General features: G+C 37.6%; 1 protein-coding gene across 1 annotated transcript; it reads right to left on the bottom strand.

Moving 5' to 3' along the window:
• Positions 1–23,704: 23,704 nt before the first annotated feature.
• Positions 23,705–52,460, bottom strand: LOC140138013 (gamma-aminobutyric acid type B receptor subunit 1-like). The gene is made up of 19 exons (XM_072159844.1): positions 51,946–52,460; positions 51,358–51,495; positions 47,134–47,304; positions 46,183–46,287; positions 44,810–44,875; positions 39,685–39,882; positions 38,111–38,356; positions 36,331–36,391; positions 35,270–35,468; positions 34,841–35,040; positions 32,436–32,519; positions 31,679–31,829; positions 31,201–31,333; positions 30,323–30,430; positions 28,400–28,522; positions 27,382–27,519; positions 25,629–25,817; positions 24,492–24,629; positions 23,705–24,199 (listed from the first exon to the last, which is right to left on the bottom strand). The coding sequence occupies exons 1-19, from the start codon at positions 52,201–52,203 to the stop codon at positions 23,837–23,839; spliced, it is 3,069 nt and encodes a 1,022-aa protein (XP_072015945.1). The 5' UTR covers positions 52,204–52,460; the 3' UTR covers positions 23,705–23,836.
• Positions 52,461–72,089: the final 19,629 nt, after the last annotated feature.

Here is a 72,089-nt window from a genome sequence, read left to right as displayed (position 1 = left end):
GGGTTGTTCCTTAATGCAAATAGCAATCAATGGGTTTTGATATCATATTATTAAGGGAGGCTGGATAAGGGAGCATCACCTAGTGGTGTTTGTATTCAAATATTGAGACAAATAAAGCTGACACACAAGAGGAATAATATGGGTTCTATAACAAAGATCCCCTACCGGCTTTGAAAGCTCCAAATGAAGTGCATAAAAAATAACATCCTTGATTTAAGATTTTAAAAAACAGCTTTAAAAAGCCTATATCGAGGGTTCTGAACCAGAAAGCTGTAACTCGCTATGACCAGCTCTCACAAAATGAGCATAAAGTTGGCTCCATGCTTTGGTCTTCAAAAATCAATATTTTCTCCACAATGTCTTTTGTTCTATTGCATCTTGTCATGATTAATAGACTGTATCTTCTATAGTGCCCTGGCGACTTTATGCTCATTTTGTGGGAGCAAGTGATTGTGAGTTGAGGCTTTCTAGCTCTCAACCCACGATATATAACTGTACGTATTTATACAATTTCCTTTTTCCTGTTCAAAATGATGTCAGTTAAAATCAGACTTTTCCTACCGATCATGATGAACCTTTATAATATAGGAAACAAAAGTATCTCCAGAGTATCTAGTGAATGTACTATATTTCCCAAGCGTTTTTCTGCCACAACCAGTCGCAGCCAGATGTTTTCTTCTCATCTATCTGATTTAAGTTAGCTATAGATCAAATTAAGATGGTAACGCACTTCTCTAAATGGCATCGGCAAACAAAACAAAGGGTGATCAATATGGCACTTTAAAATCTAGATTTAAATCCATGCTAAAGAATTCAAAGGTAGACATACTCCCTAGACTTGCATGTATACCCTCATGCAAATACCCTTTATATGAAAACAGTGATGAATTACAAACAAGCGTTTTGTTTTGGTTTTTCAAAATTTGAACATCATGTGCTTCAAACACACAAATGCACACACCTGCCATGTAGTAGTTTTCCTGTGTATATATATAATATCAAACTTGTGCTTTAACTTTTATCTGCTTCAAAAAAGGTGAGGTCTGTACACAAAGTGCTTCACAGGTTATTATCAAACTTACTTAAGATGCACAATGAAATGAGCATGGACTAAAAAATAAGTCTGTACTTAGAGCATAGTTTGCAATAACTACTTTCCCATATACATGTATAAGCATAAAGCTGTGTATAGATGTTATCTGATGTTATCTACAGAAAAAGTAACAGCTGCTGTGATTTGCTTTCTTCTGAAGATAGCATTAAACTGCAGTAATAAATTACATTATCTACTATTGATAGCACAAAGCTGCAGTAACATGCTACCTACTGAAGATAACTAAAGCTGCGCCAAAATGCTATCTACTGAAGATAGCATACAGCTGCAGTAATGTTATCTACTGTAGATAACATAAGTAATGTTATCTACTGAAGATGTAGTAATATATTGAACATAGCATACAGCTGCAATACCGAAATATACTATCTACTGAAGATAGCTTAACAGCTATCTACTGAAGATAGCATAACACTGCTGTAATATAAAGGCCTACTGAATATAGCACAAAGCTGATGACATATATTTATTTATTTATTTATTTCTTATTTAACCTGGGGTGACCAATCAATGTACTGGCACTGTTCTCCCTTGGTTCCCAGGTATGTGCAGTAATATGTTATCTACTGCAGATAAAAGATGCAGTAATATGCTATCTACTGAAGATAGCATATATGCTTAAGATGCAGTAATATGTTGAACATAATCATACAGCTACAGTAATGTAGTGAAGATAGTATGATAGCATAACATATACTATCTACTGAATATAACAAATGACAGGTGCAGAAATGTTATTTGAAGATAAAAGATGCAGTAATATGGTATCTACTGAATATATAATATAACTGATAAGAGAGCCTACAGTTTGCTATCTACTGAAGATAGCATATATACATTTCAGATGTTATCATTATGCAATCTAGTGTTTACTGAAGATAACATAAAGCTGTAGAAATAAATTATGCTATCTACTGAAGATAGCAAAAAGCTGATGTAACATGTTATCCACAGAAGAAAACCTACTTTGATGCATTATCTACTGAGGGTTGTACAGCTGCTATGCTATCTACTGCTGATAGCAAAACGCTTATAACATCTGTATGCTATCTACTAAAGATAGCATGCTATCTACTAAAGATAGCATAAACCTACAGATGTTATGTTATTAATGAAGACAACTTTGAGGCATGGTAATATGTTATCTAGCTGACACAATCAAGCACTAGGAAACATTTCTTGATGGGAGCTTCAGCATAGTAACTGTCAATTATGGCAGCAATTTCACTGGGTAAAATTCTCAAGAGTCAAAAAGTGAAAAAAAAAAACCCAAAGTGAAGGATCAAAGTCAAGATTGTGAAGTGTTAAAATCAGCACAGCAATGTATTTTCCAACAAATTTGACTCTTGGGATGAAATTCTCATAGGTCAAAATCAAACGTCGGACGTCACTGACAAACAAATTACTTCAACGTACTGCAGAAAATAAGCAATATAGCAAACATGTAATCACCTAATACATGGCATGGTTTTTTTTCAACAGCAATCAGCAATCTAGCTAGCTGGGGTGCCATTAAGTTTCACATCAAGTCTATGTACGGTACATCAATTATTAACTGTAGTCTTGAAGGTCAATCATGGTGCTTGATAATCACATTATTCAAGTCTGGTAATACTAATTGAATTAAATAAACACATTCTAATATTTATGTGTTGTTCCTATCCTGGCTGTAATTGTAAAAACATAGCAAGTTAAACTACAACATGCGGTACAGCTGCTTTCTACTGAAGATAGCATTTACCTGATGAAATTTACTTCATAGTGTTTTTCATGTGAAGACAACAACTAAAATAAAAAGAAAGTAGATTAGAAACACTCAATACAATAACACTTAACATGCTCTCACCTGATTCTAAATAATCCTGTATTATTATCACTTCACTATCAAGCAACAGCTATTTTTATCTCAAGCACTCAGGAGAAAATCCCTGACAATCGTAAACACATCAAGTCGTCTTCAAATATTTTTTTATAATAATTTGAAGTCAAACTTTTTAAGGTCACTGAGTTTTCTATATATCATATTTTACATAAATCTGATCTTTTAAAAAGCAAACAAAAAGCTCGCAATCATTTTTAAAACAAATAAATGCAAAGAAACATGTTCCTTACTTACACTGCTAACATGGATCCTGAAAAAGACTAAAACCTTTCATGATGCTGCACAAATGAAGATAATCAACTCATTCTGTAGACATCTTCTAGTTTACACAATTTGAAGAAACGTTTTAGATTGTCACTGTGGTCCCAATCAATCAGTCCATAAATTAAAACAGTACCTGACTACTTAGGCCTCGTATCCATAGGCTGTTTCCTTGTGGCGTGTGCCCTTGTTCCGTGTTTACTTTTTTCCCATGTGACCTGCCACACAGACAACGAACCTTTGTTTTGCTTAGTGGCCGTATCCATAGGTTGTCTGTGTGGCAGGTCATATGGGAAAAAGTAAACACGGAACAAGGGCACACGCCACAAGGGAACAGCCTATGGATACGAGGCCTTGCCTTAGGGACTTGCAGCTAAGAAGCACACACCACATATCACAATCAACCTTTGCAGCCAAGTTTTGTATGAGTAACAAAAAGGCGATATTAAGGTTAGCAACTATAAAGCACCTGTAAAGTGTGCTGAGGCTTGTGGATCAACATCTAGGCGTTGTGCCTGTGCGTAGCGCACTATAAATCACTGCGCTTCTTTCTTCTTCTTATTTTAAACTGTTGGGATTTGGTAGTTCACAGCATCTTGTAAATGGTAGTGAGCTTTGGCAAAAATTGCATTGATCATTTCATAGCGAGTGTATAGAAGAATTCAAATACCACAGATATACTTTTGTAGGTCCTGTGGTTCTTGAGTTATGTTAAAAAGGGGCTGAAACAAAAACACTTTTGTAAAACTTACATAACTCATTTTAAACAACAATAAATCAAGCACGTTTTCAAAGTATATGATTTGTAGAATGAAAATTTGAAAACATCAAAGTGTTATTTTTCAATAATATATTGATTAAGATAATGAAAATCAATATTCTGTCTGCTTCTACCAACAATACCGCGTCTAGCCTTAAGTTCTTTGTTCAGGAGAATTTCAAGTTAACTAAATTTTCCACAAACTTGTGCAAATTAAGGATCATATAGCTGCGGAACTGAAACTAATACTCTCACCTACCAGATTATAATAAATGAAGAGCCCTGACTGGAGGTCTCTAGGTTTACAAATAGCCCAACTATTCTCAACAAGTTCCTTTGATAAACAACTTAAGCATCTTGTTTTTCAACAGTCCTCTTGTGATATTCATGATATACATGTAAAAATTGAGATTGTGAGACATAGCAGGTTTTCATCAGCTACTCGTAAAGCCTTTGAAAGCTGGTATGAGGGGAGCAGGATCTAACAGTGTAAGTTGAGCCACACAAGGACTGGTATGGGTTCTATAAAGGTGATCCCAAGGTTTGATACAAGTGACATAAGGGTGGGGGTCATTTCCACCCCATGTGCATGATTTTTCATGTGAGAAGGAAATGCCCAAAACTTTCATTTTTATATTTCCTTAACATGCTTAAAGAGAAGCCCCGTCAGATCAATTCTTCTGGGGTGAACCAAACCTGCCTGGTTATCAAATTAATCAGTCACAAGGTTATCTTTGAATTTGACAGGTACTAATTGATGTTTCGGTTCACCTCAGAAGAACTGCTCTGGCTTCCTCTTTGGAATTCAAAAACTGCAAGATCTATTATAATATGACTATTGCTTCATTGACTTATTTCCAATAAGATCAATGTCTTAATATTTTATACTGCAGAGTTTTTAGTTAAAAGGTTCAAACTAGAAAAATGTAACTTGCTCTAAAATTTTAAATCACTCAGTATTTTTGAACCCAAAAGTATTATGATGAGCCTACAGTACTTATTAACAGTTCTTGCCATGTGAATTCCTGTAATCTGTTTTGTAGTATAACATACAAGTTCAGTTTAATGACAAAGTCATAAATGCACGACTGTATACCCACATGAATATAAACATTATTAAGACAGACCTGGACAAATCCCAAAATGTCAAGAGTTGACTTGTGAATTTTGCATTCCGCTATCATGTTTTGATCTTCTATCACTACCATGGGTTCGTGTATAACATGTTTGTTGAACAGTACAACTTAATAATCATATCGGATTAATTTTAAATGAGAAAATTTAACACAAATGTGTGTGAGATACCCATTTAGAGGTTATATCCAAAGAGAACTAACTCTGCCATATTTGCATGGTGCTCATGTATGGCAAACAAGTGTAGCTCCAGATTATTTTACCAGGCACCCAGCAAAGAACTGATTTTGTTTGCTTTATGTGTGCACAGTGTTGTGCCGATAGCGCAAACTTAGCAATAAATACGTAAATCTTTGCCCAAAGACACAAATTATTGTTTGATTTTGGACTCCTGCCGAATGCCGAAAAATGCTGGAGGTTCACCATTTTTGTCTCCCTGCTGCGTGAGCATTCAATAAGGTGGATTTACTATAGTGTTATGCACAGAGCAATTCTGAGTTGATTCTCCTTGATTCTAATCTCTTTGGCAATACCATACTGATATTATATCAAGAATCAAATGTTAAAGTTCACATGCACAATATCTATTCCTAAACACAAAACTGCCATCAAAATTGAATCAATATCAATTTCTTAGTAACACTATGCTATCTAGCCAGGGCAAGCAGGCACACATCGTGAAAAGCAGCAGGTGTTTTAAAAATTGAGCTAAGGCATTGTTTTCAGCCTATATTGTGCATATCAATATCAATATCATGACTATATCAAGCGATACTGTTCTTTTTGTACAAACTATCAGACTTCTTGACCCCTTCCTCCGAAAGGACTTTCATTTAGGGCTATAGGATGTCATCAACTTTTGGTTCCCATGGATGGTATCGCCAATGTTATATTATGTGATAATAGAGGTATAACAAAGAAAAAAGGTTTATTTTTCAAATCAAAAGTTGCAACATCTCTTTTAAAAACAGCATACAAGTAAACTGTGCCTGTGTGCAGCATGTTTATTTTGCTATACAATGTACATACATGTATATCTCAATAATAATCTATCTCACTTGGTTTCCATGATCAAACCAATAAAACAGCAATATGAAATCAGTTAAGTCAAGTCCAAACTCCACAAAAAGTCTATCTTCCTATACATTTTATAGGAAAGATTAAACAAACTAAACTGTAACACACCAATATCATGAATTTGTGTACAAGCTGGAAATCATGACTGCCATGTTTCACCAATTTCAAACAACAAACACCCGGGGGCCACACTGGTCATTGAGAAGGGATATCATACCACAAAGTCTCAAAAAGCACCCTAAACAAGCAAACAAATTGTGAGGTCTGAAAATACACTCCTAGTACCATTAAGCAAGTATGACAAATGCAATTTATCCCACCCAAAACAAGTAGGGGGTTATTTTACCCCTTAGTAAGTAAATCATTCTTTTCTTCTTCACACCCCCCCAGTTTTAATTCTTCCAATGCCATTTTTGTTCCATGTTCCTGGTGGACTTTCCACTGATATTACATAAGTGTGAATATCAATAAAGTCAGCCATGTGCAAAATTGACACAAATAGGGCTTGCACGTAGCCCACTGAGCCGACATCATTCATTAACTATTCTTGACTTGGAGCCAAATACATTCATGCATTGTGAAAGCAATTTATTGCAATGCGTGTCGCTGTGAATTTCAATGCCAAAAGCACTATACCTTTACAAAGTCTATCCTTTTTTCAGTGTTGTTATAATTAAGGCAACAAATCCCATTCCATGGACTAGCGGACCAATAAACATGATGAATGATATAAATGTGGTTCATTTTTATAAACCTCTTGGAGTGTACACACGGTACTTATAGTTATAAAATGCAAACTTTGTACTATTAGACTTAATATATAGGCCCAACAACACCTCACAGCCCCACCACACTAATTGCAACAGCAACGTATCTCTTGATTCTCCTTGTAATCGTCTGCCTGATGATGCATTTTACCATAATACTGAACTTTCTACATAACTGGATGCACGGTATCAGAAAATAATATCAATATTGCAATTTTTCGGGGGCACTCATGGGGAAAAGTGAAATTCAGGGGAGGGGCAAAATCAACAAATTTTGCACAAAAATGCCAAAAAAAGTGGCAATTTTTGTAATTTGGGTTTTTTACTGGGGGCACCTGGGGGGCAAGAGTCCTGACTGGGGGACATTTTCCCCCTCATGCCCCCCCTGTGGCACCACCACTGTTTAAAGTATCACCATGTCAGTAACTCTAGTACATGCAGGTATAGCACACCTTTTTGATTCAAGTCAATTGATAAATGCAGGGGTAATTATTTTCCATCTCAAAAAAAAAAGTGATACACTTCCAGTTAGAACTTCCCACACATGCATCACATCAGTGTTTTGGTCCATGTTTTGACATCATAAAAAAGATTTTGCTTTTCAGCAATTGGCACTTCGGGCTTGCAAAATCTCTGAGGTGGGCCATTTTGACTGCTTTAAAATATTATTCAATGCTGTGTTTCCTGTGAAAATCAATGTCTTTAGGTTCCCGAGGCCCTAACTAAGCTTTTCAATGATATATAATATGTTTTCAAAGTTCTGTCAATAAATATCACCTTTAAAGTCCTAATTAAGTTACCCCCATGCTCTCCATGTAAACACACCTAACGCTAAATCCAAATTTGAACCTTAAAAACCTTAAAAATTCTTACTCAACTAAAGCTTATAAAATACTTTATTTTTCAAAACTAAAAAAACACAATATTAAAAAAAAAAAAGAACTTTAATTTTGCCTTCATAGGTATATATGCAAGCACACAGTCATCCCTCAGTCAGAAGATTACACTCCCAAACGCTAATAAACACACAATATCACAGCTGTGAGAAGTGATTTGAAAGTCTGCACAAAATCAGGCCTAAACGTGGCAACGTGCACGTCCGCAGAATTCTGCATTAATGCGATCAGTCGATGAAGCAAATTGCGTAAATCAGACTTGCAATTTTCAGCTGTTAACCCACTGGCTAATTTGAGAAATGCTCCACTGAAAAATAAGGAAGTGCATTACGTTAAGGGATTTATATCAATATTGTGTTAAGAGCCCTTCTTGATGTCAAAATAGGAGCTAGCACTGGATTGTTCTCTTGTGAAATGTACTGAGAGTTTCACATTCTTATGCTCAAATTTGATCAAACAAATTTTTCTTTTTGATTCAGGTGGGCTCAAAGGTAGAGACAATGTGATCCTTGTGAGCTATAAGGACAGTTGGCAAATTACATGAATTTTTGGGCATTTTTTTTTTTTCCTTTTTTTTTTTTTTTGCTTTTTTTTTTTCCTTTTTAAATTATTTTGTAAATTATGCAACTTGGTAATATAACTTTTACTCTTATAAATATACACTGACATATATATATACAAATATTGTCAGATAATTTTAGTTGCTTACTTGTTTGCTGCTTGTTTGCATGCTAACTTGCATTCTTATTGCTTACTTACTTATTTGCCTGTTTGCATGTTTACTTGCATTATTTGCTTGTATTCTTGCTTGCCTGTTTACATAATTGCTTGAATTCTTATTTGCTTGCTTACTTGTCTGCCTGCTTGTTTGCATGTTTGCTAATTGCTTTCATTATTTGCTTGCATGCTTGCTTGCTTACTTGTTTACATGTTTGCTTGCATTATTTGCTGGCTTGCTTACTTGTTTGATTGAATTCTTATTTCCTTGCTTGATTACATGTTTGTCTTCCTTGTTTGCATGCTTGTATGTATGGGTGTTTGTTTGTTTGCTTGTTTGTTTGCTTCCTTATTTGATTGCGTGCTTGCTCGTATGCTTGTTTGTTTGTTTCCTTACTTTACATGTTTAGTTGTTTATTTGCAGGTATGATTGTTTGCTTGCTTGTTTGAATGTGCTTGCTTACTTGCTTCTTTGCTTGCTTGCAAGTATGTGTTTGCTTACTAAATGCTTGTATGTATGTTTGCTTGTTTGTTTTCTTGCTTGTTGTATGTTGACTTGCTTCTGTTTGCTTGCTTATATATATATGTTTACTAATTGTTTGCTTACTTGTATTACTTATTGTCTGCTTGCTTGTTTTTATGTTTGCTTTTTATTTTTGCTTGCTTGCTTGTTATGAAAGCCCCATGAGAAAACTCTACACTCTAACAAAGTGATTAGTCTACAGTTTGAGTCAGTTTCTATAATTATCACTATCAATGTTATTGGTATAAATTGAGCAAACTTACATGTTTTTCTCCGCAGCCTTAAAAGCGGTATACCAAAACTAAAATAAAAAAAAGTATGGCATAGAATCTCAGAGACTATTCTTCATATCAGATAACTCAATTACTGTAAAAGTGCAAATTTGTGTGATTAATTTTTTGCACTTTGCCAAGTTTGAACTGTTTCCCTCGATTTTAACTTTGCGATTCTTACTTTCCTTAAATTGACCTACAATTTATACACAAATGTTATTTTGCGGCTTCATCTTGGAGCGCGAAAAGTGCAAAAATAAATGTAGAGTGAACATTTCCACTTTTACAGTACGGTAATGTTAAACATTTTCTGTTTTCATAAAAATGATCATCAAAATGAAATCACAAAATGACTCATCAATCTATGGCCTCAATATTCATGCCACTTTGCATGCTCACTAAAATGACAGAGTTTAAGACTAAGAGCACCAAAAGCAAATCCATTAATACCAATTCGCCAAATGCCAATTTGACTACACAGGCTAATGAAACTTGCCACCAATTCTCATCCATCAAGTCTATGCATGCTTGTTTTATAATGAGTTTAATACCAAACAGTAAGTCTCAGGTAGGCAAATATCTTGTCAGGCAAAGTGCTTAAAATGGACAGGCTGATCCGTATGGTTGCAAGACTTCATATTTGTTAGCAGTTGACTAGGAGGCATAAAATACCTATCTGTTCCAGCTTTTCTTCAATTGAGAGGTCTAAAATTTCTCAACACCGAATTGAACGGTATATCCAAATTTCTTGAAAAATTGGTATATTGATGGGTCCACTTTAAAATTTTCAGCAGCACACACCTACCCAAACCAAACTTTAGTACCTCCCTGAAATGATGAGGTATGATTTTTGAGTCCTGCACATTTTTAAAGACATCATGTAGAATCACATTCAGAGAATTGAATATATGAATACAAAACCCACCCAAGTCCATACTTTGGCCAAATTGAGTTTTAAAAGTATGTGAAATTGTTGCTATACATAGGTCTGTCATATGTATGAAAGAACAACTCAAATTCATATGTATGAAAGAACAACTCAAATTCATCCTCTGTGTCTATTGAGCATGTGAAAAATAGCAAGTATGAAAGAATCACCCAATTCCATGATTTGAGTCTTGTAACACATTGATTGAAATCCAGTATGTATAAAAGTCCACTTGTAACACATTCATTGCTAGAGAGTGACCTTTAAAAAAAAAATGGGTTTAATAAAGGAAAGTGTGTGGTTTATATTACATGGCAGAATGCTTACCAACATTATACATACCTGTGTGCTTTATTTTGTATTATCTTACTAGTGGTAATCTCATTCTAACATTGTTGTCTTTGTATGTGATTCAAAAAACCGCCCAAGTCCAAAATTTAAAATGAACCCCACAAAGTCCCTGAAATGCTAATCGTCATACCTAATACAGGTTAATCCACTCATTTGCACGTAAAACTTACCATATTGACCAGGTAAATCTAACTGAAGGAATTAAAATGATACACAGGTTTTTCTCTCAAAATCACTTCCCATGGATTTGGGTGGGTTTTGTATTCAGGTATTCAATTGTATGCAGAGTAGCCAGAATCAACAGTTCAAGTTGTTTACTTGAATTACTACTTCACGGCAAACGCCTCTCTTTTGTTCTGAACTGCAAATATTTATATTCTTAGAATTTAAAATTATAACAAGTATCTAGGCAAAAAAACAACCCAATATAGTCTCAAGTTCTGAGAAAATTAATTTACAGTTTTTTCCTTCTTCCTGCCTGTACACCTCTACTTCATTGAACCAATCCATTCATAGATCACATTTTATAATAATTCATAAAATAGCCAGAAGCTCCAGATGGACACATTATCCTGATTTAATATTCCTCTATGGACTGCCTTTCTTCTTCAGGTCAAATCTTAACAAAACAAAACAGTTTTCTTAGAAGATAGCAGTTAAGCATTAGATTCACAGGTCTTTTATTTTCATGTGACATGCATTATCGAGGGGTCAACTTAAAAGAAGGTCAGGAATACTGCAATAGCTGCCCTATTGACATCTGACAATTTTTGCATTCTATCTAACACAGAACAGGCGCGGTACATGTGAAGGGGGTGTGGCCGATCCATCCCCAAATTTGCATACAAAAAGTCCCACAATTTCAGAATTTGTGGAAAAAAAGTCCACTTTTTTCAAAATCAGCACCCCCCAAAAAAAAAAAATTCTGCATACAGGCCTGACACAGGTCTGGCTAGTAGCTATTGCAGATAGGGCCTTCTTGTTTAACCCATCGACGTATAATATGAAAAGATGCAATGTCTTCTTAGAATTATTATGAATCACAACAATCCCACCTACATGTATAGTTGATAAATTTTAGATGAAATACAAGTTTGATATTATTTGATAACATGATATCAATCATATCATTGACATGTTAGTTTGCTGTTTTGTGTTTCTAGCTCTGTAGGGAGCCTGGTAGGGGGAAGAAGGGAAGTATGTGAGAAGGTAAAGGAAGGAAAATATTGATTTGAAGGAGAAAGAGGAACAGAAGAGGAAAGAGGAGGACTTGAGGATATAGCGGTGGATGTCACGGAGAAGGAGGCAGAGGAGATGGAGGAAGAGATCCATGCAGGAAATGAAGAAGCTATGACTCATAGTTTTAAGATTAATATAATTATAAGAGTACCAAGTACCTTATATATATTATGGTACTAGGAAAAATTCCTTTATTCAAATACAAAATATAGGGGGTGGGACAAATTTTTTTTTTTGCATCATAAAAGTATCAATTATTATACATTGTACAACCAAATGCTTTCAGGAATATTATGTTCCACAAAAAAATCAAAAAATCGACATCATGTATTCTGCCTGTGTTGACTGTTGATGTATTCCAAAGACCAAGATGGGAGATCCATAACTGGTTACGGTATATTGACTGATTTTTGTAAATAGGTTAATTTGAGAAAACAGAACTTTTATTAGGAAATAGTCAATCTGATTGATTTTCAGCAGGTGTAAAATCAATCACACTTATAAACAACATAGATCTGAGGTTTCCCCGTTTCTTTTTGCATGAAAATATCATAAATTTGCTAGGTTTCTTAGAAAACAAACAGTATAAAATTGCTCCACAAATTAAAATGTGCATAGCATGCATGCCTGTATGTACATGACGTAGAAAAAAACCTTAATATTAAAATGAAAATTTAGTAACAAATTAACTTTTTTAATGCAAAGCCATGACACTTTCCAATAATAGCTGACTTTTTGTATGCAGACCCTGCTCTCTTGTACCGAGTACTTCCACAATAATGCATGCCATAAAAGAACATTGCTCTCTTTATTGGTGAAGATGCGAGGTGACCTCACTTCTAACACAGACCTTGTTATTAAACAGTGCATGGTTGGATGAGTAGGTCATTCAGCAATAGCAATTACTCTGGGATTCTAGATTAAAAAATGAAGTAATTCGTAATCAAAAATTGCAAAAAATTCACTATAATAATGCTTTACTTAGACTGTAAAGCTAAATAGTGAATTTTTTTAATTTAAAAAAACATTTTTTTTTAAATCAAAATCATTGCTGTGAACACACATTTTATTGTCTACAACAAAAAATTTTTCAAAACAATTTTTTAAACTAGTAACTACTATACCATTCACAGTAGGTCTATTACGTTACAACAACACAATTACGTAACACATGATTAATCTGTTATATGGCTCTCACAATTTGCCGACAATCACACATACCTTTGACTACATTTGCCGACAGTCGCATTGTTTTGCCGACAGCAGTCAAATTTTGCCGACAAATTTGTGTATTGGGGGTGTCACCCCCATACGCCCCCCCCTCTAGCGACGGCCCTGGATATGGCCTTGTTCTACAAATTGGGTCTACTAAAAAGGTCAATTAGCTTCTCAAAACATACAATTTATAATAGCATCTGTCAAAGGGATTAATTTTGCCCGTCCCATCTAAAATGACAGCCAGCCAGACGGGTGGCTAGCTAAGACCCTGATTGAAGCGTATTAAACATTTCAAATGTACAATGTAGGCCTATATGCATACATTCATTGTCTATGTTGCATGCTAAATGGCAGCAAGATTAATAGGGGCTGTGCAATCATTATGAGCCCTAGGGGATGGCAAAATTGGTGGCAAGAATTTTGTAGCCAGCCAAAAGGGGACAAGGTCGAAAGGGGGCAAGCAATGTTTGGCATTTACTGGGCAGTGGGCACCCACCCACAGAATCAAAATAAGAGAAGTCAACCAGGACTCAAATGCTATCTTGATGCATACATGAGACAAAAATTTGGGGTATTAAAGTTTTCCTTGAAAATGCACCCAGAACTAATTGGTGTTTGTGTGGGGGATGCACGCCACACTTGACATGCTTTATGGTGCGTCACATTGACTGCATCTATGGCATCATTTATTTTTAGTATCTATATTGGCATGCAGCGACGCAATGTGTTTTTGTGTTTCTGTTCCATTTCCTTGTTGGCAAGGACCCGGATATCCTCAGTATTTAAAACTGACCATGCTATTGAGTATTGTACATGGCGGTATAGAGAGTTTTGGTTCACTGGTTTTAATTCTGTGAGGGCACCAATGGAAAAAACACCCATCTGGTTGCCAGTGGCGAGTAAATTTGCTGTTGGGTGAGTGAAGTTCTAAAATCACAAGCCCAATTGGCGAGAAAATTTGCGGAGAAGTTAGTGGAAATTGTAGTGAAGGAGGTAAGTACCTTGGGCTCAAATAGTACATTGTACAGTACAGAAATCTTCAATGCAAACTTTCCTACTCGCATCATGCCTGTCATCAGCATTGGGGGAAAGATAGCTTCAAAGCATCAAAAATTAAATTAGACCACTCTAACCTCCTGTAGCAGTAATGGACGCCTGCGTCTGTAGCTACAGCCCCACAGATGTAGATTCAGATGTAGATACCTAGACATGCTTAGATTTAAAATTTGTCAGCCCAAATATGTATAGCATGTGCAAAGAGGGAGGTGCAAAGATTTTTAGGCAGGCTGGGGGGGGCAAATATTTTGACATCTATGTATGTCTATGCCATATTCATTGGTATTGCACAGCCCCATAAAATGACACATGGATAATTACAATTTATTTCACACGGATTGTGAACATGCATGCAAATAAAATTGACGCATCACTCATCTATTTGTATCACTAGTATTATACTTACCATGTACTTCCTAAAAATAATTAAAGCTTTTGAACTTGCAAGTTGTTGTGTTCCCCGGAACTTATGTTGAATGAGAGTAGTAGTATTTATTAGTATAGTAAGCTTATAATTTCCAACGAACGAGCTAGCAGTATAACAGGCCCGTTTGAAGCTATCATGCAAAAGGAATCACAATGACCTGAAAATCCCCACTAACCACTGACGTAATAATTGATCCTGGATAAATTTCCCAATAAAGTCCAAGTTGATGCAAGCTTTTCTACACGAATGCAGCCAAATCTATGTCCACGCAAACAGCAGCAGCAGCTGGGCAAGTTTAATACACCAGAGTTGCCAGAAAAGGCGCAAACGGGAGTTTCCCGTGGCTCCCAAACAGCGCTGCAGCCCTGGCTGCAGTCAGTGAGCAACATAGCGCCGTCATGGCATCCTCACTGCAATGGGGGCGGATGCACGGGGTTGGGGGAAAACCTCTGTGGCCTGGACTTTTTGGGGACGGTCATACTCATATACCTAGTCTACTGTAGTAGACCATTTTTAATTTATCACCCCTAATCCCTCTGACCATGGAAAATCCACCCGGGGGGGGGGGGCACTTAACACAAATGACCAAAGGCCTACAGGTAGGACCCCCCTTTTTGGATTTCGCAGCTCTGAAAGACCTCCTATATTTGACCAAAATAGAGCTCCGAAAGACCCTTGATTTTGAAAATTCAGCTCTAAAAGACCCCAAAATTGTTCATTCCTCATATTTCTGGTTTTTTCTCAGGCGCCTTTCAACCAAAAAGCCAAGAAAGACCCTGAATTGTGACTGTTCGCAGCTCCAAAACAATAGTCCCCATTATACTTGTTCGCAGCCCGGTTCACAGCTCCAAAAGACCCCGTTTTACCGGTACGCCGTCAGTTCCCAAAGACCCACCACCCCAAATTCCAGGGGAACATACCCACCCAAAATTGTTGATGTGACCCCCCCCCCCCCTCGGAATCCACCAATCCTGTTCTAATCCAACAGCTCTGCAGCTATCCATGTGGGCAGGGCAGTCACTGGGGATGTCTTATGTTTTTATATGCATGAAATTAAAAAGGTATGAATTTTTTATCCAAAAAAAATGGATGTTGCACTGCTATTTTCTTATTCTAAGTTTTGGGGCAAGTTGGTTTAGTTTGATAACATTTTTCATGTTTTTATAGGATGCATCTGTTGCATCATGCCGATGAAAATTTTAAAACGAACTCGAGTCCCCGGGGAGGGGGCACATAAAGTTTTGTTGGTGGGAAGCCTATGCTCCCCTGCTATTTTGAGCCGGGGCGGAGGTCTTTGGAAGCTGACGGCGTACCGGTAAAAGGGGGTCTGTTGCACTGTTGGAGTTGCGAACATGAACAGGTAAACTGTAAAAGCTGAGACGAATGTCAGGGTAAAAGGGGGTCTTTAGGAGCTGCGAACAGTCAAATTCAAGGGCCTTTCTGGTTGAAAATCGCCTGAAAAAATGTAAGGAATGAGAAAGTTAAGGGCCCGGCCCCGGGGTCTTTTAGAGCTGAAATTATCAAAATCAAGAGTCTTTCAGAGCTCTGTGTTGGTAAATTCCCGGGGCACTCCCACTTTGGAGGTGACGCGTATGTAGGGCTGTTAAGACCCCCCTTTTTTTTTTCAGCGTCGCTGTCACCCAAAGACCCCATATTTTTTTACGAACACATGCTCTGTCACCCGAAGACCCACTATTTTTCTATTTGATCTGTCACCCAAAGACCCTTACAAGTTCAATTTGAATAGCAACTTTCATTTATTACTGACTTTGTTACTTATTTTGAAAAAACAAAGAAATTTGAAGCCATTTAGAACTAAGGCTTTATTCGATTTTCGAGGTTTCTGTGGCGCTGTTTCAGCGTTCACCCACAGATTCCAAAGGTCATGTTCTCACCCAATGACCCTATATTTTTTACATTTTGCTCTCACCGAATGCCAAAATTCATGCTCTCACCCAATGACCCCATATGTTTTAGATTTTGCTCTCACCGAATGCCCCTTACTGCGAAAGTGCCAGCCCTACACCTATATCCATTTCATATTGAAGTGCCCCCCGGGGGTAAATTTCAGGGGTGTTTCGGTGCTGCGCGGGTTCAAAAAGATGGGCTTTCCGGGGGAGCATGCGTACCCATATGGTCGTGACGTTTATATGTGCCGTGTACCCCCCCCCCCTCCCCCCACCCCCGGGGCACGAGTATCGAGTCTGCATGGCATTCTTGCAAGAACATGAAGAACAAACTATTACCAGATTTCCAATTATTATTGAATCAATGGAATCAATTAGGCCTATAATAGGCCTACCTTCGCTAAGTCAACATCAATTCTTTGGTGCTGCATGATGATATCCACATCACGACTTGGGTGACATTTGGAAATGTCATTCAGTGTCCATGGTGACCCCATTCCACATCCACAAAGAGATCTGAATCTGACCATGTTTCAAATATTTGCGGAGAGGAGAGAAAGGGACAGGAAACGAGAACTTGCAGAGAAGAGGGTGAAAATACAATCAAAAAGATGACAAAGAAACATAAATACATTAGTAACATTGACAGATTGTGCAAGTGAGATTGTGAGGGGTCTGAATATAATGTGGACCATGTGGAACATCATTTTTAATTTGAGTTCGGACCCGTGAAAATTGACAGAGCCCAAGGATTTCGAGATCAATGGGGCAATTAGTAAAGGACCAGCCTGTAGACTCCGTGACCAAATCATAGAACAAAAGTTTGAGAGTCATTTTGGGATCTTTGATTGATTCTGAATAAATTTAGCTTGGGCTCACCTCCTGAAACTTCCGGGCATTCCGGGGAGGGGTCAATCAAGGTCACATGGGGTCAACATTTAAGAATGCTGGATTCACCATACTTAATATTTCCAACCCCATCCCCAAATGTTAAAAAGAAATCTATACGCCTGGCCATAGTGCATGGTGACAAGTCAGTCCCCTCTCCTCCTCAGTCGGCGGAAATGTTATGACAAAATTAACGATTTTGCATCTTCCTTTTTGTCTATTTTAGTGGCAGGGAAAGGAGGGCATGTGCCTAATGAAAAATGTGAAAATGCCTAAAAATGGCGAGAAAAAGCTAGAAAACTTCCTCGCTGTTTGATCTCGGACGCGACGGCCAATACAGATCATCCACCAAGGTCCACCCAGCTGAAGACCAAAGGTCTTGATCGCCACATCAGCGATTCCATCTAGCAAAACAAAAGGCACCACATCCAGTTTAAAGTTGTTTTCTTTAAACCTCCGTGGTCGTGCCTGTGCGTATCGCGTACACGAGCGTAAACACAAAAGCAATAAACAATCACGCTGATTGGCTGATCAATGCACTTGACAACAAGCCGGCTGACCCATTGGTCTTCGGCGCGGCGCGTAGTAGGCGACCTTGTCACTTCTACGCGATCGCAATTCACCAGCGCGTACCCGGACCACGGAAGTTTAAAGAAAACAACTTTAGTCCTATAGAACTATCGGTGCCCGGTTAGCCGATGACAGGCCAGAGTAATGGAAGACACATTCGTTCACCCCCCGAATTTGAGATTTCTTGATATTTATCAATACTAAGATGTATTCTTTCACTTGAAACTGATAAAATACAACATGCTAATATTTACTCGTATTTTTGCTTGATTTGTTTCACTCTTTTCAACTCTAAAAAGTCACATGGCTCAAGACAGCTTAGTAAATTGGCGGGAAATAATGAGTCAGAAATGCGCGAATGCGAAATATTTTGATTACGCGCGCGATTCGCTTAGCGTGACGCGGCGCAACTCTGCGCGTATGTCCAACGCAGTCTAGGCGCATTCGGTTTGTTGTTCACGCCAGCAAATGTGGTGTAAACAAAACAAAAATTTGCAGTCAAAATGCCACTTAAATTTTTTAATTATTTTGCATTTTGGCGCACTGAAAGCAGACATTATAGATTTATTGGTGCAAAAATATGCATATTTAGACTAAAGCCAAGAATTTTCCGCGTTGCGGAAATTCCGCGAAAATCGCGGAATTCGGAGGTAAAGCGGAAAACGCATTTCTGAGAAAAAAATAATCAAAAATGACCTAGAAAAAGGAAAAAAATACAATTGAAAAGAAATAAATAAAATACTAAATGAAATGGGTCTTCAAAATTCATCAAAATAAAGTAAAATCCGTCATAAATTTACCGTACAACGCCCCATTGCAACCATGATACCCAATTACCCATCCCAACTTTGCAAATCGCAATGATCGTCACAAGATTCTTGTGAAATTTTATTATGTCAGAAATGTGCTAAAATTACAAAGCGGAGAAAAGCGGAATTTAGCATTTGTAAAGCAGAAAATTCTTGGCTTTAATTTAGACCATGCACCAGATACAGCTTTTACAAGCGTGAAAGACTTACCGTTTTAAAATATAAGGACGTTTTGTGCATAATTTTGACATTTTTTTACTAAAACGTCGATTTCTCAGAGTTCACTTTTGACAATATTGCACGATTTTTGTGACAAGATAACTCGAAAAATATGCAAGCAAAAGGTAAACTTTTTGCACTATCGTTTAGAGTACATCAAAGCCTAGGGAAGGTTTTCTCATTTTTTCAAAATATTTGTTTTAAACAAAAATATACGCCATTCTGTGCCATTTTTAGCTTAATAGAGTGACAAAATTGCTTTTTTCACATGTTTTTTCAATATTTCGAAAAAGAGACGAATTTCAAAAAATAAAAAACCTTCCCTAAGTTCATGTCTCTTCTTTATGAAAAGCTAACTGAATTTTTTTTACTCCCAACGTATTTTTTTCTAAGTTGTCACAAAAAAAATGGGGTAAAAAGTGAAGTGATTTTATCAAAAACTCGAGATTTTTGAACAAATCTGACGTCACCATGGGATTCCTTGACTCATTTCCTTTCCAAAAATGTATAGTTTTATATACTTTTGACATACAATTCAGAAATAATGATGCTCGAAAAGGTCCATGTTCTCTCCCATTACACTGCCCTTAACATCACTCCCTGGAGATGTAATACATTGCATCAAGCATAATAATTAACAGTTGCATAGTGTTATTGTTTTTCATTTAAATAAAAAACGAATGCACTGAACAAATGTTCTGGGTGCGATAAATAGTATCATCAGTATCTCTTCGGGCACCGATAGCACTATAGGACCAAAATAGATGTTGTGCCTTAGTCTACTTTAGTAGCACCTTTTACTTTATTCCCCCTGTAGGCTGTATTCCATCTAGCATGGAAATACCACCTAGCCTATTATCCAACAGCTATAAATCTTCAACTGTGGTGGCCCACTCCGAAAACCGCTGTCCCCCGAGAACCTCGCCACCGAGAAAACTCTGGGCAGAGCAGTCACTGGGGCGGAGATGTGTTGTGTTTTATAATGGTATAGCTGGTGTGAATTGTTTATCAAAAAGGGAATGCAAAGTAGTCTATATAATACTCCAAAGAAGTACACATTTTACATCTGATTTGGCAAATTCAATTAAAATGTGTCTTAATTTCCTTTCTGAAAGTTTTCACGCTTCTAGCATTTTCAATAAGAGTCATTTTTCATTAAAATGAAGTTCCAGTCCTATTTGTACATAAAATAGGCCTACATCAAGTTCCAGTTTATAAGAATCATACACATAACATAATCAAGATACGGTAATAATACATTATAAAAAATTGACTAAATCTACAAATGTTTACACTACCAAAATATTTTTGATGATTTGTTAAGATTTACTGTTAAAAGATCATTATCATCAACAAACAAAGCCAGAATAATTTAAAGTGTCATGAAGTAACAATCTTGAATCTGATAAAAGTGCACCCTGCTTGTAGACAAATGGGTTTTGAGTCCATTTTTAACACATATAAACACTGGGATTTGTAATTGCATATAGTTTGGAGTGCAGCTTATTCACTCTTCAGGTACTGCAATAGCAAAGCTCTTTCACCATAAAATACGGTAATTTTGTTTGCTTTAGAAGCAGCTCCAAAGCCAAAAAATAGAGACACTCCGTGGTTTGTGCTAGTTAGCTTGAAATTACACTTGTTCCGTTGTAACTAGTATACGATACTCGGGGAGCTAATCCTGGGTGTGAATGATATTAATCTTACTATAAATAGGGGAATGTTGTATCTATGTATCTATGTATCTATGTATCTATGTATCTATGTATCTATGTATGTATCACTATAAAGGCTCCGTCAGTTTCGATCCAAATGTCGCCAAATTCATACGGGAGATCGAGGAATATACGGGAACGTGTTTAAACTTTATTTGGTTGAAAACGGTCAAGAATTGGCTGCAAAAACAGTGAAAATATGGGTAAAAACGGGTTTTTGTTATAAAATCCTTTGCCAGACTACGCGTCACTGCAGCTGACCGGCAGCGCGTCGGCGTCGCGTGCGTAATGCGCACTACGCCAATGCTCGCGTAAACGGCGCAGAGCCACACGATTTGCGAGCCAGAGACCAGTGGACACGATAATACGGAAAGAAGGAAAAATAATAAAGGACAAAAAGGTACATGAGGACAAAAAGGTACGAGTAATTAGACCAACGGGTTAAAGTAACTAAATGAAACGGGAACGAAACAAAGAAGGAAAGAAACTATTCAGGAAATGTAAGAAAAAAATAAGCTAAAATAATGAGAACAGAATTAAATAAAAAACATGGAAACGGGAAATCACAAGCAGCAAATAAAAAAAGATGCTAAAAAAGGGAAATGTAAGAAAGAACAGATTTAGAAAATATATAATGGGAACTGGGTTAAATAAATAAATAACATGGAAACGGAAAATCACAAGCTAAGCAGAGGAAACTAAAAAAGAAAATGTTAGAAGAGACAGATTTAGATAAATAAAATGTACCTTTTCAATGATTCTACCTGTTCAGTAATTTTTCCTGTTATAGTGGCCGCTCCCATTTACTCATCTAGCGGGGACCCGCGCGAAGCGCGGGTATCCCGCTAGTCTTACTATAAATAGGCGAATGTTGTATGTATGCATGTATGTATCGCTATAAAGGCTCCGTCAGTTTCGATCCAAATGTCGCTAAATTCATACGGGAGATCGATGAATATACGGGAACGTGTTTAAACTTTATTTGGTTGAAAACGGTCAAGAATTGGCCTCAAAATCAGTGAAAATGTGGTCCGTTGCTATCCAAGGTGAACAAAAAAAGCAGTCCGTTACTAAGCTAGGCCTGCGCGTCGCACGGGCGTATCTAATGCCAAGCCGCTCGCGTAGCGCAGCGATACCGCGCGGGTAACGCAGCACTACGCCATGGCACGCGTAAACGACGCAGAGTCACGTAATGAAAGATATTACGGGTGAACGACCGTAGCGTAATAAATACGGGAAACAGATGTGTGTTAAAAATACAAACAACATGAAGAGGTAGGCCTACTATAAATAAAAATTTTAAAAAATGAGGACAAACAGGCTGTACGAGTATTATACTTTAGTCACAAAATGAAACCGGGAATAAAATAGGCTAAAGAAGGAAAGAAAGAAACTCTTCAGGAAATGTAAGGGGAAAAAAGCTATAATAAAATCAGGAAGTTTAAATAAAAAAGCTATTAAACTGAGGACAGAATTAAATAAATAACATGAAAACAGGAAATCACAAGCTATGCAGCAAATAAAATAGAAGCTAAAATAGAAATGTAAGAAAGGACAGATTTAGACAATAACGGGAACGGGGTTGAATAAATAAAAAAAACATGCATGGTAACGGAAAATCGGAAGCTTAGCAGCAGAATTTTTTTTTTAATGGAACAAAATTGGCCCATGTAGAAAAAACTAAAAAGAAAGAAAGAAGTTAAAATGGAAACGTAGGCTTAAAGACGGTCAGGTTCAGATAAATATAATTTACCTTTTCAATGATTCTACCTGTTCAGTATTATTCCTCCTGTTTTAGTGAACGCTCCCATTTACTCATCTAGCGGGGACCCGCGCGTAGCGCGGGTGTCCCGCTAGTAACAATAATAATAATAATAATAATAATAATAATAATAATAATAATAATAATAATAATCAGCGAGTCGGTTACCTTCTCAGCATTTAAGAATGCCGGTACCCATTTATACACCTGGGTGGAGAGGAGTAATCGAGATCAAGTGCCTTACTTAAGGGCACAACACAACGGGCTCGAACCCGCAACCTTCCGATTATGAGTTGGAGCCCGTAATAATAATAATAAACAGCATTCATATAGCGCATTGTCAATCACAGATTCCTCAATGCGCTTTACACTATTCAAATCTGAACTTTACCAATGAACAAAATTATGACCAATATTAACAAATGCATAAAAATAGCAGCCAGCTGCAAGAAATTCAATTAAAAAAAAACACAAAGAGAAACACCAGTGAGGCACACCAACAAAATCACCAAGGGGCCGTCGGTGCAATTCACACTGGCATCGTCGACACACCAAACTTAATACAACAGGATAAAATCACAGACCAATACCGTAAAACCTCGTCTACAAGCATATAGAGTGCTTTTGATGAAAGTTAAATTAATCCAGGCGCCATCCATCGACACAATTATAAAATTGTGGGAGTTTGGGCAAATAAATTACCGCTACAAGCAAGTACAAGACCAATCTATTGGCATATTTACGACTGTTTCATATTAATTTAGCTTTGATCAAAAGCACCTTATATGCTTGTAGAGGAGGTTTTACGGTATTGTGAGACCTAAAAACGAATTTGAATGTGAGCAAAACAAAATACACAGCCATCTCCATTCAAAGATGGAGATACGTGTGTACACAAAGTATGTAGGAGACTCACACCAACGCAATGCATAACAACAATAAATGCATGCCTACATGAAACAAACCGAAAGTAAAAGAACGTCCTATAAATCCAAACGAAGGTCCTTTCGTTAGGAGGCCAACTTGACTCCCTCAATCTCTTCCCACCCTCCCTCCCTCCCTCACTCACACACTCCCTCTCCCTCCCTCTAACGTAAGTGTGAAATGTTGAACAACCAGAAAAAAAATCAACTTTGATCGATATTTTAACTTGGTTTTTAACAAACGTAATCGAACTTTTCACTTTTGACACCCCCCCTCCCGCCACCCCCTTAACGAAAGGACTTTCATTTATACATGTATAGGACGTAATCGTAATTTGGTTAGTTCCCTAAAAAAATAATCATTCAACATGAATTTTAGGACGCTGTCGCCATATTTGTGCTCAAAATCTTTTTGTTAAATTTACATCCTTGCCACTTCTAGCTTTGTGTTGTCATCTGTAATTGTCTTCTTATCAAGATTGTCATCAATGTCTCTGGCACCATCTGGGGAAGATGGTTTGCTTTCCTCATGTACTGCATCAGATGAATCAATAATTTTCACCTTATTAATATTACCACCATTGTCACTGGCACCATCTGTGGAAGATGGTTTATTCTCTTCCACTTCTTCATCAGATGAATCAGTACAACAGCTCCATACCTCTCGTCCGGCACACCAAATTCTACAGCCTCCACCGACCACGATACCAGCCTGGATGCCGTTCTTGTCATCAGTAGATTTAACAGAGTCTTTAGGAGGTTCGTTCTCAACAGCCACCTGTGCCTGTTAAAATCATGATGAAAACAAGAGCGTTAATATAATATCAGCAAAAGTCTCCATAATGTAGCTTTTACCTCTAAACCATATTGTGTGAATGAAGAAAAAAGGCAATGAAAGACGAATTCTCCTTCACTGGCGGCAACATAGCCCCACCCCTCCACACCCCTCAGTGTGCAACCTGCGAGAGGGGCAAGTTCCAAGTTGAGCTTTTGTCTTGGAATAAAACAAATGCACAATCTATCATCCGGATAATATTTGCTTGTTTATTGTTTGTTTGGTAGATAGCTTTGCTCACCACGGATGCGGTACTTTTTTGGTCATTCCAAGTGACTGAGCTATTCTCTCGGATTGCTGATGAAGGTTTCGGACTTGTAAATTTGATACCGGATGTCAAAGTCGGTGGTCCTTCGGGGTACTTGTACACAGAAACAACCTGCAACAATGACGAAAAATAACAATTATGACATAAGAAGGCAAGTTATAGTTAAAAACATCGATAAACGAGATGAAGAACATAATGATGAATGGTAAATCCGATGATAACTCAACAACAATAATGGCGACATTGTCGTCACCATGGTCACCATATTTATAGGGTCTATGCCGACTATCTTGGTTGTAGGGAACTAATGTGGCTACTTATATCGGGATTTATGCAAGCGACCTATGGTGTGTAAAAGACGTTGAAAAAAAGAAAAAAAGAACTCATAAATTACAATTACAGTAAGATCCACAATAGGTATCGACATTTTAAGCAAAAACGCTATTCAGAAACATATCACTTTTTCCCGGCATTTATTATTTCTTACACTTGAATATTGATGTAATGTCTAAAGCACATGCCGGGAGCACATATGGGAATACCTAATAATATTAAGTCTGAACCATGTTCTTTCCATAAACCTAAGCGTACGTGTGCCTCTTAATACGAGTCAACTTAAAGCCATATTATAACATTTGCTGAGGAGGACGCCCTCACTGACTTTTTAAAATTAATTTTTTTACACGATTATATTGTACTTTATTAAACCAATATACCCTGAAAAAAATCAAGACTCTAGGTGTTGTAGTTTTGTCAAAATCCGAGATTTTGAATAAAACGCCTGAATCAGCGTTTTATTATTACGATGGAATTATTAGTCGAACGCATACACGATGTTCATAACACACAGTACGTACACGGCGTGCGCGACGGTGATCTACACAACAAAGGGCCGTACCATAACATGACCGAAGGAGTGGTACGTATTGGCGACATATGCACTGGTAGTAAATTCCAATTTTCTTTGCTCTGCCGTAGTTGTTCGGCTCAAAAATAAAAGGGGATATATCTGACGGTAAAAACTAACATTTTATGGCAAAGAAATGCTAATCTATTTTGTATGAAAATGTTATAATATGGCTTTAAGTAAACAAACAAACAACTGCTTACTTTTGGAATAAACACAATAAGTAGTGTAATCGTGGTACAAAACAGGACAACCAAACTTGTGAAGGTATAAAGAGTAGCTGGATCATTGCTGATGACAAAACTGACAGAAACGCCAATAGTACACAGCACCACCACATTGTAGACACTGATGCCAATTAACTTGCTGTCATTCAAGGCAGATACTTTGACCTAATACATATTAATGAAATGTAAATTTCATTTGAGTTGCAACGTCCACATTACCAAACATTTTGAACAGTTCATTGATCTTTCATCAAAAGAAATGTAATAGATAATGGAGCAAACAAAATGGCTAGATGATCTAGAACAGCAGGAACCTGGGGGGGGGGGGCACTCCCTATCTGAAATGGCAGGGATGTGCCTCGGCCATGTTAAAAGTAGGGGGCATTCAGGTCAAATGTACAATTACAAAAATATGGGGTCATTCAGTACACAACCTAAAAAAAATGGGGTCATTCAGTATGAAACTTTGAAAAAAGGGTGGTCATTGGGGTAACAAAAAGTAAAATGGGAGTCATTGGGTACAGGATTGCCAAAAGAGTATATCATTAAGTACACATAAATAAGTGCCAAACTGCGTAAAAACAACTTGGCCACCTTGGAAATGTGAAAAATATCATTATTTCTGGAGGAGAACACAAATACCACCTAAATTTGGGAATTAAAAGGGGGGGTCATTGGGTATAGCAGGAAATAGAAAAAGGGGGTCATTGAGTACATGAATTTTTTTAAAGAGGGTCATTGGGTAATAGGTAGGACCATAACACAAAAAAGGGGGTCATTGGGTACAAGCCGGTTTGAAAAAGGGGGTCTATCCCGAGGCACATGATGCATATCTGTCATGGAAGTGCCCCCCCCGGGAGCAGGAACCGTTGTGGTCGCGACCGTTTGGGGGCTTCGCGGCCTCTTCCAAAAGTGGTCGCGGGACGTACCGAAACATGATGCATCTCCGTGCATTGAAGTGCAGCGTACTATCGTATTGGTCATGTAAATTGTACATTTTGGCACGCTTCACGCGCATTTTTCTCGATAAATTCATTCTGGCAAACGGTCAGCGGGACAACTTGGGAATTGTGTCCCTTTTGAAAGTTTGCCTGGTATGCCTCTGATAAGTTTCGGAAAGTATAAATAGCATTTATGTTAAGCTTTGGGTCGCCCCGTGTTTTTCTTGTGAAATTTGAGTCACGGGAAAAAAGTTTGGGAGACCATGATCTAGAAAGAAATAGAATGAATTAATTCAAACTATTTATATATCGCTTTCGGCTTCTGAAAATGAAACACCTTGCACCTTTGTTGTCTTTGTTTATCAGCTGATATCTTTTCTTGAGATATGTATAAAATATTGAATAGCTGTGAGTGTGATACAAGAATATATTGCAAGGAGTTAGACAAGAATTAATATTGCACGAGTCGCAGACGAATGCAATAATATTATTTCGTATCGAGTGCAATACACTTGTATCACACGAAAATAGCCATTCAATAGTATCATTATAATTTGTATCAGACTGACTTGGTAAAAATAATTTAATTTTACTGATTTTGATCAAAGTCATTGCGAGTGTGAAGCCAATCAGCTAAATGTACCCACTCTAAAAGCTGATACAAATAATGTTTTTTTTCCCATATTATGGACTTAAGTATGATGATGAGGAGGAGGAGGAGTAGGATGATGATGAGGATGATGATGATAATGACGATGACGATGATAAAATAATGAAACAAAGCCTACCTTCCGAACTTCCCAAGCTAGAAATGCTCCAAACACTAGCAAGATAATCTTATATCCAAATAGTGGAACCATCCAGTAGATGTAAAATTCGCTAGAACAATATTCAAAATACGGCACGATTCGCTGGTTCGCATCTTCCTATATTTTATTTTCAAAATAATTGAATCATTAGGATTATTATTCGATTCGCAATCATTTATTACCTTTACAATAATATTTAATTCACACTTAATTAGTCGTCCAGGGTTGTATTTCACATGAGCTATCGTAGGATATTTGCTGTGATTGGTGACGCTTCGATGTATTAGAATAAACCGAACAATTTATTTTAGTTCCAGAATCTAAGTTCAATAATACTCGCACGCCCATGCATGCCTAAATTAATTTTCGTCGCAATTTTACTTTTTCAATGTGACTATTAGTGCGCATATATTATATAGTGGTTGGCTACTTCATGCAGGGCTTGAAACACCATCATCCCATTTGATGGCAAAGTAATTACGTTGTATTGTTTGTTTGCCGTGGCTCTTTTGTCATCGCATAGTTAGGCAGGGCGTTCTCCCATAAGGTGCAAACGTCTGTGATGGATATTATGCACATCGTGGTTATAGCTTTAGACATTGGATCAGATGAAACATACAGCGCCAAAATAAACTGTATGCTATTGAATCCATGAATAGAGTTACAAAATTCAATTTTTAATTTCTAATATGTCCAATTATTCACTTTGTCGCAGTCAATTTCACTCAGTAATGTTTCATATTGATGATAAAAGACTAGAAGATAATATTGACTGCTTTCAGTTTCTTTAAATCTCATATCAGCCATGACTTCTAATGACAACGTACACTCATATTTTTTTCATATCGTGTTTAATAAGAACAACTAATTCAGCACAGTGAATGAGTAGACTTTGGAATCTTGTAATAAGCAATGGTAATAAGAAACCATCGTGCACCAATGCAAATAGATTGCATTGGTACGCCTTGATACTGGTGTTATTACATTTTCAACTAACCTTTTCAGGGAGCTCTTGGACCATTACCACCAATGGATCAATAATACTCCACAACATTAGAAGGAAAATGTCAACAAGCACAAGTACAAGAACCATCAAGAAGAGCTGGTTGTCAGTTATGATCTATAAAGATGAAAGGTTGAGAAAATATAACCTGAAAGTTACGAATTTAAATGTGTGTTGTTCGGCATTTCTTATGTTGAAATAATTCTCCGCGAATGTTCACACAATATTCATGTTAATTTCTATCGCTTTAACGCTTTGTCAATTTAGCTTTTACTATTGATCCCCTCTATTCGAATTGTAACAAAATGTAATAAAATACGTCTTCAGATATGAATTTTGTTTTTATTAATACAGCTGAATAAGTTTTTAATGGATCAATGGATCAGCACTTCCCACTTATTTTCAATGTTGAATTACTTCTCGCTTTGGATAAACTCCTAAATCAATCTTGACGTACTTAGCGATGGTTTCAAAACCCAACCGCCGGTTGACAACTGGCACCCTGGGTCTGGTTTGTTCATTTTGGAAAATTAAGAATGCACTTGAACCGCCAGTTCTGCCAGGCACCGGCGGTCGATCGGTGGTTAGGTTTTTAAGCCATCCCTAATAACCAAACTTTGTAGAGTCTCATTCATCTGGCCGGGTATGTTGAAATTCAAATTTAGTTCAAATCTGGTCAACCAGGCATACCTATTTTTGACGGACGAACCGACGTTGCGACTGAGACCTTTAGTCTTCGGCTGGGTTGTGATGCAAATGACCTTGAGCACCGGACACTACCCATGCGTCCTACACTATTGATGACAATCGGCGAACAATATCCTTTATGATTCTGTCTGTTGTAATATGCGATTGTGAAGAGGTTAGGAGGTTCTCCTATGTAAGAGTCTTGACATGCTTGCTCTCCAGAACAGCGGACCCCGTAGACCACTCCACTAATCCTTCTCTTGAGCTGTTTGTCTTCGGGATGTTCTAAGGACTGTCAGATCCTGTTCGTGGGTTTAAAGTGGGTGGACCTTGTCGGAGTCTTTGGTGATGATCGAGTCAGCTCTATGGAACAGGCCATTGACCATGCGGAGTTTCTGAATGAGCCGAATTGTAAGGGAGCGATCTTCTTCCACAGACACTAAACAGTTAAGAAAAGCAAGTTTGTTGTCTGACAATCTTTCCTGCGTGAACTTGATATGGGGATCAATTTGATTTATGTGGTTGAAGTTCATTGGATTTAATTATAGAAAGTTGTCAATGAAATGCACTCAAATCTTTCCATGTATACAGGTTAGAAATAATCTATGAAACAGGTGATCCCATAGAACATCCATGGCATTGTTGGTCAAATTTTCCGCTGTACGTAAATTAGGTGTTGTCTAAACAGAGACTTAGTAAGTCACATAACTAATCAGGAGATAAGTTTAGTCAGTTCATGAAGTGTGGTATCCTTTGTCAGAACTTCGCGAATCGCGAGGACTGCGTCCGTAGGAGGAATGCTCGAAAAAAGATGGCAGTAACATCGAACGATGTTATAGTCTCATAGCAGAAACCACAACACCTCTTCACAATCGTACAACATCGCAGAGCCAGCTCAAGAAAACGACTCAGCTGAGTCGCGAGCAGTGTTTGTTTGAGCTTGGCGTGAAAGAGGCAATCTGGGTGAGGGCTGAACAAGCATCCCTCAATCGTGGAGGAGGTGTCCGGGCCTAACTTTCACACGGCTGATGGGATATAATCATAAATGACTACTCACCGATTGTCATCAATACCAGAAGTGTCCGGTACTCAAGGTCATTTGCATCACAACCCAGCTGAAGACTGAAGCTTTCAGTCGCAACGTCGGTTCGTCCGTCAAAAATAGATATGTCTGTTTGACCAGATTTAAATTAAATCTTAATTTTAAGATCCATAATAACCATGACATACCATTCGTTTAGGAGTTTTAAATGCTGCTACTTTGTGTACCCTCCATGTTTTACTAAACATTGACCCAAAGGCTACAACAAAGCCTACAGACAAGAACCAAACTCGGAGCTGAAAAAACAAGATGGTGATAGTTAATCTTACTTCTGAAATATGTAGCCAAATGAATCAAACACTCATCAACTTTAGTTCAACACATCATCACAGTGTGAATACACAGACAATACATTATACATGTTATAGGCACTAATGCCACTACATTGATTAAGTAGAAATTTGACAGAGAGTTATGGTTAATTTTTATTTCATGATATCTTGATTATCTTCGTGAACTCCGCATAGTGACGAATACTTATTCGTCAGTTAGTCAAAGCATGTTACACATAGATTAGAGAATAGGAATTACACAGCACCGTCTACAAACGCTGTTATATGCCGGCCACCAGTATACCTCAAACAGCTGAAGGTTGCTAGAGGTGTTACTTTGGAACTTTAATAGGTTCAAATTAGGTCAAACTGTGTGTTTTATGGGGTAGTATGATAAAGCAGGAAAGTTGAGATCTCAACTTTTCTGGACAGAGGTACTAGACATTGTGCAGACCAGAAAGCCTTATCTCGGTGTTTGAACTAAATTTAGTTATTTCTGGCTAAACTGCAATTTGCTTTATTGAGGTGTGGCTAAGTAGAATTGTCTATATATCTGCAATTATGAAGTTTGATTGGGTTAAAGCTTTATGGTTTTAAGAATCTGTGGTTGTTGGTGATTGTTTTGGCGCCAAAATCTCAAAATGGCCAAAAGTTGAGTTGAGCAATTTTGGTTGTCAACCCTCGATATCTTCCTCATAAGTATACAGAGGTCACAACTATGAAGTATACTTTACCTGGCAGGAAACTCCAAATGATTCATGTGTGACCAAATTAGAGTCAATGCCTCCAATGAATATCGATATGTACACGAGAACGCTTCCTAATATGATCAAGTTGTTGAGATTCGGACTGGATAGCTTCACAAATCTAAATGTTTTATTGTTATACAAAAATAAAGAAATATTTACAACAACGGTTACATTGTAATGAAACACAAACTGTACATCCACAAAACGTAGCCATATAATGTGAATGAGAGCTTCAAACACAAACATAACCTCACCTACAAATGGCACCCCTCCTTCCACACCAGCACACCACACCCATGCCTTTTCACACACACACCCCCACACCCCCACACACACCAAACTGAAATTGATAAAACAATATCCACAATGCCAAGAAGATATGTACGTTTGTTTACGCTATAGGACTTTGACTTTGAATTTGAGTTTTCTTTTACTATTTGTTTTACTAAAGAAAATCACTCACTTTTGTTTTCTATATTTCAAGTTGAAAACCAAAAATATCACTGCCAGAAGAATGCCCATGATTGATAGGAAACACATTGTGCCATATAATTCGCTATGGATTCCACGATAAACACGCAGTATGGGCGTATGGTCTAACGGCATTTTTCCTCCTTTGTATACAAACGTGACAAAAGAGAAATATAACTTCAATTTATACTTCATTCAATATCCCTTGAAAATAAACATTTCTTATAAAGCAAGCAGTTGAACCAATGTTTTAAAGCCATAACATTTGCTGAGGAGGACGCCCTCAATATTCTGTTGTTTTTTTACACGATTGTAATATACTTTATTAAACTAACATGCCCTGTAAAAATCAAGACTTTAGGTGCTGTAGTTTTGTCAAAATCAGGAACCGGCGTTTTATTATTACGATGGAAATATTAGTCGTCCACAATGTTCACATCACAGTACGTACACGGCGTGCGGGATGGTACACACATATCAAAGGCCCGTGCAGTAGTACAACCGAAGGAGTTACATGCATTGGCGACATCTACGCTGGTAGTAAATTTCGGGTTTCTTTGCTTTACCTCAGTTGTTCGGCTCAAAATTAAAAGGGGTCATATCTGACAGTAAAAGCTAACATTTAATGGAAAAGAAATATTAATCTATTTTTTATGGAAATGTTATAACATGCTTTAAGAGTTTTAAACTTTAAAAATTAGTTCCTTCCATCATACAGTGACAAAAGCAAGAGGTATCTCATGAATTACCTGGCCATATAAATGTCCCCGTTTGTTCTAGAATGCCGTATCCTCCATCCTCCAAAAACAACGCAATAGGTCTTTCAAGGAATTCTGAACAGAAGAAATAATGTCTTACAGATATCAAAATGATCGGATAGTTTTTTACGAAGTTAGCTTCAATTATTGTTCAAACTAAACAGAACGGCCAAGAGGCATGTCTACACTCGCATTGTACCAATAATTACGACAATGACATAACTTATGTATAAAGCTCAGCAGTCTCCATCTTACTAATTTGCCTAATGTTGTGTGTAGGTGTGCATGTATGTATATACGGTATGTGTGTAAAAGGCTCCGTCAGTTTTGATCCGAGCCTCGCCAAATTCACATGGGGGATGCAGAAAAATACGGGGAGTGTCGTAAGCTACCTTTGGTCAAAATCGGAGGTCGAAGGTCAAAGGTCATCGTTACCAATTATTTTATCAGTATAGAATACTTTGTGAACATCTCCAAACAGAATGGGAGAAGTAAATAGTTGGTCTTGAGTTTGTTAGGATATCAAATACTACTCATGTTTACCGACCTAATGAATAGAAGATTTTAAATCATCTACAAAATAGAGGTACACGCACTGCACACAAGTAAGTTGCAAGATTGCTGAAAAAGAAGAATTCCGCAAACTGTAAATTGAACATTAGTCCAATATCTTGTCGATTTCACATTTTTGACGTACTGGATAGACATGTTCTTTGCATGATGAAATAAGCCATAAGTAAGATTTGGCTAATAAATTGGATGAAGGGTGTCACTTGTGGTGACATCATGCTCCTATTCCATTCCAGTGCTTGCCAGAGGATGATTTAAGGAAGCCCCATCATGCACTGCAAACGTGTTATCACTAGAGTTTCAACTGCCACTTTACTTTTCAAATCCCATTGAATTCTGTGCAAAAGATGTTGTTTAAGAATTGTGCGTGTGTCATTATTACTTGGTCGATTTCAGAACAAAAGTGATGTATGCATAAAGGATAATTCACACCTTCTGTAGGTAACATAAAATGTGAAATCGACTAGCATTTTGAATGCGTTTTTATTGTAAATATATCAGTCCAAATTCAAATTTAACCATTCCCGTCAATGCAATGTGCGAGCAGTGGTGTCATGTTCACTCACACAGCTGTGCTAACCGCAAATCAAATAGTCAACACAGTGGCGTGGTGGGAAGTGTTGAAATCATCCTCTGAGTGCTTGCAATGGCGGAAAGACGGAAATATGTCTGGATGCAGAGACGAAGAAACTTGAATCCACATGGTGTAATTGGTTTCTGCAAGGTTCAGAAAATGGTGGTATTCAATGGATGTATTTGGCGGGAAGAAATTACCAGCCTTAGAAGACAAAGGTCGTTCAAGGTGTGGAGACTCAGAAGAAATACATGTCGCGTGGCTAGTCCATAAGGCACCGGATCACCTTGAATCGTACCAAAAATATTCTCTTGTGTATTCATTACGTGTTTAAATGTCATTAACTTTGAAGGAGTAACCACGTAACCTTATTATTGTAATTAAATTTCCCGAGTTTCAAACCCTTGCAAGCCGTTAGCCGTCAGCCATCTTTGACTGTTATTTTCGTCCAATCGCCACTTACGTGCAACTTTCTTCCGTAACCATTTTCCTGATAGCTTGCAAAAACCGATTAAACCATTTGGCGACCATTCTAAAGGCATATCTTGTGGACTAAAGTGTCTTTGTCTCTGCATCCAAACGGATTCCCGTCTTGCCGCCATTGTAAGCACTAAAATAGGCGAATGATGTCACCGCTGACACCCTAAGCGATACCTTCCATCCCATTTTATTAGCCTAAATCTGAGTTATTTCTATGCAAAGAACATTTCCATGCAGTACGTCATATGAAATCAACAGGATATTAGATCAGTGTTCACAGGGCCGGATTTACCATTGGGCCAGATGGGCCCGGGCCCAGGGCCCCCAAATTGCCCTGTGGGTCCTTTTTTAGCCCAAAAAACACCATGTTTTGGGTCAACATAGGGTAAAATTGCAAACTTTTGCGCGCTTCGCGTGCACTTTCACCTTCATTGTGTGCTAAAATAGTCTGAAATTGAAGAATTTTTTTCGCGCGCAAATGTGATAGTAAATTGTATGCCTGTCTGCAGCTAAATTGTAATGCTCCCACCGCTACTGTAGATCTGATAGCAAAACCAAAACTTGGCCACTTGCGTGCACATGCCTTCCTCAAGGTGAGTTTGGGGCCTCCAAATTTTGGCCTGGCTCAGTGCCCCCCAAAAAGGTAAATCCGGCCCTGAGTGTTCAAATACAGTTTGCTGAAGTCTCCTTTTTTCAGCAATGTTGCAATACTTTTGTGTAGTGTGTGTATATGCCATGTATACTTTTAGTTTCTGTAACCATGGTAACTCACCACTTTCTTTCCTGCAAATAAACGGTAATTTTTCGTCACATCGTATCGATGTCCAGCCATCTGGCAGATTTGTAGACGTATAAACACACCTACCATCGAGCGCACTGCTTAACTCACTTCCAGGAGGGACCCAGGTTTCGTTACGGAATCTTAAATCATCCCATTCATAGCTTTGACCATTTGAGCGGAGACCGATAAACCTAGTATCAACAACAAAAATAAACATTCAATATTTAATGTATATCGTTGCTAAAATTTCAGTTGGTAATTGCAAGCCAGGAAATATACAAGAGCTTACATGGTAATGGTTCAATCAGTAAAAATTACTTTCATAAATTTTTTCACACAAGACCTAGATATTAGTTTAATTAATGTTGCGTTATTTTAAAAGAAAACACCCGGGAAGAAACATTTGTTTAAACGACGTACCATTGGTGACTTTCTTTCCATTCTGTATTGTTTCGTAACTGATTTACAACAAAGTAATATTCTGGTTCGTTGATGATAGCAGCTAGATGTGATTCACTACTCTGACAGTACTCTTGTGCATCAGAATATGGTAGAGGTTCATTAATGAATAAGAAACAATCGTCGTTGTGTAATTTCCAGCTAGAATCATCACACCCCGCTGCAAGGAACAAAATGATAGTGACTTGAATAATTGGTGATTCGACCGTAAATGGATGTTTTAGCGTTACATTCAGTAAGGCGTGTTTTCAAAAGTAACGTTGAAATACCACGGAATTTATTATAAAGACTGAAGGGGTCGGTTTCTCAAAGCATGGCTAGCGGTCAGGTTTCGTAAGCCATCGGGCTTAAGCCCAATTAGTCCTATATACCAGTGCTTACAATTTCACATTGTACATCATCTAGAAAGATTAAGATATATCAATCAAAATGGATCCACATTGGTAGGGGTAGCCTGGCAATGTAAAAAATACCATTTTCGTAGAGACAGCCCGTCACCCTTAAGGTTACTCCTGCCTTCTTACCCTGCGGGGCCCTTATATTGGGGGGTCACAATTGGAGTGTTTATCCGTTGTGGGAGTCACCGGCCTCGGGCCAGCCGGCCCTGCGGCCTTGATGACTGTGCTCAGTCGCATACTGACTGAATATTAGAGAGACCAGATTGTCATATTCACTAGACCAAAATCGGTTTCAGAAATTTATAAAACCAAACAAAAATCAACGAAGGTGAAAAATAGGGAGATAATAGAGGTTATCCGTGTTCTATAAGTTGCATATCCTATCAGCGACTGCTATACCTTGTTTAGGACTTTCAAAAGAAGTACCTGCATGTGCAACCATGACTACTTCAAAATAGCCCGCCAAAGTCATGCAGGTAACTCCGAGGTCGTGTATTGAATTGGTTTGAATGAGGAATACTACGGAATCAGCGCCTTTTGTTAGAAGTCACGCATGAGTAAAGTGGATAACCTCTATAGTGTGGATTCTTAAAGACTTTTTTGACGTTGTGAAGGTTGACATACCTTGTAGCTGTCTTATTTGAATATATCCTATCCGATCCCCATCGCGAAAACTAACCGGTCCCTGTAATGAAAAACAAAATAGATATTGCCTGTATTAGCTACGGTGACATCCCGTGCATAATTGTCCTGGGCATCGACCCCGGGGTAATTATGCGTTGATTTTAACTGTTCAAAGCCATGTTGTAACATTTCCATAAGAAACAGAACTGTATTTCTCTTCCACAAAATGCAATACAAAGAAAAGAAATTTAATTATTACTTACATCCAAAGGGCCAAGGAAATAAATGAGGTGACACAGAAGCTGTATATTATTATATAATGTGAAGGTCATTACTATGGTTTGTTATTACATTATTTTAATGAAGTCTTTATAATAACCATTCATTTAAGTATTGTAATAAGTAAGTTTCAAGGTTTTCATTCATCCCAACTATATTTTTATGAATTTTGAAGGATGGTTGAGGTATTATATTTGAACTCCTATTCTAATCCATCCGTTGGATGAAAGTCTTTATACCGAAAAATATATTTTTACTCTGCTCATGACCCCTCCTAAAGGACGGACAACATCCATTGTTCACTCTCGGACAATTGCAAATTAACTTTGGTTTACGCCACATTCTGCTTTTAAGGGATGGGGTATGAACGTTTGGACAGTATTTATTGTGGGACATTAGAGCACATCAGACATATCGAATTGCATTCTGATTACGAAGAATGTCCTTCTGATATCAAATTATTTTGATTTTTTGAAATTCGCAATGTTATACACATTTTATGACAAACGATTAAAAATTTATATTTTTGATATTTAACAGTACTCGAAGTAAACTTTATAAATCTGATGATTTATACTTAAAGTGTATGTAGGTGGGATGAAAAGCCGACGATCAATTGAAAATTTTGACCTTTCGTATTGAAGATATGGATTTTTTTTCCAAAGCACCAAAAAAAAATTAGGTCTTTATGGAGGAAAAAATCCATATCCATATCAATATGAAAGGTCAAAATTTTCAATTGATCGTCGGCTTTTCCTCCTAGCTACATACACTTTAAGAATATATCATTAGATTTATAAAATTTACTTCGAGGACTGTTATATATCAAAAATGTGAAAATTTTCATCTTTTCGTAATTTTACATAAAATTTGTAGTTTATCGTGAATTTAAAAAAATGACAATTATTTGATATCAGAAAGACATTCTTCGTATTCAGAATGCAATTCGATATGTCGATATGATGTGCTCTCATGTCCCACAAAAATTACTGTGTTCATTTTGTCCGAGCAGTTAATTAATCCTAGCAAGTGATCGTATTTTATTGCCTAAAAATGGACGATTCCGGTTCAAATCCACATACCCCTATAGCTCCCTATAATCTTAATCTCTCACACAGGTTGTGTAGATTTTAAATGGGAGTTACCCATTCAGGTATACCCATTGGAAATACACATCCTATGTGGAAGATTAACGTGATTTAAATCGCATCTCCAATAGTGGGCGTATGGAATTTAACTGAAATGGGCCAAGTGTACTATTAAATGGAACCCAGGGGCGCGGGAGTAGCAAGAGTCTCTGTTCCCATGGACATCAAGGACACCTTTTAACATCTTCTTTATCAGCTCTTTTTCCCTTTAATAAAACATTAATTCGCTTTTGCTCGGGGTGCCTGGACCGCGTCTACCCTGTCCACACGTTTGTTAGACCCCTGATGTAAGCTGATGTAACCAGTGCCGATATGCTTAATTAATAAGAAATATCAAGAGGGCGGACACATACCGAAACTCCAAGAAAATCTGTTTCCTTTAGCAATTCGAAGAATACTTTGGCCATTTCCTTGTCATCATAAGTAAAGTCCTCCAGTTGGAGTCCCATTTCTTTCAAACGATACACAGCTTTATCAAGCATTAATCCAATAGCCCAGGCAGCGTCATAACCGAATGGGTTATCATTGTGCCAGGTATACCCAGCCCATTCGGTGTCATTCATGTATTCTTGTAGCAAAATTACATACTCAGCTGCAGTCTAAGTGAGGAAACAATGTCACAAAATCATAAGGATAATTATATTAGCCACATAAACTCCTCCGAAAAGTTTGGAAACTTTCAAAAATGGGTGTAATCAGACATGTTTGAATTCTATCTCCATATTGTTTCATATCAATGAAACCATTGTTCTTTCCTGTCAACAATGACACTTAATTTGTGACGATAACTTATTCCACGGCTGAGTAACTTTCTTTGAAAGACAGAGAGGTCTCAAAGAAAATGTGCCAAACTGACCCATGTGACCATTGTCTTCGCTCATCTTATTGCTTTGAATGAATGAACGAGTGGTTTACTGCATGAATACAAGAATGAATGAAAAGTTGTCTGCAGTACATCATGTTGAATGAAAAGTGCTAGGATGGGATTAACACTAACAGTTCTACATGTGGATTCAAATGGATCAACGCAAGTCAATCTTGATGGTGACTTCTTCATAGTGGTCGATTTGCAAGAAAGTTCTAATCAACCATGGTTCGATTATCAGATCTGGATAAAGCTCGATCTATTGGTCAGCTTGAGGCTGGCATACCTCAGAATCAAAGTGCGGCAACTTTATGGAGTTTCCCGCAGTATGATCTCCAAGCTAAAAGCCAAGTTTCGTCAGACCAGAGATGTCAAAGAAAGACCCAGAAGTGGCCGCCCAAAAAAACAACGGCTGCAAAAGAGCGGTACATCAGACTGGCAGCACTTTGAAACCGTTTCTAATGAAACAGTGTGATATTCCTTATTCTTGTTTACTGCATGCTGCAAATGGCACAGACAATGGCAGATTTGGCACATTTTGTTTGAGACCTCCTTGTCTTTCAAAGACAGTTACTCAACCATAGAATAAGTTATGGTCACAAATATGGTGTCATTTTTGAGAGGAAAGAACAATGTTTGTATTGATATGAAACAATATGGAAATAGATTTCAAATATTTCTGATATAAAGCCGTTTTGTAAAGTTTCCAAACTTTTTTTGAAGAGTTATAAATAGCCGGGTCAATTACACTTTTTATATAACTGAGTTAAACTGAGCTAAACCCTGGATTTAAATCCCCATTTTCATAAAGATTTACTTCTTCATAATCTTGCCGCAGATTGAGCTATTCCAGTTGAAATCCATTTCAAATGGAGTCGCCAATCCAGCTAACCCCGTTTGAAATTCCCACTCTTTATGTGGGAGATTAAGGTCATGACTTCCATACGGGTTCAACTGGAGTATCCCATTGTGTATACCCCAAGGTTCAATTTCAGACCCTCTGGTGCTTCATTTTCAGAAGATTTAAGTGTCTTGTGATCATACACCATGTGCACAACTTACTATATCTGCGACAGTTATATCAGGACTAGTACTGAGTTGCAAACTCTCTGTAGATATATAGTAGGTACTTCGGGCTGCTCTTCGCATTTCTTCCATGGAGCATGTCACCGTATCATCTTCTACCTCCCACCATTTCTTCGGGTACCAGCCCACCATCAACCACATGTAACCAGGACCAATCAGATTATTTCTGTAAGCCTGTAATATAAATAACATTTTGGAATTATGTTCACTTTATCATTTTAGCACTATTACAGGGATCCGCCGGCAATACGGTATTCTAATTATGAATTCATGTGCTTGTTGGAACTCGTACGCGGGAACGAGAGTATAATGCATGATGGGACAGAGTGCAACAGGTGTGTAATGACCCTGCAGGGGAGACCATGTATTATTACTTAATGTTATTGCTTTCTTAGTAATATTGAATCAGATTGTAATGAAATAAATACAAGTTATTACTGAATTACGGCATCATAAATGTGTCCTTGTCTTAATGCTCAAATCCAATTCAAATAATGTAATTTCATAAACGTCCGTTCAATCCAGGGGCTATTCTATATAACGTGCCTCCTGGCATGTTTGTGCAGTGAGATTAAACAACAATCCGTGCAGTGACAATTAAAAGTCCGTGCTTAAAATATTCATATGCCATTCGACATATAGCCCCTATTATATGATCACTTTCAAGTAAATAAATCGCGCTGCGAGCACTTAACACTTCATTCACCCTTTTCTCATGTTTATCGAAAACCTCTAATTTTCATTAATCCACCCCCAATATTTTGATAGGGAAAGGGTCCATATAGTCATCCCCACCCCATATCATCCCCCCCCCCATGTTGACGCCTGTATGTGGGTTTTTGACCAAATGAACCTCATATGGCCATTTTAACCTAAAAAGTGGCATTTTTGACCATATTTCACCAATTTAGCTTCAATACGGTATGGCTAAATTTGTACCATAAACTTATTTTGTCACCAAAAGGTGCTGGATTCACTACACTTCACGATTTTTTTCCAACCCCACCCATGTTCAAAAGAAATCTACGCCACTGTTCAACAACCTTACATTATGATACAGATTATAATTATCTAGTAGAGTAGTCTGTATCTAGTCCTTCTGGAAGGGCTCAACAGTTAGCACCACAAATCACGCCGTGACGGCATGGTGTGGATATTGTCCGTCTAGAAGGACTATCTGTATCTGATACGGACCCGGACTCCGAAACTAGATGTAATCCGTATCACCCCAAACCGAACCTAATAACAGAGCTTTAAAGGTCATATATATTGCTCGGACAACATCATATCATTGGCAAGCTAATATTATGAGGACAATAAACAATGATAAAAAATGACTCCTTTTTTGAGAAAATAAGACGTTTAAAATTGATATTCCGCAAAAAACAACTTAAGCGGTTAGTTCCTTCGAACACATGACAGATTTGACCTAGAAAAAAATTGACGTCATGAAATGAGATGTGCCTGCTTTGAGAGAAGGGACTGTAAACGCTCTCAACACAGAATGTATTAATACTGTTGTTGTTCTCAGAAAAAAACACTGAATCAAGTATTACAAATTTAATGGTTTTTAAACATATGGATAAAATCAGTCGCTTCTTTTTTATATATTAGTAAATTGTGATATTACAATTCATATGTATGTCAACAACATGAGAAATATTTGGACTAAAAAATAAAAATAAATTTGAGCTTGGAATTTAAGCGTGACCGATCTGAGACTAGTATATTCAGGTAGGCCTATACTAGTCTCAGCGATCAATATTGTATTTATTATGCAAATAAACAATTTCAATGAGACGGTAGCTATAACCTTTGTTGACATTTGAAGGCCGCGCATTTATACATGTATCAAAGATCATCTAGATGATCTATGCAGGAATGAACACTCTCCCCTATAGTGTCCACTTCATTTACTTACGTCATCAGCCCGCTGCCTTGAAAATTAATTTTGCTTCGAACGGGGGAAGGACTCGTACGAGCCCGAACTTTACCAACACAATTTCTCTTTTTTTTTCAGGAGAAATACGCATAAAAAATTGCAACGAGTGTCAACTTGTAATGTAATTCTCTTCGAATGGAGTTAAACTTGTTTTTGCAATAAATATGCAGTTTAGAAATGTTGAATAAATCTTAAGGCACACATAATTAATGAAAATTGCACAATATTTTGACATTATGTGTATTGGAAAGTTATTTCCTTTTTAGCGTGGATGTGAAAGGTAGCTGACATCAACCGCGTATTTGCTGTGCGTGATATTTAATTATCATGATTATTAGTTTTGACTAAATATAAAACAAGAAACTATTTCTTACACTATCAGAGTCATGTTTGGATTGTGCATGATAATGGCCGATTTCGAGCACTTATCATCATAAATAAATAACTTGCAAAAGGTAAAGAAGTCACTGCTCGCGGATTTAACTTGAGAATGCAACCTCTTGACGGCACGTTTATTTATCTAAAAACAATTTGGGAAAGTTTCGCGGGCTCTCACAAGCACAATTTGTTCAGCACGTTTCATAGGAGCACATTTAACTGGGCGTGGCACGGGTCTCGATTCCATTCCCCCGACTGTTCAAAATTAATTGATATTAACCCAAAATGTTCCCATTTTGGTGCATTTCCCCAACTGACTGACAAAAGGGCATCCCAACTTCCTAAACATATTTTTTGAAAAGTTATAACTGAATTTCAAAAAATAAAAATTTATTTGAGAAAACCTCAAAAAAGGAAGCGGGAGGGGACGTGAAACATGTTTATTTTTTTATTTGGCCTTATTGTAATTTAATGGAGTATTTCATTCTTTTTCATATCAAATAAATTGTAAATGTATGTACGACACATGATCTGCGACACAAAATTGCGCTGCAGTAATAAAAGCAAATACAGTATCAACGTGCCATTTCTACAATGCTGGCCAAAATGCTTTGGGACACTGATGGAAAACGCCTTATTTCCATAATTTGTAACGTGATGAAATGGGGGTTTCTTTGGTGTCAACCCTATACATTTTCCTAACACTCCAATTATCCCCCTTCCCCACCAATCAATGTTGGGTGTCACTAGGCGCGCGTGACCAAAAAAGTAGGATTCAACATTGACCGGGGGGAGTGGGGGCTTATTTACATTAACCCTATTTATGGCCAGCATTGTAGTTCCGGTTGTGCACATAAACAGAACTTTATAACGACTGAGAATCAAAAGCGTTAAAATCCTTGTGGTCATTATCAACATCAACATCATTATTAGTCATCATTATCATCACCATCATCACCATCGTCATTACCATCGTCATTACCATCGTCATTATCATTATCGTCGTCGTATAGTCGTTGACGACGATATGAAGAGATTATACTAAATTTGGATGGTAAAGACAATAATAATGAAATTGAGATATTTATAATAATAATAATGACAATATTATTGATAATGAAATGATCATGATAATAATATTAAACGATAGGGTGATGGAGGTAATATCCACGATTATCATGACCATTATAGACTGTTTTAGAGTCTAGGGATGTCACAGTAGCTGCACAATAATTCTGCCACACTGTGCATGCAAGCATAACTGTGAATTGAAAAGCGCGCGCTTCAAAGTTGGCCAATTTTAGAAAAATCCACGTCGAAAAATGAATTTCCTCATATGTTTCATTTATCCCAATTGTTTGAATTTTTAATATATGGTGTGTGAAGCCTTTCTGAGGCTACCATCGGGTTAGTACAAATTAAATATTGCTATGTTTAAGAGCTACTGCCTGTTTTATGAATTTTTTAAGATCGCTCATAAATCAGTAAAATTTAGTCCTATTGAAATAGTCTGACCTACCACCATTTAGATGAAATACTAATCTTTCTTAGCATGTAAATTATTTCCGTTGACAACGAATGAAGCACTTGAGGAAAACTAGTTGAAACATAACATTATCAAATATATTTCATAGTGAGTAGTTTACCAACCCACAATAGCTCTAAGCCGTTGTGTGTGTCCAAGCATGGAAATAGCTATTTCCACGGTCATACTATTTTTTGTATACGCGGTAGAGTGGAATGGCGGTTCCTTTTACCATTTACCCTCCCATGTTAATCCAGATAACAAAATGTTAATTGAAAGTCTCATTGCAAATGAATTTTTATTTTTACTTTTCGGATTTGGCTTTGAGTAATGGTGACACATACCATGTTTACAGTCAAAAAGAAAATTCTATTCCAGACACCATCAAAATGTCAAACTTTGTATTTTTTTGTATTATTTTTAAGTAATTAACTGCAGTTTCTTTATTCAACATCATAACAGGTTAATACTTGACAAATTTATGATGAATGAATAGACTTTCATTACATATTGAAAAAAATTACTCATGCCTAATTTACATAATAATATCATGAATACAAAATTAGCTGTAATTAGCTAATTTGCATAATGAATTACTTTTTGTGTATTTTTTGTTATCAATTGAAAGAACTTTGTATACATGTGTGCAAAAAAACCACACCCTGATATATCATGTACGGTTTTCTATTGCATCAATTTTGCATATTAATTAACTGAACTTAGTCATTTTTTCAGCTTTAATTTGTCTGCAGATTGGCCGAATTTGCCAAAAAAATATATTTGGTTAATTTATTACAATTATTCAATGATACATTTTTTAATTTTGTTTTCTTTAACGAAGTCAGGAAAGACAGGCATTTAACCTGTGATACTTAAATTAACGCTGCTTTTTCAAGCAAGTGTCCACATAAACCTTCAAAATCTCGAAATGTGCCAATTTTGTCATTACACCCATTTTGTGGCAGGTTTTTATTCCATTTACGAGCATCTTTAAATTGACACTACATCACAATGCATTGACCGATTTCAATTCCATTTTTTACTTTTTGATGCTTTAATAAAGCTCATTCATGTAGAAACATTAAATAACGTGTTTCTGCTATTTTCTGTGATATGTCTGTTATTATCAAGTCAAGACATCTGAAATCGGGAAAGTGTACGTTGATATTTCACTTGCTTCAACTTGCTTGATTTGACAACAACGCTGTTCGTAAAAGATATACATCATTAGCGACTCAATTAGCGTACGTTCTTACCTCACATAAAGTCCTCCGACCCTTAGACGCATACATATTACTGATAATTATCTTGGCATCAACATTCTGTAAAAAAAATTCAATATAAGTCTTTCTAATTATTTCTTCTTTCTTTTCTTTCTTCAAATTTAAGCCAAATACGCAGATTAATTCAAATCACAAGACACTGCTTATATAATTATACGACCTTATGGGTGTGAAAGCTTTTAGTGAGCCCTATATAAAGCAAGCGTAGGCTACAACTTAAATATACTTAAAATAATGTAATGAAACCCATGTGCCCGGCAAATTTTCGACTTTTCGGAATCTGATGGAGAATTATTTTCTGATGACCAAGGCTTTCAATAAATTACTACCGGTACTCTATAAGAAAACAAGGCTGTACAAGGCTGTACAAATTGTAAGTATTTGTGTTGGACCTGAGAGCACATCAGACACACCAAATTGCATTTTGAATACGAGGAATGTGACCCTGATATCAAATAAGTTTTTGAAAATCACTATATAATACAAATTTTATGTCAAATTATTACAAATTAATATTTTTGATATTTAACAGTCCTCGAAGTTAACTTTATAAATCTAATGATGTGTACTTAAAGTGTATGTAGCTGGGCGGAAAAGCCGTCCATCATATGAAAATTTTAACCTTCCGTATAATGTTTTTGTCGAACTCAGGTCCGACAAAAAATACTGTGCAAACGTTGCTATATCCGATCCCTTAAACTCAGAAAATTGAATTACCTATCACAAGCCGGTAAAGCTAGCTGTAAAACCCATTGTGATTGAATTTCCAATTGAATGCCAACATTCTATTACCTAAATGAGTTCACAATTTCACTTGAATTGTATAGTTTTCAGGCATACGTTTTAATTTAGTAAACTACAACAATGACAACAATACAATCATTATTATAGCTTTTCTCCAGCGATGCAGAGTTAATAATGCTATTATTGCTGCTTTCGTTCGTAAAAAACAATGAGTAATTATTTCTTGTTGCTTTTTGTATGTAAGATTTTGAAATTATTAAAATTAAGTTAAGGCAGTACTACACCCATTGATAAATTTGTGACTATTTTTGCATTTTTCTCAAAAAATAATAACACACTGGTAAGTAACAAACGTCATGTAGGCCTACATATTATAGGGGCAAGTAATTGGATTCCTAGCCCCCATAATACATAACTTTTGCTACCAGTTAGTTATTTTGTGAGAAAAATGCAAAAGTAGTCGCAAAATTTATCAGGGGGTGTAGTAAGGCCTACCACCTTAAAGGTACATTTCTTTCAAAGACTCGACACCGCATATACTCTCTGGCTGATCCATGATATCATAGCCATACAAATAGGATTTTTTTTGTATTATGCAATACCTTTAGGTTCTGAACTTGATGATAAGGATCTTCCGATGCAAATGTTTCTGAAGTGAGAACAGTGATGTTTGCTTCTTCCAGTAAATCAAGAAGATCATCAGCCGCCTACATGTATGAATATAATAAGTATTAGACTTTCGTAAAAAGAGGATGGTAACGGATGACAACGAGGCTTACTGAAAACCCGCCTAAAATGATTCGCCTTGGACCTCCAAGATGTTCTCTTGTCCAGGGACTCTTGTTGTCTATAAAGTGTGCTGAGGCCTTTCAAGTCAATTAAGTTGTCTACTTGTTACCTGAGAATTGTGCTGTCGGGGGGGGGGGTCTACATTATAATCTCTGGAGCAATCTGAGATCTGTCTTTAACACTTTTTCTACCTCGATTGTTGGGCCCTGCGGTGCATGGAGTAAAACATCAATGACCCCTTTTTCTAGCCCAATTTTGGTATGGATGGGTCTTCTTTTTTTTTTCATTTTTAAATATTTATATCGATGGGTCCAAATTTCTTCAAAATTTGGCATATTTGGGTCCACTCTCAAATTATCAGCAGCCCACTCCCAACTTGAGTACCCACCCACCTCCTCGGGTTGTTGGGTATAGCCGGGATTTTAGTGTGAGGGTCAAAGCCATATTTTCGGCCCCATTTGTCACATTTTATCACATTTTTTATCATTTTAAATTAAGGACATTTTATACTCTTTGCCGCGATGCCGTCTCCATTTTATCCCTAAACATAATTGGGGCAGTTTGTCAACCGCTCGCCCTGGCTACGCCCCTGTATTTTTAGTTTAGTTTAGCAATACATTAATATTTCGAAAACGATGTGAAATCCTTAAAACATGAAAAATGAACCTCAAATCCAGACACAAACCACATTGTCGCACCATATGGCAACCAAAACAACGCATTGGTTTTGTTGAATCACAGTGGTTGAATGTTTTGCAACCTACCAATGATTCTATTTCCTCCTTGCCATGAATGACGCCGACTTTATTCCATCCGAACTCCCGCAAAAGTCGAATTCTAGCTGGGTTAAACATTGTATCGGGCATAATCGTTCGAAAGAAGTACGGGTAAACATCACGATTTGACAATGCGGGGGATGAGGCTGCATACGACACCTGATTAACAAACAAAAAACAAAAATATTAAACAGAACAGCAAATTGTGAGTCGGTAAATTACCGGTAAATTTATACCGGGTTTTTTTACAGCCATCATAATAACCGTGGTAAAATAGGATAAAATAAGTAAAATATGAAATAAAAGGAATTTTTGTTTTTAAAACTTCTAGTAATGTTGGGTTTGTTTTGTTCTTTGTTGTTGTTAATAATGATTTTGTAGACCGCTGCTATGTATAATGTACAATAGACTAAAGTAGCTTTACTCTTTAACCAAGAGTGAATTTTTATAGCAAATTGGATAGTTCTTCACATGGTGCTTCACAATAAATGTATTCAGTCTGTTTAATGCATCGTCAAAAGGAGTAGATGAAGACATTAATTATTATTTATTGTAGAACTCCGTTTAATTTATATTAAGAAATTGCCAATAAACAGATTAAAATGCAGTGCACTATGTCGCACCAATACATCATACAGATCAAAATGGTATAGTCCGGGGGTATAGTGCGAGTGGTCTCCAGGTTCTGTGTCTTTGTCTTGTTATGAGAAAAAACATTAAAACACTTTTCGCAAATGTACAAATACTATATACATGACTTTTGTCCCACTTCTTTCAACTTCAGCTTTATTTACGAAGCTGAGAGCTGGGAGGTATTTGTACAAAACATGATTGTCTTCTGTTCAAGTATCTATATATAGCTCTTAAATTAATATTGAAAAGAATTGAATTTGTATCGGTCATGCATTTTAGCTATTTTATAATTTACTTACCATGCTTACTTAACTTATTTGCATTTCTAATTGGTAATTTACCAACATTTTTATTTTATCGTACATTATTAACACTGATACACATATATATTAAAAGCTACAGATATGTTTGTTTGTCTGTTTGTTTAAACGGTCGCTCCGTGTGGCCGAGACACGCTTGGGTCCTGATGGGACCAGGCTCAAACAAAATGCTCAAGCCAGGCTAAAAAGCCTATATAAGCATGGAAAGAGATGTATGGAAAGAGAAGTGATAAACAGATTTGAGGATAACATGGATAAAGAACAAGGAAAAGAAGTCCACTCCCAACAATCAAGTTAACAATTTTAATGTCAGCCTATGGGTCAAGAGAAAGGAAGTGCTTAATCCAATCTCAACTGCCACTGAGGCTGTTTATTTTCACAAACCCGTAAAAGTAGAGATTATTGACATAGGCATAAATATGATAATGAAAATAATGATAAAATAAGTAAGGTTAAAATCAAGTGAACTACCTTTTAAGGGATCTGGAATGAGCGTTTTGAGCGTTTCGACAGTATTTTTTGTGGTCCATGAGAGCACATCAGACATATCGAATTGCATTCTGAATACGAAGAATGTCTTTCTGATATCAAATAATTTTCATTTTTGAAATTCACGATATAATACAAATTTTATGACAAATTATTAAAATTTGATATTTTTCACATTTTGGTATATAGGCCTAACAGTCCTCGAAGTAAATTTTATAAATCTATATTCTTAAAGTGTATGTAGCTGGGAGGAAAAGCCGACGATCAATTGAAAATTGTTACCTTTCATATTGAAGATATGGATTTTTTTGCCAAAAAGACCTAATTTTGTTGGTGTTTTGGGAAAAAAATTCATATCTTCAATACGAAAGATCAAAATGTTCAACTGATCGTCGGCTTTTCATCCCACCTACATACACTTTAAGTATAAATCATCAGATTTATAAAATTTACTTCGAGTACTGTTAAATATCAAAAATATCATAAAATTGTCATAAAATGTGTATTACATTGCGAATTTCAAAAAATCAAAATTATTTGATATCAGAAGGACATTCTTCGTATTCAGAATGCAATTCGATATGTCTGATGTGCTCTAATGTCCCTCAATAAATACTGTCCAAAGGTTCATACCCCACCCCTTAAGTTGAATCGAAGACTCAAATGTTTGTATAATCAGGTTTATATTGAAACGGTCATGAACATGTAGTAATGGATATGTGCGACATTTTACATATTGGGAACGGTAGAAACTGCTTGGGGGTATTTTTTGACAATTATATTTTTGTTACGTGTTTTGAACCATGCAAATCATATTGTTCAATTGGAATAATTCGGGAATACCCCACGCAAACCACAAACGATCCAACGTTCTGTCGTGTGAGTTTTTTCGTCCTGCACGGATGCATGATCATAAGCTTTCATAAGCTATCATTGTTACATTGTGATTTGAAAATGTGAAACAGGAAGTTTAAATAACAAAAATATTTAATGAAATACCGTCTCTGTGATTTCAGTAATATATGTTCAACAGCAGGGAAATCCCCGGGATAAACACAACAATTGAATCCAGTGAGAGAACAATAGGGTCAGTTAAAAACGTGTTACTCAAATATGTTAGTCAATGAATTTGGTAAGACTTTGTTTACTTCCGAATTCCATCATTTGCAATACGAGCCCCTGGTTTGTTTTTGGCACAGGTTTATTCTGAACCCAGATTCTGAAGGCAAAGTCACAAAATACTTATGGAATCACCTTTTGATTCATATTCAAAGTATAAAAAAACTAGGATCAATTAATTACACGAATACACTGAGCTGTTACAAAACAAAATTATATAATCACATTTTTGTTTCAAAGTAAAAAATAAAAATTTCAATTGGAGTCATATTTCCTATAGGCTATATATGAAATAAGTAATGTCAAATATAGGCTATCAGGAGCACTTTATTGGTTTATCTTAACATTGTTTATATGTTCGAGTTAAACAGTTATGTCCGATTAAATTAAATATCTAGAAAACGAGTTGACACAATTTCCCCATGTTCAAGTTACAAAACAATGGATTGTTTTAATTGGGCATCAAAGAAAAAGAAAAACAACGAAAATGTTCTTATACTATCACTGAAATATTTTTAAATACTTAAAATAAATGTAGACCTAATTTGTCTTTATTTTTTCAGTTCATGAAAAAAACCGCTTATGTTCCCGATGAACGTAACTGAACACAATCACTGTTTTTCCTGTCAGATTATACATGTATAACAGCGGCAGGTTGTGAAAATGATACCTGAAAACAGATATTGAAAGAAGCTATATAGTTACAATTCAAGGGAATATCTGTAAATTTCCTGATATAACAAGGGTCAATGTACTTTTGTACTAATTTAGTACGTGTATGACTTATTCTGATGACGGCAATGATTTATATTAATATTGTTAAAGCTTTTATAACCTTGCATACATCACACATTCTTGGGCCATGTTTGGTGTCCATTGACAGTCATATACTTAAGCTATTATGTTCCTGCTCACATACCATAACTTTGGGCCAATCAGAGTGAGTTCATCTCCTACTCCCACACATATTCTAATTGTATATTAATTATGTTGTATCAACCAGAAGTTAGTTATGATTGGATCTGTTATGATTGGAGAGTCCGGTTATACTTATAAGAAAACAGAAAACTAATCCCTATTTTACTTTTGTATGACAGATAATCATTTTGTAGATTTTCTTTCATACTTTGTTGGAGTAAAGTGCCTCTGGTATTATAGCATAGACTTAAAGACCCATTCACTGAGCCCAGCGCAAGTGTAAAAAAATTAAAATTGTTTATAAATTGCTTAAAAGTGAAGGATAAGTCATTCACATTGTCTTTTGATATTTTTGAAATTAAAAATGTGGCCAAAAAACCCCGAAGAAAACAGTAGTTATGGCGAAGCTGAAGCCCCATTCAAATACATGTAGCTATTTTATATACTGACAGTATATAACTTGCAGATGCCATGCAAATGTCTTATTTTACCTTAAATACAGGGCTTTGGCTGAACCACTCGCAGGCTATGTTAGCACATCTATGAAAATGACAAGGTAATGATACCAAAATCTGAATTTTGATGATTTTTACGATGTCCGGTTGAGCAAATCACTGAATGGGCCTTTACATATTTTGCCGCTTTTAATTTTTTACTTTGGAACAAAAATATGATTTTATAATTATTGTTTATTACAACCTTAGAATTGATCCAAGTTTAGTTAATATCTTACCGTATTCAGATTCCAGTGGTATGCAGTACCAGCAATGGCCTGTGATGATATGGAGCAACCGTCTCCAGCCAGGAGCAACTTCTGAGGCTCATTGTAAAGTTGATCAAACAAGACACGAGTGCCTAAAGAAGGATCACACTGTATAAAATACAACATCAGAATAATTATTACATCACTACAATATCAACTAAGGGTCTTTAATCCGAAAAGGGTTAAAATTAATGTGTATGGCATATTAGGGGTTAGGGATAATGTTAGCATAGGGTAAGTGTCATGGATAGGGTTAAGGGATATGGTTAGAGTTTAGTAGAGTTGTGTTAGCCATTTTAAAAGCAAAGGTGATCAGGCCAGACCCGTATTAACCAGGATTTATTGGGGATGCTGAGACTAAAACGTGGACTTTTTGCGAATTTTTCCTTCAAAAAAGGACCAATTCCAATTGAAATTTTCCCTATTGCAAAATGAAACAAGTTATGCACAATAACATAATGTTGAGCCACGTTGCAAATTTTCAAATGTTTCAAATGGACTTTCAAATGTTTCTTGAAATGATAATTATGTTATTAATACCATTCCTGCCCAACTAACCTGTGTATCATTCCAAACCATCCTTAGATCATAATCAGGCAATATGTCTTCTCTCTCGTTAATATGATCCAATCCCATAGCCACTGCGGGTAAAATGCCACTAGCATCCCAGGCACCACCATGAGAGAAGAAACCGCCGATATAAATCGGTGTTTTGCCGACATTTGATGTCGTTGTCGTTAAATTTGCAGCCGTAATACATGCAATACAGAGAATAAATCCAATGAAAGCTTGAACTCTCACATTATTCTCAAACATCTTGTTTCTTTTGACGGCAGTCTTCAATTGAATTGGTGTCAGTAAAAGACACTACCAGAAAGCGATCAATTATAAATGGCGCCACATGGCGCTGAATTTTAGTCAAGCGAAATCACTATTATTTACAAAAGTAAGTTTCAATGAGATTTTAACTTCTCGTGTTCCAACAAGTGGGAATGATACCAAAGTCACTGTCACGTATACGAGATCTCTACATTGGTATGTATCGGGGGTAGAAGTTATTGACTCTATATGGATGCCTTTTGAACAATGTTCAGTAATGCAGTGAGTAAACAATAAAAACGAAAAGGTTCAATGCATTTCAGCAGAATTTTTCAGAACGGATTTAACAAGCGTGTAACGACATTATGACATAATTTATTTATTTTCAGTGGGATCTTTGGTGCATGACATTACAGGTTCAATTTCTGGTGGCAGCTACTTGTTAGGCTTTATTTTATGTTGACTTGGTACAGAAGTCTTCTTGAAATGGCGACTTAAAATGCCCTCCCGCCCACCCCATCCAGTATGTAGAATACTCGGGTAAATGAACCTTAAGAGTATACCCCGTCTTTAGATGAGGGCGTTAAGCTATCGATCTGTATTCAGAGAACCATACCTCAGTGCATGTAACTCGCAGTCAGTTCCTAACAGAGCGGATGTTAACCACTGACTGTCCAAATCCGCATAATGCTGATATTTATACCCGCATGCGAAGCATGGACGGGTATATTGCCATCCTGTGGTTTCATCTCCTTCTCCTTATACCCGCATGCAGCGCATGCAGGGTATCTTCCCATCCTGTGGTTTCTTCTCCTCCTCCTCCTCCTCCTCCTCCTCCTCCTTCTTCTCCTATCAAACACATCATTCTGTCAAGGCTAGCGCTAAAACTACAAGGGCCCCAGGGCCCATATGTGGTACACTTATGGCCCCTACCCCGTAGATGTGCCTTTTGCCCATCTCGGCCCCAGAGGTCAAAGGGCACGGGCCCCAGGGGCCCAAAAAAAAAAACACAAACCATGCCGTTTCTCATCAGATGAAGCAGCCTCAGGGCCGTGAGTTGGTACACTGATAGCCCCAGGGGTACTCTATAAAAACAAGTATACATGAGCCCCATATGTTATATATTATGGGCCCCAGGGCCCCAAATGTTAAAAATATGGGGCAACAGATTGACAAGCCTAGCTCTAAAGCTACAAGGGCACTAGGACTCATATGTTGAACAGTCATGTATAAGCCCTAAATTGTAGATGTGCCTTTTGCCCATTTTGGCCCCAGATGTACAAGGCTAGAGGCCCCAGGGGCCCAGGGGCCAATGTGTTAAAACAAAGGGCCGGCCGTTTCTCAGCAAATAAAGTAGCTACAGGGCTCAGATTTGGTACACAGATAGGTTTTCAGTATTATATTGTCATATGTATATATGTACCCCATATGTCACATAATATGGGCCCCTCGGCCCCAAACGCTGAAACATAGGGCCGGTCGTTACTCTGTAAATAAAGCAGCTTTAGGCCTCAGAGTTAGTACACAGATTGCACCTGAAAATCACATTGTTATATGTACATGTGAGCCCCATATATTACATTATATGGGCCCCAGGGCCCCAAACGCTAAAACATAGGGCCGGCCGTTACTCAGTAAATAAAGCAGCTATAGTGCCCAGCTTGAGTCTACTGATAGCACTAGAGAATTAAACTTCAACATATGTCCATGGGCCTCATAAGTCAAATATTATGGGCCCCATGGCCCCAAATGTTAAAAAGGGCCGGCCGTTTCTCATCAAATAAAGCAGCTTCCGGGCTCAGAATTTGTACACAGTAGCACCTGAGAATTATATTGTTATTAACACCCACATACCCCCCACCCTACACACGTAGGACTAAACAGACATATCCGTATTATAATTATTAATATAATAATTGGAAATACCAGCGTGAAGCGTTAAGGCTGTTCCAGTTAAATTACATACCCATTGGCTGTTCTATTTAATTTACATACTCCCTCTGAAATGGTCCCAAAATAGGCTGCTCCGTTTAATTTACATACTCCCTCTAAATGGCTGTTCCATTTAATTTACATACTCCCTCTGTAATAGTTTTCCCCTAATCATATTGCATAGCCTCACTGTGAATAAGAGAGACTGACAACAGCAATCTATGGAGACACAACTCCACTGGCAGGGGACTTTTTACAAGTTCTTTATTTTAAGTGCTACGAGAGTGCAACCTGCATTAAATTAAAGCTTGCGACTTGAACTTTCAATTTTTATACATTTTCCACCCAATTGGGCGACTTTTTACAATTTCTATATTGTAAGTCCTCAGCAATTTGTACACAGATAGCACCTGAGAATTATATTGTTACTAACACCCACGCACGCACCCGTCCACCCCACACACGTAGGACTAAACAGACAGATCGTATTATATCATAATTGGAAATACCAGCGTGAAGCGTTAAGGCTGTTCCAGTTAAATTACATACCCATTGGCTGTTCCATTTAATTTACATACTCCCTCTGAAATGGCCCCAAAAAGGCTGTTCCGTTTAATTTACATACTCCCTCTGAAATGGCTGTTCCATTTAATTTACATACTACCTCTGGAATAGTTTCCCCTGAATCATATTGCATAGCCTCACTGTGAGTAAGAGAGACTGACAACAGCAACCTATGGAGAGTAAGAGAGACGACTCCCCTGGGAGGGGACTTTTTACAATTTCTTTATTTTAAGTGCTACGACAGTGCAACCTGCATTCAATTAAAGCTTGTGACTTGGACTTTAACTGTTTACACATACAATTTCTTTATTTTAAGTCCTCAGCAAATAAGGACTGTAAGTTTGGGTACACCGATAATATGCGGGTATAGCCGTATTTGTGTACAAATATATAGCCTTCTAGTTATACCCGCATGCAATAGCATGCAGGGTATCTTCCCATCCTGTGGTTTCTTATACCCGCATGCAATAGCATGCAGGGTATCTTCCCATCCTGTGGTTTCTTCTCCTTCTTCTTTTCCTCCTTCTCCATCAAACACATCATTCTGTCAAGGCTAGCGCTAAAACTACAAAGGCCCTGGGGCCCATATGTGGTACACTTATGTGCCTTACCCCGTAGAAGTGCCTTTGCCCATCTTGGCCCCAGAGGTCAAAGGTCACGGGCCCCAGGGGCCCAAATGTGAAAATACAAAGCACGCCATTTCTCAGCAAATGCAGCAGCCTCAGGGCCCTGAGTTGGTACACTGATAGCCCTAGGGGTACTCTATATTTACAAATATAAAAGAGCCCCATATGTTATATATTATGGGCCCCAGGGGCCCAAATGTTAAATTATGGTGCAACAGATTGACAAGCCTAGCTCTAAATGTACAAAATCACTAGGGCTCATATGTGGCATATGTATGGGCCCTAAGTTGTAGATGTGCCTTTTGCCCATTTTGGCCCCAGATGTACAAGGCTGGGGCCCTAGGGGCCCAAATGTTAAAACAAAGGGCCGGCTGTTTCTCAGCAAATAAAGTAGCTACAGGGTTCAGATTTGGTACACAGATAGGTCTTTAGTATTATATTGTCATAGGTATATATAATCCCCAAATGTCACATAATATGGGCCCCAGGACCCCAAACGCTAAAACATAGGGCCGGCCGTTACTCAGTAAATAAAGTAGCTACAGTGGCCAGCTTGAGTCTACTGATAGCACTAGAGAACATACTTCAACATATGTACATGAGCCCCATAAGTCATATATATTGGGCCCCAGGGCCCCAAATGTTAAAACAAAGGGCCAGTTGTTTCTCAGCAAATAAAGTAGCTACAGGGTTCAGATTTGGTACACAGATAGGTCTTTAGTATTATATTGTCATAGGTATATACAATCCCCGGATGTCACATAATATGGTCCGCGGGGCCCCAATCGCTAAAACATAGGGCCGGCCGTTACTCAGTAAATAAAGTAGCTACAGTGGCCAGCTTGAGTCTACTGATAGCACTTGAGAATCATACTTCAGCATATGTACATGAGCCCCATAAGTCATATATATTGCGCCCCAGGGCCCCAAATGTTAAAACAAAGGGCCGGTCGTTTCTCAGCAAATAAAGTAGCTACAGGGTTCAGATTTGGTACACAGATAGGTCTTTAGTATTATATTGTCAAAGGTATATATAATCCCCATATGTCACATAATATGGGCCCCAGGGCCCCAAACGCTAAAACATAGGGCCGGCCGTTACTCAGTAAATAAAGTAGCTACAGTGGCCAGCTTGAGCCTACTGATAGCACTAGAAAATTATACATCAACAGAATTATGTGCATAGGTCTCATAAGTCAAATATTATGGGCCCCAGGGCCCCAAATGTTAAAACAAAGGGCGGGCCGTTTCTCATCAAAGAAAGCAGCTTCCGGGCTCAGAATTTGTACACAGATAGCGCCTGAGAATAATATTGTTACTAACACCCACACACCCATCCACCCCACACATGTAGGACTAAACAAACAGATCGTATTATATCATAATTGGAAATACCAGCGTGAAGCGTTAAGGCTGTTCCAGTTAAATTACATACCCATTGGCTGTTCCATTTAATTTACATACTCCCTCTGAAATGCCCCAAAAAGGCTGTTCCATTTAATTTACATACTCCCTCTGAAATGGCTGTTCTATTTAATTTACATACTCCCTCTGGAATAGTTTCCCCTGAATCATATTGCATAGCCTCACTGTGAGTAAGAGAGACTGACAACAGCAACCTATGGAGAGTAAGAGAGACGACTCCCCTGGGAGGGGACTTTTTACAATTTCTTTATTTTAAGTGCTACGACAGTGCAACCTACATTCAATTAAAGCTTGTGACTTGGACTTTCACTTTTTACACATGCAATTTCTTTATTTTAAGTCCTCTGCAAATAAGGACTATAAGTTTGGGTACACAGATAACATGCGGGTATAGCCGTATTTGTGTACAAATATATAGCCTTCTAGTTCTCCTCCTCCTCCTTCTTCTCCTATCAAACACATCATTCTGTCAAAGCTAGCGCTAAAACTACAAGGGCCCCAGGGCCCATATGTGGTACACTTATGGGCCCTACCCCGTAGATGTGCCTTTTGCCCATTTCGACCCCAGAGGTCAAAGGTCACGGGCCCCAGGGGCCCAAATGTAAAAACACAAACCATGCCGATTCTCATCAGATGAAGCATCCTCAGGGCCATAAGTTGGTACACTGATAGTCCCAAGGGTACTCTATAAATACAAGTATACATGAGCCCCATATGTTATATATTATGGGCCCCAGGGCCCCAAATGTTAAAAATATGGGGCAACAGATTGACAAGCCTAGCTCTAAAGCTACAAGGGCACTAGGGCTCATATGTTGCACATGTATAAGCCCTAAATTGTAGATGTGCCTTTTGCCCATTTTGGCCCCAGATGTACAAGGCTAGAGGCCCCAGGGGCCCAAATGTTAAAACAAAGGGCCGGCCGTTTCTCAGCAAATAAAGTAGCTACAGGGCTCAGATTTGGTACACAGATAGGTTTTCAGTATTATATTGTCATATGTATTATGTACCCCATATGTCACATAATATGGGCCCCTGGGCCCCAAACGCTGAAACATAGGGTCGGTCGTTACTCTGTAAATAAAGCAGTTTTAGGGCTCAGAGTTAGTACACAGATTGCACCTGAAAATCACATTGTTATATGTACATGTGAGCCCCATATATTACATTATATGGGCCCCAGGGCCCCAAACGCTAAAACATAGGGCCGGCCGTTACTCGGTAAATAAAGCAGCTACAGTGCCCAGCTTGAGTCTACTGATAGCACTAGAGAATTAAACTTCAACATATGTCCATGGGCCTCATAAGTCAAATATTATGGGCCCCATGGCCCCAAATATTAAAACAAAGGGCCGGCCGTTTCTCATCAAATAAAGCAGCTTCCGGGCTCAGAATTTGTACACAGTAGCACCTGAGAATTATATTGTTACTAACACCCCAATACCCCCTCCCCACACATGTAGGACTAAACTGACATATCCGTATTATAATTATTAATATAATAATTGTTAATACCGGCGTGAAGCCTTAAGGCTGTTCCAGTTAAATTACATACCCATTGGCTGTTCCATTTAATTTACATACTCCCTCTGAAATGGTCCCAAAATAGGCTGTTCCGTTTAATTTACACACTCTCTCTGAAATGGCTGTTCCATTTAATTTACATACTCCCTCTGGAATAGTTTTCCCCTAATCATATTGTATAGCCTCACTGTGAATAAGAGAGACTGACAACGGCAATCTATGGAGAGACAACTCCCCTGGGAGGGGACTTTTTACAAGTTCTTTATTTGCACGAGAGTGCAGCAAATAAGGACTGTAAGTTTGGGTACACCGATAACATGCGGGTATAGCCGTATTTGTGTACAAATATATAGCCTTCTAGTTTTAATCTTCCTTTTGTAATTGTAAGGAAAAGAATGGATACTCTAGGTTATAGGCATTTACTTTCTGAAATGTTCTACAAAAATGTGTTATATTTTTCTTTTCTAAAATTAAATGATTTATGAATCTTTACCTATAATGACACAATAATGAATACTTATTATATTAATCAATTTCTTGATTTTCAACTTTTGTTCTCTACGTTTACATAATAAATGATAATATCCTTATAAGAAATCAGTACGAAATATTTGAATGTTCAGCCCGGGGATTAAAAGGCATCAGACTTAGATTTTTTTATACCCGCATGCAGCGCATGCAGGGTATCTTCCCATCCTGTGGTTTCTTCTCCTCCTCCTCCTCCTCCTCCTCCTCCTTCTTCTCCTATCAAACACATCATTCTGTCAAGGCTAGCGCTAAAACTACAAGGGCCCCAGGGCCCATATGTGGTACACTTATGGGCCCTACCCCGTAGATGTGCCTTTTGCCCATCTCGGCCCCAGAGGTCACAGGGCACGGGCCCCAGGGGCCCAAATGTAAAAACACAAACCATGCCGATTCTCATCAGATGAAGCAGCCTCAGGGCTATAAGTTGGTACACTGATAGTCCCAAGGGTACTCTATAAACACAAGTATACATGAGCCCCATATGTTATATATTATGGGCCCCAGGGCCCCAAATGTTAAAAAATATGGGGCAACAGATTGACAAGCCTAGCTCTAAAGCTACAAGGGCACTAGGGCTCATATGTTGCACATGTATAAGCCCTAAATTGTAGATGTGCCTTTTGCCCATTTTGGCCCCAGATGTACAAGGCTAGAGGCCCCAGGGGCCCAAAGGTTAAAACAAAGGGCCGGCCGTTTCTCAGCAAATAAAGTAGCTACAGGGGTCAAATCTGGTACACAGATAGGTTTACAGTATGATATTGTCATATGTACATATGTACCCCATATGTCACATAATATGGGCCCCTGGGCCCCAAACGCTAAAACATAGGGCCGGTCGTTACTCTGTAAATAAAGCAGCTTTAGGGCTCAGAGTTAGTACACAGATTGCACCTGAAAATCACATTGTTATATGTACATGTGAGCCCCATATATTATATTATATGGGCCCCAGGGCCCCAAACGCTAAAACGTAGGGCCGGCCGTTACTCTGTAAATAAAGCAGCTTTAGGGCTCAGAGTTAGTACACAGATTGCACCTGAAAATCACATTGTTATATGTACATGTGAGCCCCATACATTACATTATATGGGCCCCAGGGCCCCAAACGCTAAAACATAGGGCCGGCCGTTACTCAGTAAATAAAGCAGCTACAGTGCCTAGCTTGAGTCTACTGATAGCACTAGAGAATTAAACTTCAACATATGTCCATGGGCCTCATAAGTCAAATATTATGGGCCTCATGGCCCCAAATGTTAAAACAAAGGGCCGGCCGTTTCTCATCAAATAAAGCAGCTTCCGGGCTCAGAATTTGTACACAGTAGCACCTGAGAATTATATTGTTATTGTGATGTGCCCTGAGTAATTTGATTTAATTTAATTATTTAACTTTGTTTACAAGCTGAAAGTATTTCATGAGATGGGAAACCCCTTGTATTTTGGAATTCCCCAAATTATTGTAAACAAAGTCAGAGCTATGTTTGGAACTTGGAAAGCCCCAGTTCATTATTGCACCATCAGGAAAACCCCCCAGGAAGTGATGTAATGTGAAAGGTGAATGTGTATAATTAATCTTGGGAAATCCCAAGATTGCAGCAATGTTATGAAAATGTGATTGAAGTAATGGTTTATTAATAGATGATGGGTTTTTTGCATGAGTACTGATATAAAAAGCTGAAGGCTTTTGTTGGGACTTTACAGAATATCGTGGGAGTTTGTAAACTCCACATGTGTGTGATGGTCTTCGTGCGTCAAAAAAGAAGTACATTCTAACCAGTTTATATAGCCAATAATTGAGCTAATTTTAATACAGCAACGAAGAAGACAGCGAGCACACAAAAGTGCTCTTCCTCATCAAAGGATTAAAAGTTCTTCTGTCAAATTGCTGGAGTTTGCTGGGTTTGTGAAGGCCACGCATCTGTCAAAAAACAGCGGAGCTGTGTTAAAGAAACCTGTTCCCTGGAGAAAGAGAGATTGGTGAAAGAAACACCATTTTTGGAGAAAGCAGCGCAAAGAGATATATTGCGGAGAAAGCAGCGCAAGGAGATGTATTTGGGGAGATAGCAGCGCAAAGGAGATTGGAGGAAGCATCATCATTTTCGTATGAGGATTTATAAATGCAAGTGTACTATGGACATCGCTGATTTTCGCAGGACAAGTGAATAAGGATATATTACATCAGTCGTCCAGAACATTGCAAGAACTCTAGGATCACCAACAAGAAGACAGCTGGTTAAGTACTGATATAGTAAAACTGTCATTGTGTGATTTTATTGTATATGCAATATTGTTATTATATGTATCAAGCATACTCTATTTTCAATTAAAGACTTAGATTATGTTAGCTTACACAAACAGTGTATTTGTGTTGTGCATTCGTGTGAGTTCGGGAAAAAGGTGATTTTGGCCTTGAGTCAAGTACGACTCGTAACATTATTAACACCCACATACCCCCTCCCCACCCTACACACGTAGGACTAAACAGACATATCCGTATTATAATTATTAATATAATAATTGGAAATACCAGCGTGAAGCGTTAAGGCTGTTCCAGTTAAATTACATACCCATTGGCTGTTCTATTTAATTTACACACTCCCTCTGAAATGGTCCCAAAATAGGCTGTTCCGTTTAATTTACATACTCCCTCTAAAATGGCTGGTCCATTCAATTTACAAACTCCCTCTGGAATAGTTTTCCCCTAATCACATTGCATAGCCTCACTGTGAATAAGAGAGACTGACAACAGCAATCTATGGAGAGACAACTCCCCTGGCAGGGGACTTTTTACAAGTTCTTTATTTTAAGTGCTACGAGAGTGCAACCTGCATTAAATTAAAGCTTGTGACTTGGACTTTCAATTTTTACACATTTTCCACCCAATTGGGCGACTTTTTACAATGTCTATATTTTAAGTCCTCGGCAATTTGTACACAGATAGCACCTGAGAATTATATTGTTACTAACACCCACGCACGCACCCATCCACCCCACACACGTAGGACTAAACAGACAGATCGTATTATATCATAATTGGAAATACCAGCGTGAAGCGTTAAGGCTGTTCCAGTTAAATTACATACCCATTGGCTGTTCCATTTAATTTACATACTCCCTCTGAAATGGCCCCAAAAAATTCTGTTCCGTTTAATTTACATACTCCCTCTGAAATGGCTGTTCCATTTAATTTACATACTACCTGAGTAAGAGAGACTGACAACAGCAACCTATGGAGAGTAAGAGAGACGACTCCCCTGGGAGGGGACTTTTTACAATTTCTTTATTTAAAGTGCTACGACAGTGCAACCTACATTCAATTAAAGCTTGTGACTTGGACTTTCACTTTTTACACATTTTCTGCCCAATTGGGACACTTTTTACAATTTCTTTATTTTTAAAAGTCCTCAGCAAATAAGGACTGTAAGTTTGGGTACACCGATAACATGCGGGTATAGCCGTATTTGTGTACAAATATATAGCCTTCTAGTTCTCCTTCTCCTTCTTCTATCAAACACATCATTCTGTCAAGGCTAGCGCTAAAACTACAAAGGCCCCAGGGCCCATATGTGGTACACTCATTGGCCCTACCCCATAGAAGTGCCTTTTGCCCATCTTGGCCCCAGAGGTCAATGGTCACGGGCCCTAGGGGCCCAAATGTAAAAACACAAAGCATGCCGTTTCTCATCAAATGAAGCAGCCTCAGGGCCCTGAATTGGTACACTGATAGCCCCAGGGGTACTCTATATATACAAGTTTACATGAGCCCTATATGTCATATATTATGGGCCCCAGGGCCCCAAATGTTAAAATAGGGGCAAACTGATTGACATGGCTAGCTCTAAAACTATAAGGGCGCTAGGGCTCATATGTGGTACATGTATGAGCCCTAAGTTGTCAATGTGCCTTTTGGCCATTTTGGCCCCAGATGTTCAAGGCTAGGCGCCCCAGAGGCCCAAATGTTAAAACAAAGGGCCGGCCATTTCTCAGCAAATAATATAGCTAGAGGGTTCAGATTTGGTACACTAATAGGTCTTCAGCATTATACTGTTATATGTATATATGAGCCCCATGTGTCATATAATATGGGCCCCAGGGCCCCAAACGCTAAAACATAGGGCCGGCCGTTACTCTGTAAATAAAGCAGCTACAATGCCCAGCTTGAGTCTACTGATAGAACTAGAGAATCATACTTCAACATATGTACATGAGTCTCATAAGTCAAATATTATTGGCCCCAGGGCCCCAAATGTTAAAACAAAGGGCCGGCCGTTTCTCATCAAATAAAGCAGCTTTATGGCTCAGAGATTGTGCACAGATTGCATCTGAAAATCATATTGTTATGTGAGCCCCATATATCACATTATATGGGCCCCAGGGCCCCAAACGCTAAATCATAGGGCCGGCCTGTTACTCAGTAAATAAAGCAGCTACAGGGTTCAGATTTGGTACACTAAACGGTCTTCAGCATTTTATCGTTATATGTGTATATGAGCCCCATGTGTCACACAATATGGGCCTCAAGGCCCCAAACCCTAAAACATAGGGCAGGCCGTTACTCAGTAAATAAAGGAGCTACAATGCCCAGTTTTAGTCTATGAAAGAACTAGAGAATTATACTTCAACATATGTACATGAGCCTCATAAGTCAAATAAAATGGGCCCCAGGGCCCCAAATGTTAAAAATTCTTTGCCCCCACTCCCCTTGCGCATGCCAAATTTTTGGGATCCCAATTTACAAACCTTTATGTGCTCTAGATACTTGTTGCGAGCGCAGCGACCAGGAAAATGTGCATATTAGGCCTAAAAGCGTTTCCGTACTGTTTTCCTAAGCCTTTTTAGAGGGTTTTATTTAAAAGGCGCCCCATGAACGCGTGCCAAAAATCGCTTGTTTGCCCAACATTGCTTGCCCCACCCTTAGGCTCGCCAAAAAATTTCTTGCCCCCCCCCCCCAATTTTACCCTCCCCCAGGGCTCATAATTATTGCACAACCCCTATGGTGTACGTGCAGATTTCATCAGTAGTAAAAATCACGTGGACTAGTGCAACCAGGGATTAAAATATTGGGATACGACAGCACCTCCAGCACCCGTATGCGCCGTACCCACTGATCTCGTGTATAGAGAGTGGCCGTACGTATAGGCAGGCCGTTGCAACTCATATACTAGCGCAATACAAAAAGGTGGCGACAGCGTCGGCTTTCCCTGTGTATTATTCTGCGCTTAAATGGCGTCCGATGGCGTCGCCAATAGACGCCAAATTGATTAGACTAATTCCAATCAGCCGTCTACACTTCGCATGTACTGTGTAGGCCTATGCTTCGTAGTGACGACTGATTATCTTACAGGTCATATCATGACGGACTTCTGAAAACTATTCAATGCGACTTTGGTTGTGCGCCGTAGCGCGACGCGGACTAGCGACGCCCGTGTACCGCGTCGCTGTACCGCGCCGCTGTGACAAGATCGCGCTCTGAACTTCTAAAAACAACAAACTCGGTCAAAAGGTCAATGTGGACACAACTGCCCATGCTCTATGCCACAGGAATCCTGTTGCAAAATCCGTCACTTTTTTTTCATGTAGTTTTCTCAGTCGTCAATCCAGACGGTTGACGACTGAGGGCAGCAGTCTACAAATTGATTCACGGGCGGCGCCATATTGGAAAATTAAAGTAAATGCTGCTACCACCACGATAGTACTAAAAGCTACGTAAAGTTATGCGTAGTGCTGTGGAGACTTATGCTAATTAAAGAAAAAATGCTGCTGCCATCTACGTCGACATCATGCAGGTCAAGGGCATGGTTGTGTATGTGTTGTTCGGTATCGGCCGCTTTAGGGGCAGGATACGGTCACTGTTCTAATATTCTCTACTTTCAAAGAATAATTCCTATTATAATTTATATGTAGCCTAGCCTAATACTTTAGGATTCAGTGTGGAGACAGATATATACAGATATTGCTAATTCATTTGTTACATACACTATCCGCTGTTTAAAATGTTTTTATTCCAGGACGGAATAAGTTGGTATAGTGGAGTGTATCCTATCTATTATTTGCTACATTAGAAAATATTTCAACACGGAATAAATGCATTTTAATTCCCCCAAGAGAATTTTTGAAAAAGCATTTTGTATAAAGGAAGCCGATAGGCCTACCTTTAACCCTTCTCCCCTAAAAGGCTAAAAAGATATGAAAATACCAAAAACGCCTTTATTCTCTGATCTTTTAGCATGTTCTGTTCATTCCCGTTTCTTACAAAAAACGGCGTGATGTAGCACGGTGAGGATTAAAATTATTTCCGAATTTTTATCTGCAGTGAACGAGGTTGTTTACGTGCCTCGATTTAAATACACGGGCTTTAAAAATTCCCTCCCAAGTTCTCGAAACTCAACGCTGATTGGCCTATTCTATTACGCGTATTCGAAATTTCGAATACACGTATTAATACACGTAATGACCCGAATAGCCAACCATACAAGTCCATCGCACTTCGTGCTCTAATCTTCGTCCATAGTACAGGGCCGATGCTGGAGTGAAACCAAAACGAGAATCGCTGGTAAAATCGAACTGGAAAAGTCGCCGCGCATACCAGCGAAATTTACTGTCAGGGGTTGCACACCGGAACCACAGTCTATGCTAGCACAATATCGCATCCCACGGAACGGTAAGTATTTCCGAGTGTAGTTATGCATTTATATTGAAGTGAATTTACTAAATGTTATTGAATTAATGATAATTTTATATTTGAAATACATCCCGGTGAACTGTGGATGATGTTAGATAAAACATGTTAACTTAATGTCGGCTTGATGTAGTACAACGCTATTTGTACTCGAAACTCATGCAACTGCCGACTCAAATGACATGGCCATGATGCCTATGACTGAAGGTGTACATGTACGGTCATGAATCATGAGGAACTGATCGAAGCGTACCGGGGTAATAAAAATTAAATTTGAAATTTACCATGACACGAATATTATGGCCTGTCATGCATGATGTTTAACCCGGGTATTGGCAGGGAGAGAACTGTGTTTCTAGTGTATAAATAAATAAAACGTGAGCCTATGTGGGCACCTGATGTAGCTGTGAGAGTTTAAGCTACATCAGTCTGTCCACATTTAAGTGTACAATTTAAGTACAAATTACAGGTAAATAAACTCACTCGGAAACTGGAGGTATGAGAATAATAATTATATCAGTGCAATGCGTGTGTAAATCCTTCTTTGCCGCGCCAACAGTGCTGCACGATTTGTACTTGCCGAGCGCACTCTTTATTTTAACTCCGATGCCACAGATTTGGTTTGTACTTTATGTGGACAGACTGTAGGCATGTTCATAAAAATTATCTAAAATTGCTTTCATCAAAAAGAGAATCATTTAACTTAGAAAATGAGGGGTCAATCGTGTGTGTGGGCCTACAATTGGCAATGTTAAGCTTGCCTGAACATGCTGATTGTGCCAAATTCTGTATCCCAGCATTTATCAATCTTCCTATGTCTTAACATGTGTGTACATGTATTTTATGACTACATTTTTTGAGCACGGAGGGCCATTTTACAAAAATGCCCTGATGTTTCATGAAATGTGACTTTCACTATAGTATCAAATTACTATCCAAATGGCAAATACTAAAATTCAAGTTTGGGGATTTGAGGGTCAAAATCCAAATTTTCTTACACAGTTAAGACAGGATCTTAGAGCACAAGAAGCTTAATGAAGCCCGCCCTCACATGTTAAAATATTTTTAATGTATTTTTAAGCCCAACATGCAAGCAGCATGATATAATGAAAGACAGAGATAAAAAGACTAAATCACGTCAGAAATTCTGACAACTAGACAGAAAATGCCGTACAGCGCAGGTCGTCAACCAATCATGGCGCGCGTTTGCCCTGATGTCAGATGTGAACTAATCTTTTTATATGTCATTCATTATAGTGATGCTGTTTATTTGACACCCGATGACCCTTATGACTTTTTGAAATGTTCCTGTCATATTGAAGATTCTTTTTACCATGTTTAAGCCCAATTGGGCATACTTTAACGTTTGAACGCATATGACCTTTGACCTCGAGTGGCCACAGATTTATTTTGTTCATGCTCTCATTATGGAGAAGTTTAAGCCCAATCGGGCAAAGTTATAAAATTTAGCCCCTTTATGACCTTTGACTTCATGACCTTGATTTATTTTTTTCATGCTCCCCTCATATGTTTTAAGTTTCAAGATTTTATTGGCAATTACCCAACATACAGGTGTAGTCAAAAACATTAACAAAACAAACACATATCAACTCAAGAATACAATATGCGAATTTCATATATGCTATAGACGTAAGCAGTTTTAACAATATCATATCAAGAGAAAGATTATCAATATCCCATTAGGTTTTACTTCCTGAACAGAATTGATCATGCCCGGGGGGCACTCCAACTTTGGAGCTGACGCGTATGCAGGGCTGTTAAGACCCCCTTTTTCAGCATCACTGTCACCCAAAGACCCCATATTTTTTTACGAACAAATGCTCTGTCACCCGAAGACCCCATATTTTTTCATTTGATCTGTCACCTAAAGACCCTTACAAGTTCAATTTGAACAGCAACTTTTATTTATCATTGATTTTGTTACTTATTTTGCAAAAACAAAGAAATTTGAAGCCATCTAGAACTAGAAATTCGATTTTCGAGGTTTCTGTGGCGCTAGAAAATGCTCAATTTCTGAAATACTAGAAAATATAGAGTTTACAGCACATAAATGAAATGATATTCATATTCAAGTTCGTGTAGGTCACAGACTTCACAAATTCTATTCTCAGGTGGAATTTTGGAATTGATCTTGCCTTATCAATTCTAAGACAAATGTACACTAATTTTAGAAAAAGCTGATTGTGTAGTATGAAGGATTCTACCCACTAATTTTAAGCACAATCGGGCGAAGTTTAAATTAAGCCCCTGATGACCTTTGACCTCGGATGACCTCGATTTTATTTTGTACATTATATTCCCCTCATATCAAGAATTCCACCCACCGAGTTTGAGCCAGTTCAGACAAAGTTTAAAATTGCAACCCTCCATGACCGTTGACCTGTGATTACCTTTAAAATCACCCACTTCAACAGCGCACACTCCGTACTTATCTAATTATATCTGAAATATTGGATCGATGCGTTGAAGCATGATGTCAAAGGTCATTTGAGGTCAACTTGTAAAATAGGCTGAAAATGAAAAGGTGTCTCCAATAAATTTATACTATGCATGGTGTTCACTATCCATTTATCTTCGGATGACTTATTTGGAACGGCAGTCTTAATTTTCTTACTTCTATTGGCAAAAGTAATCGCGAAAGTAGGCGGTCGTGAAAGCCGGTGAGACTTGTGGTTCGAGAACTGCCTTATTTAGGTTTCTACCAAATCGTGGTGCGTCTTATTTTATTTCTTGTACAGCATCAGGTTCTTTTTGTCTTTTTCTTGTCATACATACTTTTTTTTTCTACATTATTCAATTGTTCAAATTACATTGATGTATATTGCATAGCTGACTATGATGTGTGTTTACATGTATTATTGCACTGTTGTTAAAGTAAATCCCTATGGTATGAGGGTCATGCTATTATTATTTATCATTTGAAGCAAAAAAGATGTTAACTAATTGTAATGAAATGTCATCATGGCCTTGCTGATTTAAAAAAAAAAGATTTGATGTTATAAAATTATTTGAAACCTCAAAATACTGATATATTTTTGCAAGATCGCCTTGTAAAATTGTTTGACCTCCATTCAAGTTGGAATGGAATTACTCAAATGCTCAGTAACGGGTACCGTGTACAAAGGTATTACAATTTAATGACCAACTTGATTATATTCATGAAGTTAAAGTTGACAGCAATGGAATTTATGGGGTTATTGATATTAGTTTAATTTTAATAATACAATTTTATTCTTTGTTCAATTTATGGCCCAAATAATGATTCTCAATTATAATTGGCCATACAGCGTGTTTATAGTGAATATACCGCATTTTGAGTATACCGTATACGATAATCCTTGTATATATACCGATACCCTTGCTGTTTATAGTAGCGTTGTTGCGGCTCCCGTATGCTTATGCACCGTAGATTTTGATGAATAGACTGACGGTTAAAAGTCAATCAGCTGTATAATTTGAAGTACTCAACCTGCGTGAAGGCTGGTTCAAAGTGAATATTCGAAGGCGAATATTCGGCTTCGAATACGTTTTGGGCGTCAAAATATATGCGGCTTCGAATATAAGGCATAACTACACAATACCCACCACACCATGGGCACAGCCCCGAGCTGCTTCGAAGGGAATAGCCCCCTCAATTTGATATTTTCTTGTATTTTGACAAATAATCCCCCTATAGTCACATCATAATTTCTTTTACATTTTGGTTCTTGGACAAATGTCTTCATCGAAGCGCCATCTATCTAGTAGTTGGACAAATAATCCCCTACAGTCACGACATGGCTTTTTGGAATCTGGTATTTGGACAAATAATTTCAGACAGAGAGGGCGTGTTGATTGAAAACAGCCCGACGGTGTTGGTCGGCGTAGACGCAGTGTCTTCAACGAAGCGCCATCTATCTAGTAGTTGGACAAATAATCCCCTACAGTCACGTCTTAATGTCTTGGATTCTGGTAATTGGGCAAATAACCGAACACACTTGTACACAGAGAGGGCGATTTAGCCATAAGGTATTATTCGGCGTAGACGCAATTGAAAACTCATTATTTGATAACGTCCAAGGTTCCGCACCATGGGCCATTAACCAAGTGCGTCCATGTCCAAATAGGATATGCACGCAATTCTTGGTTTTATGTTGGCGCAGTCGGCGCAGACGAAGTTCTGAATTCGATAGAGGGCTTATAGGTCTTGGTTTTATGTTGGCGCAGTCGGCGTAGACGTAGTTCTGAATTCGATATGGGGCTTTGAAAACAGCATGCTTCTTTACAACAGGACATAGACACACTTGCGTGTAGGTTTTGACCTCGCCGCAGTCGGCGTGGACATAGTTGAGAATTCGCAGTGTTCCGTAATTAATGGACACACTTGCGTGTAGGTATAGACCTCATAGTTGAGAACTCGCAGTGTTCCTTACTTAAACACAATGCACGACTAAACATAATGTATGAGGGAATGCCTCGTTCTAACAAGAAAGCCCGACTGGGCGTTGGGACGAGAGACACATGTTTTCGCCTTAAGCAATGTTGTTGCACTACTTTAAGATGTTTAGAATAATTTTAATATCCATTATCCATATCTGACAGAAATGAGATACATGTATTTTACTCTCGATGATAGTAATTGCCAAAAGCGGTATGGCATATTTTAATAAAAGGCGGCCATTTTGGATTTAGAGGCCATCTTGGATTGGAGGAAATGGACCAAATTAAGTTGTTAGTTCTCAGTGGATTCTCAGAAACATTAGTAGCGAAAATAATCAGGAAAAAGGAAAGAAATCAATGTCCTTATAGCTGGCAGACCATTTTAGACAAATTGGCGGCCATTTTGGATTTGGCAGCCATCTTGGATTCTAGAAAATGATCCTAATTATGTTCTTAGTGGATATTGACAATCAAAAGTATAAATAATCATTAAGAAAAATATGACTTTGTGCGCTTTCGGGACAAATACGGCTTTAAAAAGGCTAAAAATAGTGGCCATTTTGAATTTCAAAATGGCCGCCGAAGACACATTCGAAAAAAATGGAACCAACTCAGGTTTGGTTTGTAGGGGTATTCAGAAGCTAAAAAGCATTGGTTCCACTAGTGTAGCAAATTTTGCACTGGGTTACGTAACACCATGTACTGACAGTAGTTTTAGCTAGTAGTAGCTATACAGTTAATATTGATGAGAATTTCAATAATATGATATTGGAATTAAATACATAGACCCTCTTTAAAAATAAAATGTTATCAATTTCAGACAATTGAGGCCCGATTTAAGGAAAGTTAAAAATGAGAAAGAATCCTCACTTTGCAGTTTTTATGTTTCTTATTATTTTGTGATGATAAAAGTAAGGATATTTTAACACTTTAGAAATTTCTCGTTTGTTATGTTTCTTATTACTTTGTGAGGAAAAGTAAGGAATTTTTGTATTACTTTGGACATTTTTCACTTGTTATCATCATGTTTTGTGATGACAACAGTGAGAATTATTTTCATCATTTCGCCAACTTCTCATTTGTTATGTTTAACGTTTCTTATTATTTTGTGAGGAAAAAGTGAGGATTTTTTTATCACTTTGGAATGTTTTCATTTGTTATATTTCTTATTATTTTGTGATGAAAAAAGTTGTTTATTACGACGCCAATTTTTCATTCATTTTTTTAAATTATTTTGTGATGAGATACGTGAGGATTTCTATCACATTCGAAATATAATTAGATATGGCACGATTTGGGGGAGAAATTTTGGCACCTATTTTTTGGACATCATAATAATTCATCACTTTTTTCATCACTTTGATACGGAAGCATATTAGTGCAAAAAAAAAAAAAAAAAAAAAAAAAATAGAAATATTATTGCGAATATTCGCAATAATTATTGCGAATATTCGCAATAATATTTCTAATTTTTTTTTTTTTGGCACTAATATGCTTCCGTACTTTGAAAAACAGTATTACAAAATGCAATCAAACAATATCAAGGCATGGAATAAAAATATTAAATTTCTCAATCCATGGGCTTAAAGCAACATTGTACATTATACAGAAAATTAAAAAAAAATCCGAAGTAATTTCAAAATCTTTTTTTTTTATAATTTAATGTGAAACGTAACAAATGAAAAATTTGCGAAGTGATGAAAAATCCTCACTTTTGTCATCACAAAATGATAGAAAACATTAAAAATCAAAAATATAAAAGTAGTAAAAAATCCTCACTTTTTTACACCAGAAAAAATATAAGAAACATAATAAATAAAAAATTTGCAAAGTTATGACAAAATTCTCACTTTTTTCCTCACAAAATATTAAAAGACATAAAAAATTCAAAATGTGCAAAGTGATGAAAAACTATCACTTTTCCTCACAAACTATAAATAAGAAACATAACAAATGAAAAAATTACAAAGTGATAAAAAATCCTCACTTTTTTCCTCAAAAAATATTAATAAGAAACATACCAAATGAAAATATTACAAAGTGATAAAAACTTCGGGTTGGTACAATTTGTGACCCTAACTTCTCATACCCGACTTTTCAACCTAAAAATTTCAGCCAATATGGTACATATTTTCTAATGATTTAAGCAAAATTTTTTTTTAATTCTC

The sequence above is a fragment of the Amphiura filiformis genome, chromosome 17 (assembly GCF_039555335.1).
Source record: "Amphiura filiformis chromosome 17, Afil_fr2py, whole genome shotgun sequence".
Lineage (NCBI taxonomy): Eukaryota > Metazoa > Echinodermata > Ophiuroidea > Amphilepidida > Amphiuridae > Amphiura > Amphiura filiformis.
The sequence above is the reverse complement of the archived record's forward strand: the minus strand, read 5'-3'. Positions and strand labels throughout refer to the sequence as shown.

What these genes read in the sequence shown, in the direction of transcription:
- LOC140138013 (XM_072159844.1), bottom strand. Translation starts at nt 52,203, where the DNA reads ATGTTTGAGAATAATGTGAGAGTTCAAGCTTTCATTGGATTTATTCTC. An exon ending in ATCAAGTTCAGAACCTAAAG is followed by an intron (nt 44,876 to 46,182) that starts GTATTGCATAAT and finishes TTTTTTTTACAG; the next exon opens with AATGTTGATGCCAAGATAAT. An exon ending in GTCGGAGGACTTTATGTGAG is followed by an intron (nt 39,883 to 44,809) that starts GTAAGAACGTAC and finishes TTTATATTACAG; the next exon opens with GCTTACAGAAATAATCTGAT.